This window comes from Cydia amplana, chromosome 9, assembly GCF_948474715.1.
Source record: "Cydia amplana chromosome 9, ilCydAmpl1.1, whole genome shotgun sequence".
NCBI classification, from domain to species: domain Eukaryota; kingdom Metazoa; phylum Arthropoda; class Insecta; order Lepidoptera; family Tortricidae; genus Cydia; species Cydia amplana.
Window position 1 is genome coordinate 16,280,741 of NC_086077.1, and position 72,089 is coordinate 16,352,829.

Below are 72,089 nucleotides of genomic sequence, written 5' to 3' on the forward strand. Positions count from 1 at the left end.
GTTACGCTTCCGGCAGGACTTGAACCCGCATCCTCCACAATCCGTGTGTTGTTTAAACAATTAAGTAACTTAACTTAGTAACTTTTTCATTCTTTCCCTTCCCTTAATATAAAATTTGTTTAAATTTGTTTATTTAATATTTTGTAGTCATTTCTATCATCGAAATTAGTTTAGGTACGTATTTAACTATTTTTTTATATTGTTAATTTTATTTGTATTTTTAATTCAATTTTGACATTAGTTAATTTTAGAATTATTTTTTTACGGGTGCCTGAACCAAATTAAAACCTAATTGCCGCAGACAAATTTATTGCCTAGGTACGTACTGATATGTTAATTTCGTTAGGTAAGTACATAATATATTACTTTCCACCATTTTACTGCAATAAATGTTATGAAGTATTAACAAAACCCTGACAAAACCTAGATGACAAAAAATTATTATTCAAGCACAATTAACAATTCAAATAGAATTAGGTACTAAAAACTACTAAATGACCCAGCTGATAACTTGATAACGTTATCACATCCTAACCCAATCAGTATAAGTACAAACAAAACCTAATTCAATAATGAACCTTATCACAACCACATTATGTACAAATTTAAACAACATGTATTTTAAAAGAAGTCTTTATTGACGATATAATCCGGTATCCGATTGACATTCAAACGGAGACGTTCAGTCGCATTGCGCCGGCGCCTGAGAACGACCGCGTTTAATTAAAGATTCAAAATGGCGGCCCGGCCCATTCTTACCACCAGTTTGTCGACTTTCTCGAGGCGTGCCTACAGCTCCAAAGCTGACAAAAATGTGGCGTTTCTCGGCCTCGGGAATATGGGAGGTTTTATGGCCGCAAATTTGGTCAAAAAGGTACGTTTTTGTGTAATGTTATTGTAATTTATTCATAGTATTTGGCCTCATCATGACTTTGTTTGTAAAAACATTGGATTTAAATTAACTTGTTGCGGATTCGCTCAATAGAAAAAAAACCATATAAATTATGTACCATTAAAATATAGGTTTAAATACAGTGAGTATTTAATAACATTATACATTATAAATAATTTATAAGAAATTATAGACAAGTCAATTAAATTTTCGATGACATATGTATTGTTGGTAGCATACATTGAATCATAGCATAATTATTTTGTACAGTCGTCATCATATATATCGGAGCGTCCAAGGTGCTCAAAAACATCTCAACACGCACTTAAACGCCTGGACAATAGAGACGTGTTCAAATAATAGTGAGCACCTTGGGCGCTCCGATATATCAGTAATATTAAAAGTTAGAAAAAACTAACACAACTGTTGTTTGGGCGGTACCCGCTGTCACCAGTGTGATTGGTATTCAGAAATAGGCTTTATTTTTATAGTAGCAAGAGCGTATTTGATACACGCTCATTTCAACTGTCTTGCTGTTAAGATTTTGGAATTGATTTGGACAAGTAGATTTTCTTTATTGGTGTATTATTAGACTCATTAGTCTCATTACATTATAAACGTGCTAAACGCTTTCCTAATTATTCCATTCATTTAGTAGGTACGATTTACGAAATTTATGGCGTCACTAACCACTATTTAATATGAAGCGTTTCGGAGGTGTCGCCAAACATCTGATATTGACTATTATTTAATTCAGATTTTTCTATAACTTGAATGCTGTCATATTTGATCCCTGACACAGAATAAATAATAGTAGGTACTATATAGGTAAAGAAGGTTCACTCTCTACCAAAACGCGTCTATTACGACACATATGACCGCTAGGTGGCGCAAGCGCGAGCAGGCGTCCGTTCCGTAGCGGTGCGTGGCAACTGCTATGGCTAGACACCAAAATTGGTGTGGGCCGCATGTACTTGTAGGTGCTTGTAGCGATGCGACGAAATCGTGGAGTGAGCCATGCCTGTCCCCGATAAAGATAGAGGGCCGATTATAATCTAACAATGTGTCATGGTTCTGATCTTGTTTTGACACGACCTTGGAGATCAGTCACGCTGATTGATACATGCGCAATGAAGTGGAAGTTGTTTGAGAGATGCGCACCAATCATAAGACGATCTGTAAAAATATCTCCCATTACTTTGTCTTATCAAAAAGCTGTCTGATTACCAGTCCGCCGGACGATATCGGCCTGTCAGTTGTTCGGAACTGTCACCTTTTGCGTTTAACTGACAGGCCGATATCGTCCAGCAGACTGGTATTCAGTGGGCCCCTTTACTGCGATTTCCACGTGATTTTACGTTGTAACATTTGAAATTGATTACATACTCGTAAAGTTGATCGAGATTAAATAAAGGCGATCCACACAACGTGTTTGATATAAGTAGTGAGCGTGGCGCGCCATTATATACCTAATATAAATAGAATTACGCAGATTTGTATGTTGGATCGCGTGCGTAAATACGTAAGATCGGGAAAATATGATGTTTTGTAGTTTGAACACGTTGTTTTACTGAGGAAAATCACGTTGTTGATGTAAATTCAAATTTCAAGAATCTTAACTTGATTTGATATTGACGTAGGGTGACTGCTATAGTTATTGGCCACTTCATAGTAATTGGTCACTCCTAACAAATTAGAAAGAAACAAGCTAATTGAAACCTTATTGTTAAACGTCTCTACAAAAACGTAGAGATAGTAAAGAGCCCATCAACGTGCACTGCTAAATAATCGTGATTATTTAAATTTAACGAAAGATATTTAAACAAAAGGAGGCCGCAACGTACTGTATCTTATATTAAAGTACCTTTTTAATACATCAAGCTAGTTTTTATGGATTCGTCAATCTATGAACTCAAAAGCAAACGGCCGTTTTACTTTGGACGCATAGATTGACGAATCCAGCAACATAAAAACTAGTTTGATGTATTCAAAAGGTACTTTAATATAAGATACAGTACGTATCGGCCTCCTTTTTTCTCTTTTATCTTTCGTTAAATTTAAATAATCACGATTATTTAGCAGTGGTGCTAGTGTGCACGTTGATGGGCTCTTAAAGTAAAAACTGTGTTGGTGCCATGAACAACTATATCTACATACAAATAAAATAACGTAAAGGCACCGGTTTGGAGACACACTTGTTCAAATACGTAGCTTAGGCAGTGCCAAGGTTATTTAAATTAATTGTGTATGGGTTCAAGTATCTGAATATCTTAGCAACCGATCAACTTCATTCAATGAACGCCCACATGGGCGTGTCTAAAACGTTTCCCTTAAGTTTACGGAATCTAGGACTTTTTTAATCTGTATATATAAACGTGAAAGACCTGACTGACTGACTTAAATCAACGCACAGCCCAAACCGCTGGGACTAGAAAGTCCAAATTCGGCAAGTAGGTTCCTTATAAGGTCTAGGGGTCCACTAAGAAAGGATTTTTCAAAATTCATAAAAAAAAAAATTAAAAAAACTCTCCTGCGCTTGCGAAGCTGCGGGAAAAAGCTAGTTAATATAATAGTTTCATTTGATTACTTGTTTAGAAATTCGTGTATCTTTAAAAACAGACACCTAAAATGGACATCAAATCAAATCAAATGGGAATTGCATAAAAAGAGACCGTTTTTTTTTCTGCTCTTGAGTGTACAAATAGCAACACTCTTAAGCTCTTAACTGTCCATCGGTGGACCTTATGCCTTTTGTAATAAGGTTTACGAACTGTTAACAGTGTAGGCGATGGTATCAGCAGAATAATTTCTTTAGGTACACAATAATATAAATAAATATGTCACAACACCAACATTTCCGTAAAACAATACGATACATAGGTAACGGCTAACGATACGAGATAGCAAAAACATGAGCCTGTAACCGAGTACGACCGCAAACTATCGTCTATCTTGCTTTCACGGTTAGCTTAACAATTGGGCACCGGCTTGGACTTTCTTGTACTGGTTTCTAGGAGATGAATTACTTCTTGGCACAAAGCATTTATTTAATTGCTATACTCGCATGCAGTAAATATACAGGAGGGAACAAAAATAGAGGGAATCAGTTTAAGCATATTCGGTATCGTGTTATGATTAGGAAAAAGTGAATTTGGTTGGTGGACTTGATTCTTTCGCGTCATAAACAATTACTTCTACTTTTTCCTAATCAGAAATCAGAAAACGATACTGAATTAATTATGCTCTTAACCTTTTGGACGCCAATGACCGACATATACGCACCGCCGGTCCAACGCCAAAGACGTATTAATGGGTCATAGATCACAGAGCAACATAAACCTAGGTGCATATGCATAAAGTTCAATTTCAGTTTTGACACTTCGGTGATGTGGCGTCTGAGAGACAACTTTTGTGTTTGACACGGCGTCGAAAAGGTTAAACGGATCCCCACAATTTTTGTTACATTCCGTATAACAGCAAGTAAGACCTTGGGGCCGATTCTCATTTCACAATCTCTTACAAATACAATCACCAAGAAGATAGTCAAGGTCATATCAAAACAAGATCAACACCAAATCAGAATTGGCCTCTTGGGATACTAAAACAAAACGATAGACATCTAGATTACTAAATTAATTACCATGGCTTATCCGAACTTTCCGTAGCTAAAATGTTTCTTTTTTTGAGCGAACGTAGTATTTATTAACTATTTCGTAGCAACACTAAGGACATCAATCTTTTAAATTGTATATCAAGATTTTTCTTTTTCACCATCTCAAATATTTTCGTTTTATTTCCCACTAAGTTTAATATAAAAGTAACAGCGCCATTTAAAACGAAAAGCGGCGTAATGGCGCGGAGGTTTTACGAAATTTCAAATTAAAATCTCTTCAATTCATGCAAAAAATATGCTAAAATATGGAGATGGATACATTTTAGACAGGGGTCGGATTGGTCACGTTACTTAGCTCCCTTTTGTCAAGTTTTTAGGGTTCCGTACCCAAAGGGTAAAAACGGGACCCTATTACTAAGACTCCACTGTCCGTCCGTCCGTCCGTCTGTCACCAGGCTGTATCTCACGAACCGTGATAGCTAGACAATTGAAATTTTCACAGATGATGTATTTCTGTTGCCGCTATAACAACAAATACTAAAAACAGAATAAAATAAAGATTTAAGTGGGGCTCCCACACAACAAACGTGATTTTTGACCGAAGTTAAGGAACGTCGGGCGGGGTCAGTACTTGGATGGGTGAACGTTTTTTTGCTTGTTTTGCTCTATTTTCTGTCGATGGTGCGGAACCCTCCGTGCGCGAGTCCGACTCGCACTTGGCCGGTTTTTTTTAACAAAGAAGATATTGAGCTCGTCCGGTTTTGCATTAACATACATTTTTTTCGTATTTATTTATTTGAAACACCAGTATGCTTTGATTAAATACGTATTGGTGAAATAATTCTCCACAAATGAGGCTACAAAGAAAATTTAATAAACGGATTACGGTAATATTCTTTGTTTAAATTTTTTCATTAAAACAGTAGGTAAATTACTTTTTCACTAAAATTGCTGAAAAGATAAATGGTTATTAAGTTATTAAACAGATGTTCCATCGTTTATTTCGGTTTTATGAGGTCTTACGCGCATTAATAAGTTATAATAATCCATCCTATATATGCCCCAATGCTGGACACAGGCAGCTGGAGAAGGATTGGACACACGCTATGATCATTGGATATAAAAATATATGAAGTGTCCACGGAAGGAACATGGCTAGTCACATTTTTCGGAAAATGAGATTTTTATCTCAAAATGAAGAGCTCTTAATGAACTATTCGTTATATCTTTTGCTACCACTGTATAATAAATGTAACACTACTTTATTTTTAGTTAAATAATACCTGGTCACGGAATTACCATACGTTTTGACATTGTTCCAAATTTTAAAACCGCGATTACTCAAAATGTCACTAGTGTGACTAGATATGTTCTTTCCGTGGACCCTTCATATCTTCTTTCTCCTTCCCTTAGTTATAGTTCTATCTTGGTTCGGGCCTCCTTGTACGGCGGCGCCAGGACGCTCTACCCTGGGTTGTCATAGGGGTTAGGTCCTGGGCTTTCATCTCCCTCTTGATATTGGACTACAATGTGTCGAGAGGTCTTCTTAAAATATTTTTTTTCAGGGCTTCAATGTGACTGGCTACGACCCTTCAAAGGAGACCCTGACAGCGGCAGAAAAGAACGGAATTAAAGGAGCCAGCTCTATAGCCGCGGCTGTTGAGAGCGCCGACGCGGTCGTCTCCATCTTGCCAAGCAATAAAGTTGTATTGGATGCTTATCTTGGCAAGGATGGTATTGTCAAACATGTAAGTTTACTTTTACAAAATATTTTCCTGACATTTTTTGTTGGAAGCCCTCGCTGGAGGACTCACTCGTCATGATATACAACACTCAACCAATCTGCTTATAGTCAGATATAACTAGAGAAAAAAAAATGTTACGGTAAGTAAGTATTGATATAAAATAACATCTTCATCGCCGCAGCTGTTGAGAGCGGTCATCTCACTCATCTCCATCTTTAAAAAAAAACATTAATTTATTATCTAAGTAGGCTCAAGGGTTTTTTTTACAAGTCAATGCAACGTTTGCAGTGACATAATACCGGATGTCCTCGAATATGAGCAAAATATTATACTGTAGGCTGTACTCCACAAATTGATCAACATTAAATTTATCAGCGTACCGTAAAAGTATAAAACTTTGCCCTTTAACATAACTTTGCCCACCGCGTCACAGTTCTTTAACCTCTAGCCGCCCAGAGACCTATAAAAAAGTCTCCTGTTCCATTCTAATTTGAACTTTGTGTTGACAAAATGAAATTTCGGCTAGAGGTTAAAAGCGATATAACTTAAAAATAGTTACAGATACACTTTCTAGTTTTACCTCTTTTACGGTATATTATAGTGAAACCAATATGCTGCAATTAACATGTTAAAGTTAAGCTTATCAGTTATGATTTGATATTTTCCTTTACCTTATTGTACATAATTTATCGGGAATACATAAAATTTTGCCAATTTATGATTTTTATAACAGGGTTTTTTTATGTAAAATGTTCGTAAATATTAAAGAGCTTCTGCGATCAAATAAAGCGTCCATATTAAAATGTGCATTCAATATCTTTTATGGACGAATGATAAATATATTTTACTAGGAAATCAAACATTTTAAATGCAAAAAATTTAAAAATATTTTAACAACCATCAAAAGGGCTTTTTTCTAGGAATGAATATAATTATAACATGGTGATGCTGAATTTTAAAGAATACATTTTTAAAGCACGTCGTGTGTAATTTTTTGTATTTTGTCTCCTAGAAGAATACAGTAATGTATTTAAGATGTTCTTCTCGGGGCTGTGACATAGGTTTGATCGAACCATAATTTTCCATAAGTGCACTGTAATATGTAATTGAAGAATAATGATTCCATTTTTCAATGTATTGTAATTTTCTTTTTAGGCCCAAAAAGGCGCGCTGCTAATCGACTCAAGCACAGTGGACCCGAACGTGCCTAAACAGATCTTCCCTGTCGCCATCGAAAATGGCGTCGGCTTCATTGATGCCCCGGTCTCAGGAGGCAAGTAAAATAGTAGTTTTAACCCTTTATATAGTATTTTATGCAACGTTTAAGAGAGGTCAAAAAGGCGAGTGGTGTGAGTAACAATTTGAGGCGAACCCGAATTTTTTTTTTAAATTAAAAATGGGCTTACTCATGGCCACAGACTAGCCGAGGCGAAGACGTGGCCTACGATGGAGCGAGTCTGCCCAGAAGGTGCCTGTTCACCCTTGATTTGAAGGTTGCCGGGTTATATGAGCTCGGAAATATAGACGCCGGCAAGGAATTCCATTCCTTGGCAGTGCGCATAAGGAAAGAGGAAGCAAAGCGCTTCGTGCGGATTCGTAGAATATCTACCAAGTAAGGATGGAAACCGCCCGTGCGTCTAAAAGTCCGATGGTAGAATGGGGACGGTGGAATAAGCTCGTGTAGCTCTTGAGCACACTCCCCGAAGTGCACTATGTAGAACACCGACAGACTGGCGACTTTCCGCCGATGGGCCAAAGACTGAAGCTTACCCGTTAGCTTCTTGTCACCAATCATCCTCCTGGCTCTGCGCTCCACTGAGTCTAAAGCAGCGAGTTGGTATTTAGCTGAGCCGTCCCACAGGTGGCTGCAATACTCCATACACGATCGGACTTGAGCTTTATAAAGTGTTAGAAGCTGTCCAGGTGTGAAGTATCGCTTCACCTTATTTAGGACGCCTAGCTTTCTGGCCGCAGTCTGTGCTTTAGATTCAATGATGGTGCCGAAGTTGAGGACTGAACTCAACTCCACGCCGAGGAGTTCCAGGCTGTCAGTAATATACAGGTACAGATGCACCTCGGAAAGAAGGAATCAGTTCGAATGGACTCCGGTTTGCGGAAAACAGACACGCCTGCGTTTTTGAGGCATTGAACGCGACCAGATTGTCGTCCCCCCACTGGGAAACGAGACTAAGGGTCAGGTTCATCCGCTCAACCATGGCCTCTCTCTGTGAACGTATCTCGTCCCTGCTGTCCCCTGAACTAGCCAAATATCTCTCAACAACCGTACTGTCGTCTGCATAACCTACAATGCTGGGTTGCAGCATGTCGTTAATGTGGAGCAGGAAAAGGGTTGCGGAGAGAACAGACCCCTGAGGAACACCGGCGTCAATGGCCATGAGGTCCGAAGAGCAGCCATCAATGACTACTCTGATCGACCGTTCACTCAGGAAGTCAGATAGCCAGCTACAAAAGTCAGCAGGGATGCCGTATGCAGGAAGCTTGCTAAGGAGACGCCATCGCCACGAGTATTTTTTGACTCAGTTAAACAACGTTGCATACAATACTTTTTCTGCGACCAAGCACTTACTTTGAAATAAAATTGTAAATTTAACAAATATTTTTCATTCAAGAAGTAGCAAAGAATGGAGGGTACGGGCGGGAAAAGAATGACTGAAATAAAAAAAAAACATGTCTATGGTTCACTCAGATGTCAGAGATGACAATTAAAATTAGGATGGCAACAATGTATTTCATACCATATTTTTTAAGTGGTGATTTCACGAAGTATCGTAAAAGTGCCAAAAACATACTGCGTGTATGCTCAAATACTTTTTTGGGGAATAGACTAAAGACTTGTCTTAACAACTATAAGATAAGGGTTTAAAGGTGTGTGCACGACCCTTTAAATAACAAGTAAAATTACGGGGATAGAAAAAAATATATAAATGTGAATAATCAGCGGCCTAGCCAAGATGAACAAACCAAATGACAAACCTATGTAACTAGTAGAATTAGTTCAGGAAAAACCTACATGACAATTTTAACAAAACAAATGAAAGATAAATGTATAATACGTCGGCAAACACAAATATGATATCATGTTGGTAATGTAGGCAGGAATCCAATGTTATCATAGTGCGTATCTAAATTATCTTTCATTATTTGATTTGGCACAACTCTGTTGAAAAACAACATAGTATCACTGATAAGATTTCACGTCATTATATTAAAATCATAGTAAAGTTTTATGAGGTGTATTAGGTAGAGATCGTAAAATCTAGGCACCTTTAGCTGTATACGTTTTCTGACTGTTTGATTCGATACATAATGAGATGATTATGAATGCGAGATGATACAGAATGGTGGAGGTAAGGGGTATATCCAATCCAATAAATGGCGTTGAGTTGTACGAGTACACATTTGTAGTAGAGGTGTACTAAAGTATATTTTATCCCAGCATTTAGGCACATGTCTTACCGACTGCAAAAGAGAATGCCATTAAGAATGAAGTTAGACATAATACTATACAATATGTTTGACTTCATTTTTCTTCATTTATGTATTGTGTAATGTACCTATGAAAAGTTTTCATAAGCTCAAAAATGTATCCTTACAAAATAATTATGTACGGTACACAGTATTAGTCTGAAATAAATACATTTCAAAAAATAAAAATAAACTTACTTTGTTGAGTCATTATCACAGTGAACGCACAATAGTCCTAAGTGCCATAGACTCTAATGGCAACTGATTCCTTTATGACTATGACAATTTCCAACATTTAGAAAATTTCCAAAAACAATAAAACCACAATGAAAAATATCTAACTACCGAACCTACTCACAAAATTTTACGAGAATCGGTTGGGAAATGAACCCTGCAGAGAACATCCGGACATATGAAAGCATTTTTACCCAAGCTGAAATGGAGACCAACGCTAACCCTCGATCAATAATGTTCCAACTACTTCTCAGGTGTAATGGGCGCCCAGAACGCCACCCTGGCCTTCATGTCCGGCGGCCGGAAGGGTGACTTCGACCGCTCCCTGCCCCTCCTCCAGGCAATGGGTGCCAAGCAGTTCCACTGCGGAGACGTCGGCGCTGGCCAGGTGGCGAAGCTGGCCAACAACATGCTCATGGGCATCACCGGCATGGCCACTGCTGAGTGCATGAACATGGGTATCAAGTGAGTTTTTCCTTTATATAATTTTAAAGTGACCAACAAGGTAGACGTTTTCCATTGGATATTGCAGAAGCAATACAGGAATTGTGGAAAGACAAGAGCGACCTTTAAACTTTATATCACGGATGCCTAGCAGTTCCACTGTGGAGACTTTGGCGCTGGCCAGGTGACCAACTTGGCCAATAACATGCATTTCTTGTTGACATCATTTTAACGATCTGGTTGAGAAATCGGGGAATGGTTGGACAAGGGCCGCTTGAATTTTGTAAATAAAACGGTTAGAGTTTGTGCGGAAAGAGAAGAGTTCACGTAGAATTTTCAAAGAACCCCCTACTCATTCTTTACTTCTGTTCCAGAATGGGTCTGGACCCCAAGGTCCTGTTGGATGTCCTGAACAACTCCTCTGCGCGATCATGGTCCACTGAAGTATACTGCCCCGTGCCTGGTCTAGTGCCCACCGCTCCATCCAGCAGAAACTATGATGGAGGCTTCAAGAATGAACTCATGGTTAAGGTTAGTAGGGTGCCATACTTAAATAGGGCTTATCAAGGTAATGTGGTCCAGTAAAGAGTATGCCTATGTCTCCTACGTATCGTCCTGTACGGATATGATGGTCGTTCTTGTCTACGTGACAGCGTGATAAAACGGTGTCCGTCACTTTCTTTCCCACGGTGTTAAACAGTGACAGTTATTTTATCACGTGGATAAAGATGGATAAAGCTATCCATAATAGGCTGGCTGACCGCCTTATACCAACAGTATTGTCTATGGTTAAAGTTAGATACGTGGAAAGATCTGCTACTTTCAGCAAAGATTAAATTACAAAAGACTGATATCTATTTAAATTGACGCCAAGAGTGATTTTAAGAGTCAACATAACTTTTTTTCACTTAGATTTAGAGAGATACTCTTGTGTAAGTACATTTTATAAAGAGCACGTGCCATCTGGTACCTATTATTATAAAAAATATATATAAAAATGTATATACTCATATATATACTTAACCTGTTATTTCATTTTCACAGGACTTGGAACTGGCCAGCGGCATGGCCCTTGGCATCAGATCACCCATCCCCCTGGGCGCGGTAGCCACCCAGCTATACCGCATCGTGCAATCCCGTGGCTACGGACAGAAGGACTTCTCTTACGTATATCAGCTGCTCAAGGAAGACAAGAAGTAGAATAAACTGATTTAAGATCAATTGTTGTTTAATTAACTTGGATACAACAGTATTCACTTCAATGTCGTTTAAAACGAAAAACGTGGTAATGCTTCATTGTCTGATTAATCGATCAAGGAGGCATAAACTTCGCCTTTTGAACTAATAACAATCACGGGACAGCACCCACGGGACTTCGAAGGACATGAACCTCACAGTTCACGTTTGAAGTCACATCAGTTCTGTCTTGAGCTGAGTTTGGGTTCAGCTTAATTTTTGAACTTACTTGGATGGCGCGATGACCCAAAATGAGTCTTGACCTCCAACACAAGAGCATGCCACTTTGCTCGGTCCAGAGCGGTATCACGCCATCGCCAGCTTTGGCCCACGCTCACGGAGATCTGCCTCCACTCTGTCCGCCCAACGATATTTAGGGTGACATACAGGACGGTGTTGAAGCTTTTAAGCACATTTTAGTACAATATCATTAGATCGTTAATAGGCTTCTTCACTTTGTTCAAGGAATTTTATTTGGTCCAATTGATCGAATCACGAAGTACGACTACCGATTTTATATGACTACCAAACGCATGTTTTCCTAATAGTCCTGTTACAAAAACATGAAATTTTCCAGTCTTGTCTAGTTAGATACCTAATGCAAATGCGTAAACATTTATTTCAAACTTAATTTAACTTAACCCAACTTAGATAACCAGCAACCATTTCAACCAAAAGCATTCCACTCATTCCGGTAACGTCTCGATGAGCGCTCAAATTATAATCTGATCAGATCGGACACCGAACAGGCACGCTTGTCCAATTACTCGAAGTAGAATTCGACTGAGCAGTCAGTTCTGATAATTGGTGCATTGTGAGACGCCAATTGACTGCGATAGAGGAATGTGCCTAATTGATGTTCAAATGTTCGAATCTGTAGAACTATTTTATAGATGCGATTCGTAAATTCGTGTTCCGATTATTTAGTAGAAGGTAGTCGTTATAAGCCAAAAAATAATATTGGGAGTTTTTCATTTGGTCTTTGACTAGGTAGGTATCTTTTCAATTCCATAACTTCAATGTTATTGCAAAAAAAAACATAGTTAAGTATAGATACATTTAAAGTGACTTATATATAATAGACCTTAAAATTCCATATTCCGCTATAATTTTTGTCCATCACGCACTAGACACAGTCAATATTTTATTGTTGTGATTTGGTACCGCACCGACCGGACCCAACCATTTGCTGCGTTCTGCAACACCGTCGACGCTGCTGTATGTGCATGTCCCGTCTGCACTACCTTACGAAGGTCGATGATATCGTAAAGTATGTGAAAGCAAAAACCGGATTCATCCTGAGGGTCGCGAAGTTGGAATCTCGACACAATGCGAATTTCATGCGACTGAATATCTAGCGACCTTCACCAAGGAGGAGTTTTGGCCGAAGGGTGTCAAGTTTCGACGGTTCCGCGGCCGGTTCCCTGACCGGGGTTGCGTAATGCATCGCAATCATAATGTGTTTTTTAGTGTTTAATTATATTTTTATAATATGTATGCTAGTTTTTAAGGTATTTATGTATGGGCCACTAGTTGCTTGAAATAAAAGATTTCATTTCATTTCATTTCATTAGTCATTTATGACATAAAAATTAAAATAATAAATTCATTTATGTCGTTATACCCTCACCAGATGGCAGGCTGGAATGATATAGAAGAGAAAAACAAAAGAATCTCACTTTTATTCAAATTTAGAACGAATGGGCCCGAGTGCGGACCATTCAGCCGTTTTATTATATATTTTTAATTAAATACGCTTGGAGTCCCCTTCGGCCGCGTACGATACCGGAGATTCGTAACCAATTGCGACAGAAGAAAGAATCTACTTTTTACGATACTAGTTACAACTCAAGGCTTTTTTTTACTCAAACGAAACCACGTAATTCTTTCGTAACTGGTTTCGAGCGACAATTTTTATGTTTTTTCCGAAACTAGTTTCGAACGAGGGTACGCGGGTAGTAATATGTATAATTGTATATTCTATGTCTCTTAATATCTATGGCGTATTGTGCATTTAACTTGGTTGTTTTTTTTAATAAATAAAATGCCGTTAAACCCGGTAAATGTTATGTATTTGTCTTTACATGTTATTAATTAACAATTCGTCACAATGTAGAGTTCTTTCATATCAATTTATGAATAAAAAAGAAAAGATGAGGCTATACAGTTAATTTTTAGTAACGCTTGTCTCATAAGACGAACTATGTCTTGAGTATGCACTCTATTAAAATCTTCTACAACGTCTGAAGCTTCGATCAACTCCTCCCAGGCACCTGTTTCTAAATGCTCCCGGCACACACGTGTACGCTGAGGAATATAGAAATCGAAATCACATAAAAGTTTTATTCTTATCATGTTTGGTATTTCCTGCAGCGTCAGAATGTTGCATCTTTTAAAAATACATTTTTCAATGTTTTCCGTAGCTCTGATAATTGTCAACGGCTCACCGACTGGGTTCATTTCGAAATTCATAGTATCCAGTTCTCTCTACTTTTATTATCACGATAATTCAGACTTCCTTTTACGAAAATCTAAACTAAATGCTCATTCAACACAGGCAATTGACATCGATAAAGAAATAAACAAGACATTGACAGTATAACCGGCCAACAATCTAGAGAGGGTTTAATGCTATCAATATTTAAAGAGGTTCTGATATCATTTTGAAAGTTTATTTTAGTTCCGTATTAAGAATGTAAAGTACGCTTACGTAATTCATTATTTCAATAGAAATTCCTACTTCGATACTAGTAACGTGTAAGGAAAAAAACTTATTGCTTAGTAACTAGTATCGTAAAAAGTAGATTCTTTCTTCTATCGCAATTGGTTACGAATCTCCGGTATCGTACGCGGCCGAAGGGTTGGAGTCAACATGTCTGTTTATTGCTACATACAGGTTGATTCATAAGTTGGCACGAGGTTTCTGCGTAAGTATGTTATAATTTTTCATAGTGTGTTAATGGTGTTAAATTAAATGACGTACTTTAGCTTTTGTCAGTTTTTGGGCTAGTAGAGTGATGCAGAAATTTTAAACGCATTTACATATATTTTAGCATACTTTCAATCGTTTTTTAACTAAATTGTACCTATGTATTTTTCATTTTGAAGCTGTACCTACCCATAACTCATTCTAGCAGGAAAGCTAAATAAATGCCTATCCATGACGAATAGTCAAAACAAATATGAATAGGTACAATCGGAATGAAATATCAGGTTTTTTTTTTTAGCGGAGCCATTTTTTTGTAAAAATAGCAAAATATACTCGTATGTGTCATACTATTCAGCTATCTTGCAAAATATTTAAGCTAACATGAATACCGGATGTCCTGAGATGGAAAAGTCCACTAACAGCCTGCCAAAAAAGGCCCGCCGCTTGTTAAAAATTTAAAAAAATTCTGAAAGCCTCCGTAACGCCGACCGATAGTGAAAAAACTCTGTCGCTCGCGAGAGCTCCGTTTGGGACAACAAAGGGTCCTGTAGCTTTTAGTAAGAATAGCAGACTTAAGAGGATTTTCCTGTTTTGTTGACGGTGTTATTTATTTTGTTTTTCCTCCATTAAATGCATTTGGATAAACGCATGGATTATTTAGGTTTTATTCGGTGTTTATTCGACACTTCTTTCACCTATAAGTTCAAAACCGTAAACGTGTAACACTTTGCGCATTAACATAAGTTTGCCCACTGCATCACAGTAAAAGTGAAATAACTTAAAAGTAGTTACACAGAAAGTGTATCTGTAACTACTTTTAAGTTATTACTTTGACGGTATGTAATTAACTATAAATAGCAGTGTAGGTACTTTTTGGATTTGTTTAAGTTTTTTCTTCCATTTTTATAAAATATCTTGTCTTAGAAATACGATATTCGAATTATTTAACTCTTGCGTGTGTTGCGGTCCCAATTTTTATCAGAACATGAGAAATTACAAGAATTTTATAGATACGAGGGGCGTTCAAAATATTCTCGGTATTGATATCTTACGACCTCTTCTAAAATTTCTTTCGTTACTGGCCGCTAAGGTTTATTCATTGACATTAAAAAAAAGTATAATTCGAACCGAGATAGTCTTTTGTTTTTCTGCAATTGCTGAACAAACATGAACATCCTGTGCGAATTGACAATGTTAACTAAATTAGAACATCGATGCGTGATAAAATTCTTGACAAAACAGGGTAAAAATCAAAAAACCATAAAAGAGGAAATGGATTGTGTTTACCGTGAGTCTGCTCCTTCTTTATCTACCATTCAAAAGTGGTCAAGCGAGTTTAAACGCGGAAGGGAGAGTATTGAAGATGACCCTAGACCTGGCCGGCCTGTAGTAGCTACTTCGCAAGAAAATATTGATAAAGTGGAAAAACTTATATTGGAAGATGGTCGAGTGAAGGTAAAATCTATAGCACAAGTAACCAATCTCTCTATTGGTACCGTACATGATATTATACATGACCATCTTAATATGTCAAAAGTAAGTGCAAGATGGGTTCCGCGAATGCTGACTCGGCTTCAAAAAGACATGCGTGTAGCTTGTTGTTCCGATTTTATTGACCTGTGCGGTGAAAATCCTGATGAGGTGCTGCAAAGAATAGTTACTGGAGATGAAACCTGGGTTCATCATTATGACCCAGAGAGTAAACAAGAGTCCATGCAGTGGTACATTAAGGGTTCAGCTCAACCCAAGAAGTTCAAGGTCATCCCTTCAGCTGGCAAGGTCATGGCCACGATATTTTGGGATTGTGAAGGAGTATTACTAATCGATTATAAAGAAAAAGGTGTAAATATCACAGGACAGTACTACGCTAACATTCTACGTCAATTAAAGGATGTAATTAAAGAAAAGAGGCGAGGAAAGTTAGCCAAACGTATTCTGCTTCTGCATGACAACGCCCCCGTCCATACTGCTCATATTGCCAAGGCAGCTATTGTTGAATGTGGGTTTAAAACTGTTACTCACCCACCGTATAGTCCGGACTTAGCCTCCAGCGACTTCTTTTTGCTCCCCAATCTTAAAAAGGATCTGCGTGGAAATAAATTTTCTGACGATGAAGCATTGAAGGCGGCAGTGGAGGAGCATTTTTACACGAAAGATAAAAAATATTTTTACGAGGGATTAAAAAAAATAATTGATCGATCTTTTAAGTGTATGAACATAGGGGGGGAGTATATTGAAAAATAAAAATATCAAACTTTTCGTACTTGTTTGTTTTCATTCTCATACCGAGAATATTTTGAACACCCCTCGTATGTATTGAATATCTTGGCAAATATTTTATAAACGAGTCCGCTTGACTACTAATTCCAAGAGTAAACGTGCGTAGGCACATATTATCCATTGCCATATTATCTGACCTCCCAACCCAGATTGGAAACTAGGCCTTGGAATTGAAGGGATGTTTACAAAAACAACATAACTGCTTAAAGCGGTTGACACTTTTTTAAGAACATTGTTAATCGTTTCAGGTGTCAACCAGTGTAGTCAGTTATGTTGTTTTTGTAAACATCCCTTCAATTAGTCCGGTTTCCTCACGATGTCTTCCTTTACCGAAAAGTGACTGGTAAAATATCCAAATTACAATATTTTGTAATTCTTTTACAAACAAGTCTGGATCCCTAAAATGGCGGCATAAAGTCTACCTATATGGCCGACTTCCATTCATTAGCCATGCGCATTAATGTACGGCCTTTGTGTCCCTAAAAATATGATTATGACGGTGGCCTATTGTCCTTTCTAACGTCCCAAAAATCCAATATGGCGAAATTGTGTCGCTTCAGGCGTTAAAAATGGACGTTCTTTTTTATGATATAGGAGCTAAATGAGCAGATGAATCGTCTGATGGTAAGCAAATACCGTCGTCCATGGACCAGTTAGAGGGGTTATACTTGTGTTGCCAGATTTTAAGAGAAGCATGTATAATATACCTATTGTTTGCAGAAGTATCCTAGATACAAAATTAATTTAACATACCCATTGAAACTGCGGGATTATGAATATTCAATATTTGTATAGGTACCTATTTTGATAAAAAATTACGTAAACTATGCAACAAATGTTATTGAAATATTTTCAGAAATTCAATAACGATGAGTACTAAATATTTCAGTCAATTAATGGGATATTTTACCTAATAAACAAGCATAATGTGAAATTAATTTAATCATTCTATGAATACCAAACAAGCCAATATCAAACAAGCACCTGAGAATACACATCATAATTACAACATCAGTTTTTTAATGACATGATCATGTAAATAAAAGTTGTAAGGTAAAGATAATTCAACCTAAAATCCTGGCGACTTAGAAGTATAAAGCACAAACTTTAACCTTTAGTAGGTATGCTTAGACACTGATCCGTATTCAACTTAAACATGTATTTGTCATGATCGCTTTATAAACCGATTTTTTTTTGACAGTAAGAAAGTTTAATGAGCAGCGATTCTGATTTCATGCGACGAAACCATTTCCTCAGATTGTCGTCACGTCTTCTATCCCACAAAGAAAATTAAACTGGCTCGTATAAAATTGTTCGTGTCCCTATAATATATAAACTGTATCGACAAAATTCAAATGACATTCGCGTCACGATCGGCCATTACTTGCCAACAGTGACTTCCAATTTCAAAAAAATAACAAAACTATTTAGACACATGCACTTCTTGTATACAATCATTTCTAAACTATATTACCAGGGAGTACAGTTTAGTTTTGAGTGAAGAGTTTGAAAACTTAAGCTCTTTTGGTATATCGAAGTAGGGAGCTGTAACGTGAAAATTTTAAATTTCGTGTTTAAGTGAAATTTTATTGGGAAGCCCTATTTTATTTGGACAACGTCCAATTTCTAAGTCTGCTCTAAGCGATAATATTCGAATTTTAAAGATGTGGAAAAGTTTTCCGTTAGAAAAATTCGTGCACGAAAATCTTCTAAAAATTTATTTAGTGTTAGCGAACACTGCATTGGAGTTTATATGGTTCTTAAGTTCATTTTACAGCTTGCTCCCAGGAATAAAAGTGTTCGTACAGTAAAATTTTGTACCTCAGCAGAAATATATTTTACACTTTTATTTTATATTATCTTTATCGTTTCTATTTTCACTGTGAGATGAAATTAGTAAAAACAAATCTGTGTTAAGCAAAAGAAAAGGAAACTAGGTCAGAAAAAGCCGTTTTCAAGAAAAATGCTTTAAAAATAATGGATTTTGGAACTGAACCCTTGGAGCGGGACTTACATTTTGAAAGTATCGCCAATATAGTCAAATCAGCCTTAGCAATGTCAGTGACATCGCCTGCTTCAACGCCACCTAGCATTTTAACAGTAATACTGTTGCAGTTGTCATCATTGGAATGACACCTTACGCTGCTATAGTCGACATCCGAATGCCACCTTTACTGTTAAGTATTGTTTTCCATTGAAATTGTTTTACTTTTAGCGCGAACCGAATTCCAAAATTCTGATTAACATTCATTAAACTTTATAAGCGGTAATTAAAGTTGTTTCCGCGTGCATTGCATAACGGGGTTTCCCTAATTAACCAACTTTTAAGCAATTAGGCGGTAAACATAATAATGAAATGATTACGTTTCCAATTTCTATGGTTTTGTACAGCGAGCAAAATTTTATTGAATTCGTTCATAATGTGGCCATGCTCTTTTGCTACTGGTGTAATTTCGCTTCTATTTATTATGGGACTGTAGCTAAACCAAAAGAAATGGTTATAATTTTAGTGCATGCATTTGCGTGATGTGGCACAGTACAGCGCCATCTATTTTGGGTGGTCAAACTAAGGGTCACTTTTTTTCTTAGACTTTATCTCTCTATCAGAATCAATTCTCTTTGTACACGTTACACTCAGCAAGCTTTTTATTAGGAGTTAATCTACCACAAAACGGGCCTTGAAGTAAGACCTTCTCACGTGGATAGATGGCGATGCTGTCAATTTTCGCATTGCAGTATCCTGAACACTGCACCGTTAATTGAATTAATAGTTTGCGAGGCCTATAAACTGCCACGGTAGACAGAATTCAGTGGGAAGTTGTTTGACGATTAATGTTTCTTTAAACCGTTCTTTCTGGTTATCAGGTCAGCGAAATGGCATTTTGATCATAATGATACATTAATTTTCACTTAATATTCGGAAGTTGCTCAAACTTAATATTTCATTACATCGTACTATGGTTAAATTTTAAGAGAATGTATAAACAATACAAGTCAGACGATTCACAAATTAGTTTAAGTCTTTGTATTGCGACAATTTTTTTCGTAACCACGAAAATTTTTCACAGACTTGTTAAACCGATTCGCTCGCGAGACTAAAGTAATTTAAACGGAACATCCCACGTTCCACTTCGTAACACGTCCAAACCAAGCCTACAATGAATCTCCCGCTATTCAAAAATTGAAAGAAAAAACCATTTGCAATTCCCGACATGCCCGGCCTTTCAGATGTTTCTTTCGGTGGCACTTCATAAAAATTCGGCAACAACCCTAGCGTGAAGACAAAAGAAATTGTTCGTGACGTGAAAAGCAAAGGCGATGGAAACGGCCCTAGGGTTGTCAAGCACAGCAGATTTACAATGCTTGCGTTTTCAATTGTTTTTCGGTGTGGACGGTTGCGTGAGATATTCTCGTATGCCCGCAACTTTTTTTAGTTATTTCATTATGTTAGTCTCTAGATTTTTATATTTCTTTGCCCTTTTTCTCTAGCGTACTAATATACTGTATTTCAGGCTTGACATTTATGATTGGAGATTGTTGGGGTTGTTAAACTTTAGAAAGATTTTAATTGTTAATATATATTTGCTAACTTATTTTGTAGTTGTTTAATGTATTATTTGATGCAATAAGATTTTGGTTACATGCAGCACATATGTATTTATGATTTTCTATTTTGATTTTCTGATGTTTTTATATGTATATTAAATTACCTTTTATCTATATCTTTTATTTCTAGCATGTAAAGAACTTTACAACATTTTGACCCGACCCTCTGTCCGCGGCAGACATGTTTCATTAAAAAAGAAATTGGCGTTAACTTTGTTCCCAAACAAATACATTGTTTGAACATTTACACAAATTTAATTCAGAAAAACATTTGTGAAATGGAAAAGAAAATAAATTATTTAATTCTAACGTAGACTAGTAAACAAAGAAGAAAAGAGTGGTTTGAACGTTTATTCCTACTGTTCTATATTATTACTACTGTTCAACTCAAATTAAATACCTAATATTACATAAATATCGGAAAGTATGACTTTTATCAACTTATATTTTAGACAAAATCGGTCATGAAATCTGGATTAATCAAAGATTAGACTTTGAGCTGAGTTTAAATCAGGTCCCATAAAACAATATGGCTGTTTAGCGGCTTAACTTTTATTAAAAGAAATTCACGCTCCCTCGGGGGTATCTAGGATAAGATAACCAATATGAAACATTTTTTCCTCATCTCTCTAAGATTGTGTTATCTTATCTTATATTCTCGCCGAATATAAGGAAGGTTGCAAAAATTGCTGGCTGAATATTAATTTTAAACGGACGACCTTGCGACTCTGTCTAGTTTAATCAAAATTTTCACAAAAATTATGTCAAATTAAAACAATAAATATCGAATAATTAACCTTTAACATGGCAAGACATTAAATAATGTTTTAGGGATAGTAATAATGAGTTAAAAAATACTATGATTGAAGAAAAAATAAATACAAAATTTAGAAATTAGGGTATGTATATCATTTATATATATTATTATTTTTGACTGATCATAAACTGCAAAATAATTTCTAACCTTTCCGAACATTTTGAGGAAAGGTAATTTGAATAGGACTCCCTCAAGGAGCCTGCGTGACACCAACTACACACCGCGTAATCTTATTCCTTCTAAACGATTGCTCTCGTGCCACGCTTGGGTTACACGATCAATTTATTTTCAATTTTTTCCCCTCCATACCCACGTCACGGTGCCAAATTGGATCTGCGAATGCCCTACCATGCGTTTCTTTTAATTTTGGGAGATAGTAAACAACTAAACATCTATATTTATCAAAAAAAAAACCGAGTCTGATTGTCAAAAACCGGTGACCTTGGTGCCCCAACATTTTATATACTTTGGTGGAAGGTCCATATTGGTACCAAAGATGGCCCATCGTTACTTGCATCTCTAATGTTCCGTACAAAACTTTGCTCACAGAAAACTTTTGGGATTACTTCTTGGGGTCTTTCAAATCGGTTATTTATTTTTCTATGTTATTACTTATGAACTTGCAGTTTTGCAGCAAACATGAACGGAAAATTTGAATCTATTCCCACATAAAAATATGATTTTTTTAAAGACAAGAACTAGGCCTTCGCACCTTCGCAGGTACTTTGCACCTCAGCGCGGTGAGTGAGTTTCAATTGAGTGAATACGCAGTGAGTTGTAATCGAGAAACCCGTAGTAACTCAAGTGTGTGTTTACGCACGACCTGGGGGGTAGGCTTTGATTCCACGGCCTGATCTCTATCTCCAATATGGCTGTGTGATAAAAACGCATGTTGAGGTGCGGCAGATAAGCTAAAAAACATTATCGAACTATTAGGTGAGAACAAATCTATTTCTGTAACTATAAGGAAAAGACGCGTAAATTTCATATTTTTTTTTCCATAAACATGGATGATGGAATTGTTTTATATATACAAAAGAAAGAAACTTGCGTACGAGTACCTAGATGTATTATATTATATTATACGGACCAAAGAGTATGATACAAAATTACATTTATAATATACAATACAATACAACACAAATCCTCTTTATCGCACAACCTCAGAATATTTTCATCTCTTCATTTTACTTTGTTTTATATTTAATTAATTCTAATAATTTCCTATATTCTTACAAATGGATTTATCATTAAATCAATTAAGTAAATAAAGTCTCGAGGATTGTAGTATATTTTTAACAGGGATGTAACGGATGTGGTTTTATCGGAACCGAAAGCGGAACCAGATGTTTTAAATTTAGTTTATCGGAACCAGAAACGGAATCGGAACCGAAAACGGAACCGGAACCAGAACCGGAGCCTGACTAGCGTGAGACAGTACCTACTGTCAGTAGGTACACATTATACAACACAACATACGAATAGGTACTTTAAATTCAACAACACGAATAAATCAAAACATCTAATTACTGCAGCACGTGGCAAACGGGGCTATGAGTAAATGACTGGTATAAACCTGTTTGTTTTTGATGTACGCCGCTCATGTCCCGCTGCCGCGCCAAGCATTGACATCCGATATAACATCCGTTTCAAAAGTAACGGAACCGGAACAGAAACGGATGTGTAATACCAAACGGAAGTTCCGACTTAACGGAAACGGAAACGGAGCTCCGTAACATCCCTGATTTTTAATAGTTAATATCTATTCCTTTCAGATAACAAAGGTTTAAATATCCATCAAACGAAAGAGAGAGAAATAAAAACTGAAATAATTTCACAGACCTTCGAAAGTTTTTAACATGAATACGACATCTCTCATTTTTGCCTTCGACAAACTTTATAGGAGGCATTTGTAAGTACTAATATTTCACTTGCCTATCAAAAATATAAACACTCCCACCCACACCACCCACACCCACCCATTTTCAAAATACAAAAAACATCCAGCCCGTGTCATTTTATCGTTCTTTTTTATCCGGGTTAAAATCACATTCGAACGTCCCTCCAGTGGCAACATACCGACAACAGCCCGGCAACATCCCGGCAACGCACTAATTGCTCGTTACGCGTTGCCACGTGTTGCCAATTGCTTTATTTTTAATTTTTTATCTGTATATTCGGGTACGAATTGACGCGGTGTGTTAGCAACGGCGTAATAAAAATATGAGAAATGTTACGATTTTTACGGAATAAACCCGAAGTTACGAGTACAATTGGGGCATTATCTATGAAAAGGGCCTTATTGTCGATGGCGCTTACGCCGCACAGCGTCGTGCGGCATTGTATTTATATCGGAGCATCGTTAATAATGGCGTAAGCGCCATCGACAATAAGGTGCCTTTTCATAGATAACGTCACAATTTATCTTGGGCTAACGGTTAACTCTGAGTCAGTGGCTAACCCAAGATTGGTGCAAAAGTGGCCCTAAATCAGGATAATTTGGGGTAGGTAGATAACCTCGTGAAAACCATGTGACGAAATATTTTCATGTTCATTTTTTTTAAGATGGACTATTTTATACACATAAATTAACTTTGACACTTCTATAAAGAAAATTAAACGAATACTAAGTTATTCTAATCTTAGAGTACCTTACTCTCTAGCTTAAAAATCATCTCATTTGCAATACATTTACACATATACTAGGTACCTACTAGACAAAGATGGATGTAGGAGGGATAATGCTACGAGACAAAAGTGAAATCTCTTTCTTTGTTACAAGCAGGGGTCGGACAAAAAGTGCGGATGACGTAAAAATGACGTAATCTTGCACACAGGATGATGTTTGAGTTTGTATTTAAACTTCCGTGTGACATGTAGTAACAAAGTAGTATTAATGAAGTAACAAAATAATCGTAAATAAATCCATGGAATTAATAATACAGGTGGTAGGGTGATGTAGTGAATAAAATAAATTTCACGAAACTTGCCACAATATTCGAGTAAAGATGACATTTTAGAGCGTTTTCTTATACATTAGTAAATATAAATTTTAACTAAATATAATCGTGAAGATACAATAGCTAAACAATAACGAAGTCAATTTATTGTTCATCTGATTGACAATGTGTCAGTCAAAAACGTACTTACTCATTTCAAGTGGCGATATCGTTTAATAAAGAGGTTGATAAATGATAAGTGATAATTGTTTATAAAAATCAAAAATACTATTTGAAATCATCCTATAAGTGGTTTGACGTCATCCGCACTTTTTGTCCGACCCCTGGTTACAAGTGTAAATGATAAGATTATTTGAGTCACGAACTAAGACAAATTACTCTTCACCGAGCTAATTTCATGGTTAGGGAAAAATCCAAGTCTTTCACACTAAAAGGCTTAAGGCACATTACTTTTGTTTTGACATATGGCCTTTTGTAATCAATGAAAAATATACTTGACACTTAATATTCAACACGAGAGTTTCAGTTCTACAATTGTGAAATGTAGTATGAGACAAAAATATTCATAAGTTTCGTGACTTTTGGTTTGTTTTGTTTAGATTTAAAATGAGACTTCTCTGAATAAAATGGTGAATTCAGACGTAAAAAGTTTAGATACGCCTTTTTTATTCAAACGAAGAATGAAAACTGTATTTATATGCATCAATGTACATGTACCTATGCGATATATGACTGATAGCTAATGGGTGGACAGTATAATGAGATGATGCAAACACGTGTTATAAGGAACTTACCTAATTATTTTAATCACTATATAGTATAAAACAAAGTCGCTTCCCGCTGTCTGTCCCTATGTACATGCTTAGATCTTTAAAACTACACAACGGATTTTTATGCGGTTTTTTTAATAAATTCGCAAGTTACCTTGAATGAGTGATCCAAGAGGAAGGTATAATGTTAACCCGTACGAGGCCGGGGCGGGTCGCTAGTAATATTAAGAAAATACAGAACAATATTTTAACGGTGTCAAAGGCTGACTGACATGGAACAAGAAGTAAAAAAATATATAAAAATTAAAGATATAAAAGAGGTCGAATTTAAACTGTTGTGAGACATACTAACATTGAATAATTTTACGGTTTAGACTCACTTGTTTGTGTTAGTGCTTGAGAAAGGAGACAACATGTCGCGCGAGTGACTTAAAACAAGTGAGTCTAAACCGTAAAATTATTCAATAAAAGAGGTCGCCAACGATGACAATAAACAATAAAATTGGCGATATCACACGTCGTTGAATCCAGCCCCAGTCTAAATCGCTACCTATTCCAGGATTATACTAGGTAGGTAGACACACAGATGCTCGACTATTAATTAAAACTAAAGGCCCTCGTGTGGTGGCCACGTGAAGTTTAAATGAATTTATGCGTTTAGTTCGGCCGCCTAATTTCGACTGCGACCAAATTTGGTATTGGCCGGCTTGCTTCGGGACTTTCGGGGGAGTTTTGTAATATAAACGCTGGTGCTAGTTGGATAATGGGTTCAAACATAGGAGCGGATAAATTCATAAGGTAAGGCATCTTTATTTTTTTATAGACACACATGTCTTCTTCTTCCTCGCGTTATCCCGGCATTTTGCCACGGCTCATGGGGTCCGCTTGACAACTAATCCCAAGAATAGACGTAGGCTCTAGCTTTTACGAAAGCGACTGTCATCGGACCTTCCAACCCAGAGGGTAAACTAGGCCTTATTGGGATTAGTCCGATTTCCTCACGATGTTTTTCTTCACCGAAAAGCAACTGGTAAATAAAAAATGATATTTCGTACATAAGTTCCGAAAAACTCATTGGTACGAGCCGGGGTTTGAACCAGCTACCTCCGGATTGAAAGTCGTACACTCTTACCGCTAGGCCACCTGCGCTTATACACAAATGTCATAAACCATAAACCCTATATCGGAGGGGTGCTGACCCGCGGTGAGTGCGGTCGTATCATTCACTGCAAAGATAGGCTACGTCAGCCACCTGAGAGCTACGGATCGTCACTCTCAATAGCTAGTACAAACCCAGTCGCAGGACAGGATGATGATGATGATGATATGCAATCAAAAACCGCAAATTACGGGCAGCATAAAGATAAACTATTTTGGAGAGTAACGCTAATAATGTATGTGAGTACTGAGGCAACTTTTTGTGTAAATTATCAGCCAGACTGATGGACTATGAGCTAACAAGTAGAAGAAACGATAAAACTTGAGTCATTACGAAACTTGCGCTTTTAGAACTTTGGCATCATCACCTGTTAGTGTGCGTTCACGATAAAAGTTTATTGTTACTGGTAAAAGAAAGAAAGATCAATAATATTTAATGTTAGAAGCTCAGGATAGTCAGTACTTACCTGGGAACAAAGGTTGGAATGAACTTAACGGAAAATTTAGTTTATAATGCTGAATTGTTACACGTTTATATACAAAGAAAATTCCATGAAAAAATCACCCGGAAACTAGACTATATTTGCAAATTGCAAGGCCAGGATTCAGGAAAAACCTTTCTTGGTTAAAGTTGGCTAGAAAGGAAAAAAAAACACTAAAACATGTCTAATTTTAATTTAATAGTAGTTTATGCAACAGTGATATAATAAGGGTTCTTAAAATTCAAGGGTCGAAGTTACAAAACGAGACGTAGTCGAGTTTTGTAAAAAAAGACCCGAGAATTTTAAGAACCAATTATGAGCTGTTGCATACATTACTTTTTCTATGACAGCTGCAGCAAAAAAAAAAAAGTTATTATTAAAAAAAAAGAGTTATTATTAAAAAAAAAGAGTTATTATTTAAAAAAAAGAGTTATTATTAAAAAAAAGAGTTATTATTTAAAAAAAAATGAGTTATTATTTAAAAAAAAAAGAGTTATTATTGTAAATGAAAACATACCTCTTTCAATCAAGATGATCGGTACTTGTATCTTTAAAAAAAATAAAGCAGTTGTATTATACTCATAAGATGACTGCTAGCAGTCATCTTATGAGCCTATAGACAAATCATTCAAATGACATTGCTTTAGATATCACTGTCAGTCATTTAATTGACACATTTAAGTGCTGGAGTAGAAAAAATCAATTTTATATCATTAACCTGCATACCACAGCAGTAGGTTTTATTTGAGTATAAAATAGCCAGTGATGTAGCCGAGGGATATGACGAACATAATTTTAAAGAGAATGCTTATTAAACTTATTGAGATATAAAACGTTAAAACCCGCAGGATGGCCATACCTTCCGTCGCGCGTCATATCTTTTATTCTTTTCTAATTTCCTTAACAGTTTGTATTTACTATCTCACTGTTGAATAAAGACCTCCTTCATCGACATCCTTTCGTCCAGACCAGCTATCATGGTCGCATTTTTATCACCTGTCATGCTATGCGTCACTTTCTCACTTACATATTAGTTAGAACGTGACAGCCATGGTTACAAATGATAAAGAGCCGGCCAGCTTAGGTTGTCCAGGGAGACAAGCCCACTCCAAAAGTGAACTCACACTTACTCGTATCAAATCCCTCTATATTTTTAACTACAATTTCGCGTCTACAGATGTAGTGTATAATTGTTTTCCATCGTGTTTTCTCGAAAACGTTCGTATTTGTCATGCTATTTCAGTCAACCTAAGTACTTTTTGTACAGAGACTGACTGAAATAGCAAGACACGTTCGTACGTCGTGAAAATACGATGGAAAATATTTACGCACTACATCTGTTAGAACATTGCCCAGTTAATTGCCATTTCGGCTATGACGGTGCCGGCCAAAAATGACTCAAAACTGCCGCCGTTATACTTTTAATGGCCTAACTTTTTTATTCATAGCGTTTTTAAATGCTCAATTTATGAATAAACGAATAAACTTGATGCTTGTTAGGACGAGTCGTTGAATTTTATAATAACTAACGCTTCCTCGTATTAAGTTTCAGTTGTAAAAAGAGGAAATCGTCCTTAATCAAGGCGTATAGAGTTCAAATTTAAACAAAATGATACATCATTTTAAGCGACATCTTCAAAGCAAATATGCAACTGGAGTCCCAAAACAAATTGTCAACATCATATATTGTTCCTCGCATGTGTTTATTTATTTTTCACTATTTTAAATTGCGGTTTGTAGGAAGACAGAATTAAGATACAAATATATTCCCGTATTTATCGAAAAAAGGTAGATTTTTTTGTTATTGTGATAAAGGTATTATGTCGATCTCGTCGATTGTATTAGAATTCTATACTACAAAATAGTTAGTATTCGTTAGCATATTGATACTAGTGAATTCTCGCCTCATGTAATCATACAAAAATTGTGCGTCTTCTCATTTACAACAAAAGCATTCTGTCATCCGAGAAACTGATTTAACAGTTATAAAAGACCGTAGTGTATTTTTTCACTCAATCTATTCAATCAATGTTTTAATGAAAAGGTATACATTTCACAGAATTCGAAAAGTCAATTCTATTTCTTTCAGTCGCCAGACATTTCGAGGTAGTCTACCCAAGACATCGCAAATAGAAAATGGCGACGAACGCTTTTGTTAACACGAAAAACCAATTTCCACCACAAGGTATATTCTCAAAGGTATAGGGATGTGTTTCACTTGTTTATCATTTGATGTAGGTACATAACAATTAACGCGCGGATCTCATTACGTGGTGAACAAAAGTGCTTTTCACCGAAAAAGCTTTGTTTCGCCACGGGCGTGATACTTTGAGCGCGATAATTAAAGGATGTAAAGGAAGTACATAATACAGTATCTATATAAGTATGTTTAGTTCATGTGGGTGTGTAGTAAATATATTGTTATCATCATCATCCTGGCGTCAATCCCAGCTGTGCCCCCGCGCGGGGCGCGAGGACCCGGGGTCCGCCTAGTAAATATATTGTTATGTAGGTAGGTAACCAACCTATTGAAAAGTATAAATAGTATTCGTTAGGCAAACGGAGCTATGAAATAATATAACTTAAATATGCTGTATTGGAGCTGACTTATCTTTTAGGAAACTAAAAGGATTTAAGGTGTTTGAGTGTTTTACAGTCGCAAATCCTATAGAAGTTAAGTTTTATGCAATCTTGCACCACTAAATAAAATACAAAATACCTAATTTACTTTCTTATGTGAACATTTTTAAGGGTTAATTTTATAAAGCACATAATACTACATTAGTAAATTATATTCTGCAATGAAAACGAATCATTAATGCAGATTTTCATCCAAAATTACCCGATTTCATTAATTGTCAACATAAATGTGCCCTGTCATAAATATATAACATTTAATTATGTTACATTTAAATGCCATAAGAAAATTGTAGGTACAATCTCTTTCAGACTTACTACATATGGCTGCATTTAAACAAAACTGGTGTCTATATTTTACCAATTCCCACACCCTAAATCACTTCACGTTCATTCGTCTTTATAGCTTAGTCGACTGCTTAATACTAAACTAGTTAGCTGCTAGAAACTCCCGAAATCCCTCAAAGCGATATTGAAATTATTAATTATTACTACGCTGCTTTCACAACCCAGCGATTTTGGAGTTGGAAATCTGGATTAGATTATGTTTGGCTGGATTGCGGTTGAAACAGTTCAAAAAGTATGCCAACCGCTTTAATGAGATTATATGATTGGGTAATCAGATTTAATCTTGAGTCATATTCATACAAGACTCCCAAGAGACTGCCAGGTCAATTCGAATGTACACCGTGATCAGAATGATATTTGAATCGTGTTATTTAGTTGACATCTTACTTAGCCAAAAAAAAAACAAAGTTAATTACAATGTGTTTATTTCACAAATACACATGATAATTGGATTTAAATCCGTTGAGCACAACGTGATATCTTATCATATTTACACATTAGCATTACTTAGAGATAGAGAGGCAGTAACAACGAAAACAATAAATAAATACGTATAATTATAATTAACCTTAATATTTACGTAGGAACCTACTAGATTGTACTCGGGATTCGCGATCACCACGCAATTTACTGAATCACTAAGTTGGCAAACATCACTTATTTTTAAATTACAATCTTCACTTCTATTACTTATTACTGTATGGCAGTATTTTTTAGCTGCTGCTTAATATTATAGTTACTTTTAAATAAGTAGCCTATGAAAATATCCTTTTTAAAAGAAACTTTAACGCAGGTTTCTCCTGATTGCATCCGACACAAAATTGGAGGTTATAACCAAACGGAGACGCCTTGTCTGTAATTTTCTGTACAAAACAGTCTGCCGATTTTGGCGGGGTGCGGCTTAAAAATAGCCATGTCAGGTAAACGTCAGTCCATACATTGTGTATGACCATTAGCCGCCTATTTTCGACAGAGGGGAATGCCTGTTAATGGCTTCTCCGATTGGTTGTATCCTCCAAGAACACAAAGGCATTGTTTGGCACAATATTTAATGTAACATTGCTAAGTAGTCCTATAACATAAAACTTCGTTAAACGTAAGCCATTACACATTGCACTTTTAGCAATAAAATTGTCCTCAGTCCTCTCTTGGGCCAGCCTTCTTTCGTCGAAAAGTACCAGCTCTCGATGCAAATATATTTATATTTCATTCAGAGTTCCACTAACAACTTTTACTACCACTAGCATGAGTTGCGTTCTCGCGCGTGACTTCAGTCACGCGCGAGTGAGTGACGCGTGAGTGAGTGGCTGAGTGTGTACGTGAGTGTAGCACGTGCGTACATCTAGCGCGACTTCAAGTATGGACGCGAGAATGCAACTCATGCTAGACCGCCAGATGGGGTAAGGTCCTTTTACAGACGACTGCCAGGTTATCAAACACACCCACATGACCTATGAGTTGCACTCCTTTACTTTTTCTTTAAGACGAATATCACATGAGGTGTTTAATTATCCTAAAGTAAAATGCATTGGAAAGCTACTGGGAGATGATTTGGACGCCTCGATCAGTGATGACCAGTACATCCAACCAACCAACGGCAGCAGAGAGTCACAGTCCTAATAGAAATTATTCTACATTCACTTGATGTTCATAAGTAAGAGCACTCCTTGTTTGGGCTAAAACAGGGGTATTTGAGGTCTAGACCCTGCAGCCTGGATGTCATGAATTCTTCGGCTTCTACTTCCATCCTTGCATCAAAGTGGGATTTCCAGCCACCCGCTTCACCTGTAAGAAAAACATACAAACAATTTGGTTTTGTTATTGTGCTATTAACTAACATATCAAACTATAGTTGGTCAAGTAAATCTTGTCAGTAGAAAAAGGCGGCTTTGAAAATCGCGGGTTAGCGACACTACGTTTGAATTGTTCGAAAATAACGTGTCATTTATATCTTATCTGTGGAACTGTTTTGTTTACATTTCATCGATGTTCGATGTACATTGCTGCCTTTTGTTCGTTTCCTAGGGAATACTAGGTATGGTAACTTTAGTTTGCTTTTGCATTGCTACTGACATATCCAGCTTGACAGACTATGTAGAATCTGGTTTTTATACCCTGTCAGTGCATTTAAGTTTAACAACATGCCGTTTTAATTTTGCCAGAAAATTCCAAATCGATGCAAACTTTTAGCTCAGTCGGAGTCTGTTTCTTTAAATTTTCTGTTAAATATAAAAAAATACCTTTTCTGATAAACTGTATTCCATTTCCATTAACAGTGTTGTTGACTGCCTTGTTCTTCTTCAGGCTGTCGAAGCTGAGGTAGCTGCTGAGGTGCTCGAGCTCCTTCTCCGAGTATTGGGTTGTTCCAAGGAACTTGCTTATCCTATGGACTTCTTTTTTCAGATCCTGGAACAATATTTAAAAAATGAATATAAGAGCCGAAAACGAATAGAACTTAAGCTTAGAAGGACAAAAGAGCTGGCAGCTTCCTCGCTCAACGAATAAGCGTTGCAATTCAGAGAGGAAATGATGCCAGTATTTTTGGCACTATGCCCTCTTTAGATATATATTTTTAGTTTTTTTTTATAAGAAGTAGTTTTAGCTTAGAATAAATTTAAAAGTGGAAAAATTACTGTCTTGGGTGAGACTTGAACTCACGGCCTCTGGCTCGATAGTCCAGAGCTCTGTCATTTGAGCCGCCAAAACCTCATCCATAGCCAGCAAATCTTTACACCATATGGGTCAAGGGGACCCGAGCGACATCATCATTATAATTTAAGAGCGTGGCTCTTGTCGGTGGAGTATGCGCCAGATTTCGCGGTCCTCGGCTAGGTTCTTTAGGTCCCTGTAAGACACGACATTTGCCTTTGTTTTTAGATGTTTTGTATAGCTTACTCGTAGTCTTCCTCTTCTACTTCTAGCTTCGATCTTGCCTTCTAATATAGTTTTAAAGAAAGTGTCGTGTCATATCAAGTGACCTATCATTCTGCCTCGTCGAGCGACATCATCATCGTATTAATTATTAATAGCATCGTTCGCAAATGTTTCTGGCGGCCTAGCCAAGGTGACGCTCGCTATCGCTTCGCCATCGAATCGCTTTATGTTTCTCTATCACTCTTCCATATGCGACAGTTGCGTTTCGTTCGCTACGGAGCGTTAGCGATTGGCACATTGGCTACTGGACCTGCTTGTTAAAATTAAGAAAACAACTTATGTTCCATGGATCACAAAGGTTTCATCTCATTTCTTATATGCATAACTAGCGATTTAGCTATGTAAGTATGTATTTTCATCCATAGATCAAGCATTTTTGCTTTAAAAATTGAAGTCAGGTGAGAGTTCATGGAATTGGAACTGCTCTTGAAAACCAGAATAGAACTCTTGAATAATACTTAGTTCACATGTGGTAGGTAATTTTTGATCATCAGTGCTTGATATAAATGTAGAACTGATCATGACTATCATACAATGATCAAAGGAACTACGTTATGATACTCCTTGATTGGGCAAATTAAAAAAAAATAACTGAAATAATAGGTACAAACCTTAATCATATCTTCATAAAATACAAAATGGAGATTCGGTTCATGTCTTTTCATCCAGGCTTCATTCGTGTGAGCTACAATTGGTGTCCATGGCACTAAAGCAAACAAAAAAAGTTTAAGCATCAAGAAAACTTTAATAGAAACTTGTGTTTATTAAAACAATCAATAAGTATTTATTTAAAATGACACTTCAATTCAATAAATTGTACGTATAATCAGAATCAGAATCAGAATCAGAATTGGTTTATTTTCATAGTTAAATCGGTTACAACTTGTGTCCCTGCTCCCATTCGAGTCTCAGGGGTGTATACTTGCTTAAGTCTAGGTGAGATCAGTGCAAGTGTGGTGTATTTGATTTAATGTTAGTTACTTTATATAAGGACAACTATCATTGAACGTTCTTTGTTGTGTTCTTAATAACTACTTAAAACTAACTTACAATCTATGTGACCTGGGAACTGTTACTCTTGTACTGAGTGGTCTCCTGCGGTCTTTCTTATTTACAATATACGGAATGTCTCCTATTCTATGGTTAGTGAGCAAGGGGTTAAATTGACCGTAGCCGAGATATGCGTCACCTGGGGTATCAAGGTCCGCTATGTTCAGCTGTTTCAATTTCTCCAGCATATCTTGATGCAAATCGTGGACACGAATGTGCCACGGGTCCCAATCTAATGTGTCCCACAGCATTTCAGTAGGTGTGCGTCGCGGGAACTGTGCTGCTGATTTTAAAGCCATACGGTATTGCCTCTCTATTTTAAGCAAGTTCGTTTTGCTATACCGTGGCAGGAGTTGAACGGTACCATAGTCCAGTACCGGTAACAGACATGCTTGAATGATGGCAAGTTTCACGGTGATGTCTGTTTTTGCATAGTAGCCAATGATTGAGCTGAGGGCTCCACGTATACGCTTTGCCTTTGTCGTTACCAGGTTCGTGTGCGGTCCCATCGTCATTGTCTTATCAAAAATGACTCCGAGGTACTTTGTTTCTTTCTTATACGGCAAAGTCTGGTCTTTCAGTTTAACCGTTGGTTTGTAGCCCCTTTTTCTGGTAAACATGATGCATTCCGTCTTTTCGACATTGCACTTCAGCCCCCAGCGCTTATAATAATCGATGACAGTTTCCACTGCCCATTCTGCTCTGGTTGTAGCCTGGTCTGGACGGGCTGCCCTGTTCAGCACACAGAGGTCGTCTGCGTATTGTGACAACTTGATACCTTGTAGTCGGTCATGTTCATCCCATATATCGTGCACGTACAAATTGAAAATAACAGGCCCAAGTATGGAGCCCTGCGGGACACCGTGTGGGACGTGCATCTCTTCTCCTATGGTGGTGCGAAACTTGCCTCGCACTGTCCGGTTCATCAGATAGTTTTCTATCATCTTTATTAAGTTATTTTCAACATTTTTGGTTTGCAACTTCTTGATAAGACCGCGATGATTGATCGAGTCGAATGCCTTACTTAAATCAGTCGATATCATTGCTACACTGTCTTTTACCTCAAGCGCGTCGGTTATAAATTTTCCGGTGCGAAGTATTTGTGTGCCAGTACCTCGTGCTTGTGTGAACCCATGTTGAAACGGTGGTTGTAGTCTACGGCTAATATCCCGTAACCTTGCCAGTATTAACCTTTCACACAGTTTACCCATAATGTTAAGTAACGTTATGGGTCTGTATGATTTGGCATCTCTGTGGTTCTTACCTGATTTGTGTAGGAAGATACACTCCCCTTGCTTCCATCGACTCGGGAAGTAGCCTGTGGAGAGCACGTAGTTTGCTACCTTTTTGTATGCCTCGAGAAATGCTTGTCCTCCGAGTTTTAGAGCGTCCGCTCGTAGTTGGTCCGGGCCAGGCGCTTTTTTGTTCTTAAACCTTCTGAGTGCTATTTTAATTTCATCAGTTGAAGTCAGATCGAGTGGGTGAAACGGAGTTGTCTTCTCTGTCCCTTCATCTTCCGGTGAGATAATAGCTTCTTTAACGATAGCCGCATGAACGAGCACGTCAATCGTTTCTTTTTCAGTGTTGCAGTTCGGGATCTGCGGTAATTTTTGTGGTGGCATTTTCATGCTGCGTTGGATGCGCCACATATGACTTCTATTATTTCGTGGATCTTCGAGAATCTTCAGCCAAGATCACATTTCACTTGATTTGCTCCGTGCCCTGGTTTGTGACAAGCATAACACACCTCGATCTCCATGTTTTCTTGATTGACTACAGTAACTGTTTCCGGACATTTGCGGCCGTGGCACGCTGATGTTGAATGGTTAAAGAGGTAGCAATTTTTACACTGCACTACTCGTTTAGGATCTTTTTTGTATGGCTCCAGCTTCATTTTGGGAGCTCCAAAAAAGTGATCTGAGGTGTTTCTCATTGCTTGTGCCACGTCTTCGAAGCTATGCGATGGATCAAAAATGACCAGTTGCAGGTGGTCCTTTATTTTTTTGATATTGAGTGGACGGATGCCTATACATCTTTCGATCTCATCAAGTTGTGTCTCAAGTGGTTCATCGTATGTATTATTACGAAGAATGACTCTCGTTGCATGCTGTTGTTCCCCTTTGGGGACGGGGGCTACAAATCTCAGTTCTTTATTCAGCGCGCTAAGAGCTTCAATCACTTTTTTACGAGATTCTCCGTTTTTGGGCTTTATCCAAATTACTTTTTTATTTGGTGTAATGCTGTAGCAGCAACCAAGTGAGATAGTCGTGTCTCTTATCTTTTTAACTGCTTCTGCATTTTCAATCAGTTCACGGTCGGTGATTCGAATCATTGGTATGTGTGCCGATGGTTGCTGATAAGGAACAGACTTAGCCTCTGCATTCGGCGTTGAAGCATTTCCCTCTCCAGTGGTTATATCGGATGTTTTGATCAGGGATGTTGCGGATGCCGATTTTTTGACATCCGCGGATGCGGATGCGGATGCGGATTTTTAAAGGCTCACATCCGCGGATGCGGATGCGGATGCGGATGTCAAAATAGTACCATAAAAAAAATATCAAATATTACATTTTAGTAATTTTTATTTAAAAAAAACCGGCCAAGTGTGAGTCGGACTCGCGTTCCAAGGGTTCCGTACATTAAGTCCCACTCACGCTTGACTGCTCATTTCTAATAGGTTTTTGGTTAATGACTAAATTACCTAGCAGTCTAGCACTTACGCCGATGCTAAGACGTTCCTGTACCGACCTGTTCCACATCCGCATCCGCATTAAATCCGCATCGATTTTATGCGGATGCGGATGCGGATGCGGATGTTGAAAATAATGCGGAAGTTCCGCGGTTGCGGATGCGGATGCGGATATTCGCAACATCCCTGGTTTTGATGATCGCGTTCTTATCTGTTGTTCGTCCAGAGTGGTCTATTCGGGCCCGCTTCTTACTTTTATATTTTTGAGCCCATTCGTCGCTCGATTTCTGTGCTTCTTGCGTACTTTGTTCGTTGGTTTGCGATAAAGTATCAAAACGGTTTGTGGTAGGAATATTCACGCGTATGTGATCCGCCACCTCGTCCTTTGAAGCATGCGTCGGCCGGCCTCTCGAATTATCTCGACGTCCGGGTGTGGTACTCGCTGTGCTAAGTTCAGTACTTTTGCCGCGCGATTTTCGTTGTTTATTCGTTTTATTGACTTGATTATGTGGGTAAATCATGTAGTCGTTAACAATTTTACATTCACAAATCACGCGTTCTTTGCTGATCAAATCAAGATTTGGAATGATTTTAATGTGGAACTGCTTATTGCATTCACGACAATTTTTATTATTTACTTGGCATGTAGCCGCATTGCACGAAATGATTCGGATAATATGGCTACAACCATTTAATTCATCTTTTTCTATATTGGGTATTAGTTCCAGGAAACATTTAACACTGGTTTCTTTATGGCAGTCACTGCACTTAAGTTGTTTAATGTTGGTTTGGTCACTATGCCACTGGTAAAAGTTTTTTACATTGTTTATTTTCGAGCAGTGCCAGCATTCGACCGGAAACCTGCCATCTGAGTCTTTTAAAATTGACCCTACTACTTTGTTATTGACTTTGCACTTGTTCATATTGTTTGATTGATTATTTACTAATTTAGCACTACTATTTATAGAACTAATTTCACTAGTTTGTTCTTTGGGGTCTGCATCATCAGTGTCCATTAATCACCATTTATAAAGATAAGCGGTGCAATGCTCACTAATTGTTGCGTAATCGCACACGTGCGATGCGCACGGGAATAAGGAAAACAACACAGTCTAATAGGTATCAGTGCAAAACGAAGCGCGGTGCTCCGCTCGACACTACCGCTCGCAACGGCTGCTCGCGGCGAACTCAATTGTACGTATACCGGGTGTGGCCTGTCACGAGACTCACGAGCAAATAATTAAAACATAGATTGTACTCCTCAAACGGTGACACTATTATTTCAATAACTTTTAAAAATTAAGAAGAAATAAATATCAGCTTCAATGTACGCCATTATCATTGTGATGGGCGTTGGTTGTCAGTGTTGTCACGCCTTAAACGAAACGAAATTCGCAATACATTGCGTCTGAATAAACTTTAAAATATATTAAAAATTAAAACCCGAGTTATTTTTGAAAGTTGCTGAATAAATATTGGTCAGTATGAGGAGTACAGCTTACGCAGCGTACTACGTAGGCGAAGAACACGCGAACGCGAAGTGAAGCGATGCGGCGCGGCGCGGGGTGAATTAATCCTTTGATGCCTATTATAGAAGTGTCCTACGTGGGCGATCTCGTTGCGAACGCGAACGCCGTGGGCTCGCCGCATCGCGCCGCGCCGCTTCGCTTCGCGTTCGCGAGTTGTTCGCAAAATAATCACTTCTGAAGGGAATTTGTCACCATGCCTGTCACGGTCTTACAAGTATGTAAGTGGGAAAGTGACGCATGACATGACAGGTGATAAAAGGGCGTTTTCTAAAATAAATATTTAAAACCCGATTCTCACGGATCCTGGTGTTTTTGGGTTCTTTCAACTCAGAATCACTAGCATATTCAATCCTGATGATTAAAAAAAATGTCCAAAAAATTTGTATGAAAATTGTAGGTACATTCCACTACGTCACGTCCATACAAGTGAAAAATTTTCTCATAATAAAACGTGACGTAATGGAATGGACATTTTGGGACATCTTTTTTTAATGGAAGGGTGGAGACTGGAGAGTGCTGTCGATTCTGAGTTAGCGCTTAAAAGAATCAGGTTTTCGATATTTATTTTAGAAAAAGCCCAAAAACGCGACCATGATACCGCTGCTGGAATAAAGGAAAATTAACTTACATAAATCCCTTTTATAAGTCTCCCAAAAAGTCCGGAACGATGTCCTTATCATACTCTTCATCGTCAACTTATGTAAGTAATAGTATGACACCGCAACATCCCGAGGGTCTCTCGCCACGTAGATCACCTTGGCCGTCTTTAGAAGCTTGGGGGGTAGGAGAGACAGGGGTAAATGTGTCTTGATGAAACGAGGGGACGGAGCGTCCCTCAAAAGCTCCCAACTGGGGGTTTTGGCAGCTTTATCTAGTCCTTGAAAGTTGCCTAGGTTCATGAAGTTTACTTTGATGAAGTTATAAGCCAATTCAGGTATTTTTGACGTCAGTCTGAAAATATAAATTGTATATGTATTATGTACAGTCACGCTCCGTGATTATTAACGCCATTTCGGGTTCTAGCTAAATTGGACATTACATAGCGTAAGTATGAATATCAAATTTTGCTAGGACCCTAAATTGCGTAACAATCCCGTGTGGTGAACTGTGGTGACTGTATATTACAAGGAAGATATAATATTCACGCTTTAACGTTTCAGCCAAAATATATACACAGGTACTTAACTAATGCTTTGGTTGCACTAGATAAAGAAACAGCGTGGGACATGTCAAATTAGACTAGTAATACTAGTTAACAGTACATCTAGTGCTCCATTATGACACCCTGTGCTATAATAAGCACATTACGTAACTACGTCGAAAATTTACGCGTGAGAAGAAATTCGCCACTCGTTGCAATTTTTTTTTTAATTATAATGGGCTCACTCATGGCCACAGACTAGCCGAGGCGAAGACGTGGCCTGCGATGGAGCGACCTGCCCAGAAGGTGCCTGTTCACCCTTGATTTGAAGTTTGCCGGGTGATATTTCGCACTTGCATCGTAAATAACTATTATGCGACTGCTACATAATGGACGTTAAGTTACTATCTTAGATATCCAATATTTTAACAGATAAGAAATTTGTTGTAACAAAATAGATTATCTTTACGCTGGCCGCCATTTGCGATTTTTGACGTATCATAGAGAGCTTATGATACATAATTATAGATAAAAAATGTTTTCTTATCTGTGTTGCATTTTACATAATAATATAGTAAAGAATAAAACTTACTCTAACATAGGGAATCTCTCATGCAAGGGAATTTCCTTGGACCTATTGTAGTCAAGGTCATTTTTCAGGAGCCAGACCATTTCTTGAGTCCATGTTGTTCCTGTAAAATAAAATAAGTAAGTCTATAGTCAGCTGTCCACGGTAAAGGAAACTTAGAACGGTCCGGGTCCGGTCCGAGGCGACCGATACGTCGTCGTCTATAGAAAGCATCACGAGACCACCCATCATGGAAAACGAAGTGTAGAATACTTCGGCCCGGATCCGGACCGCTCTAACGTGAGTCATCCTTAAATCGACTTTTGGATCAATAGACTGCCGACTGCCGAGCGCGATCATCTAGATTGTGACATTTTTATCTTATAAATTAGTAAAGGTTTTAGCCGCTTACACGTGTAAAAATATTGTTTTCTATATGATTACATCAATATATGCAGGGCCGGATTAAGCATGTCTGGGCCCCTTGGCAGTGCAATGCTCGGGGCCATATATGTTACGTTAAAGTCGGCATTTTATGAAGTATTTTAGTACAATATAGCTATAGATATACTATCTCGCGGTTTGACAAAGATAGTGGAAGCTTTATCAAATTTGAGCTGAGTGTTATCAACCTGCGATATTAGATTGATTGACGTTCGGCGTAACAGGCAAATGGCCATGTTTTTTTTTTAACAAACCATTACATCGTGGCTTCTTTTTTCTCTTTCAGGAAAAGCCATTATGTAGGTAAGGTCACAGACAATACATCCTCTAGACTGAGCATAGTAACGCTACCCCATCTGCCACTATATACGGTAGTTTTACTCCATCTTCGAGTCAAAGTGTCAGAATCGTCGTGCCGTGATTGGTCCGTGTCTTTGAACGGACCAATCACGGCACGGGATTCGCACACCTCCTCCCCCCGCACCCCCGTATTTTTGGCAGCATCGGTTTCATTAAATAATAGCTCTAAACTCCGTCTAGAGGATTCCTAGTCTATGAGGTAAGGTATTAGGAGCCCTATTCAGATTTAACAACTTGTCACGGTTTTTATACGACCTTGAAGATCGATTACGCTGATTGGTGCATTCGAAATTAAGTGAACGTCGTGCGACTCGTGCGTGAGATGCGCGCTAATCACCAAGATGATCCTCAAGGTCGTATCAAAACCATAACCATGTGTTAAATCTGAATCGGGCTCTAGACAATATTACACCTATACATAAATACGTAATATCCATAACTCAGGAACAAAACAAACATAACGACCATATGTCACTGTCCAAAACGGCCTCGTAGCCTAGTCTGTGCGTCGGTAGTAAGTTGTGAAGCCTATAAAACAAGCGATTTCGACCCATTTATTTCTGTGTTTATCACGAATAAGATTTGTCCCTGAGTTATACTTAGATGTTTTCTTTGTATCAAATTACATAAGTATGAATATTATCGCCTAGTACCCATAGTACAAGCTTTTCTTAATTTGGGGCTAGGTTGATATGTGTATGATTGTACCCACAATATTTATTTATATATATTTATTTTAAAAAAACCTTACCTGATCTAGGGAATGTGACCACCCACACATCGTCGGGTCTGACTTCCATGTTGTATATGGTCTCAGCGTGCTTTCTAAAGGCTCCAGGCATTACGTAGCCGTTCTTCCCGCATTTCACGAAAGGTTTGGTGTAACCTGTAAAATAAAAGGAGATTTTTTACAATGTAGACATGATAAGGTATGTTTTTGTGCGTATGTGTCCGTTATAATATTAAAATAATAAATAAAATAAATAAAATATTTTTATTGTTAAAAAACAAGTTACTAAGTGGGGTTTGAAGTCCCTGACTTCTGAGCTAGGTAAAGACCTGTGTTACAGAAGTCAGTGTCCTCTCCTAGACAATAGAAACTATATAAGAAACATCGAATCTAGTATGACTTATTTACTACATTTCCCATTTTGTTTTTGATTTTAAATTTAAAGCAATTAATTATAGGACTTGTTTAGATACCAGAAAACAATGCCATATTCATATTCATACCTATTTATTGATATAGATTTACTTGTACTATTCAAGGTAAATAATAGGTAAGTGATTTAATAACACATGTTGTTTTAATCACGACATTCGCACTGAAAAACGAATTATTCAGATAATTATTAATCTACTTTTTGTCTAATCACTCAAGAATCTAATCGGTAGTCTCATATTGACGTAACTATAGTAGTAGAGGCTCACACAATACGTCTTTATTACAAATTTCATTCAAATAAGTATACGTTAAAACAGTCGCTACTCTCTATTATTGTTTCTGTTTTAGTTTTAATTAGCGACCCGCCCCGGCTTCGCACGGGTTAACAAATTATACATAATATACCTTCCTTTTAAATCAATCTAAGATTTTAAAAAACGCATCAAAATCCGTTGCGTAGTTTTAAAGATCTAAGCATATATACAGACATACAGACAGACAGCGGGAAGCGACTTTGTTTTATACTATGTATTGATGATTTTGGGTGCCCTGAAAACCAGTGCCGTGTACGTTTAAAAACACATCTTATGCTGAGCAGCATCCTATTTGGTGTACTTGTGATTAGATGAGTTTGATGAGTTTTAATGACAAAGGTTACATTTTTAACTAATATTTTAAGTGGAAAGAATACGAGTATCACCAATCCAAAAGAATAGGCTTCAAGTTATGTGTAAAGTTTAAAAAAAAAATTAAAAAAAAATTACGACCTACGAGTAAGGTAAACGTACTGGTGCTCGACGCGGTCCTAGAACATTAGGGTGTTTAATTTTTCCGATTTTCGATTTTCATCTGACTTTGCTCGAATTCTGGTTCTTCCTGATTAAAAATATTATATACAAAAAAAAATCGGTGAATATTTAGAGGTTGCACAACATCAACAAAGTTTTCTCAAATAACCAACGACTCTATATCGGAGGGTAGAAAATGGTTTAAGTGGCTACCATCAAAGCGGAGAGTAGTGTGATACTGAACCTTCTACATATAAATCAATTTTAAAATTAGTAGTTAACATGGATTTTGCTTACTCGATAAATGTTCTAATTAAGATTTTTCAGTTTTTCCACCTATTTCCAAAGGAAAAGTGGTTTTATCGTATTTTAGACGCAAAATCCAGTTTTTTCATTAGATTTTAGTAACAGTTCATTATATTTTGTTATTAAAAAAAAAGTTAATTTTCACGCAATGTTGGGGTTCTCTCTCCACATTTTCAATTTGTGCAACCTATATTATGAAAATTGAAATGGGTAGTTTTTAAAGTGGGGAGACCCGATTGGTGAGCAAAGTAAGGAAAAATATCACAACTTTTTTTTCTCCATACAAAAGTGAAACACCCTAATAGAACATGTCATCTTTAGTGGTCATTGTCAATAGAGGTGACAGCATGGTGCCATCTATTGGGCATAAGCATGTCAAGCACTAGTACGTTTACCTTATATCTGCGGATCTGGTACCATACCAATGCGGATTGCAAATGAGATTTAATCACAAATTATCTGATTTAGACAGATATTATTTTAATCCTTACACAATGGAGGAACAGACTACAAGTACTCATGCACCGACTTAAAGGTCGGAATTATCAAATAACTAATCATTATCATATTAATACGAATTACGTTATCTATAATATCGTAATCATTTGTTACAAATGCAACATATCTAAATTCACCCTTAAAAAAAATTCTACGGGTCACTAAAATAATGATGGTGCAATGGTGCATGTAATTGTAAAATGTATGCAAAAATAGATACCTAGATGTATTCATCTAGGTATCTATTTTTGCAACCCAGATAGATAATATTTATTCCCCATTGAAAATTTACATGTTATTTTTCCATAAAAATAGCAGAAATTCACAAAAAGATCGTTAATTGTAAACAGAAAAAATATAGTAATAATAGTTGCAACATATTTTTAAGGCACGTTTAATAGAAGCAACGTATTTGAATCTGTTTATAAAGATTTTGCTCTTCTTAACTTGTTACTTACCTAATGAAAATTCATGCTTTATAATGATGTATTGGTAAATACTTATTTTGTATCACAAGCTGACTTATTTGGTAACTTTAATTATTTATTTATTATTTTTACATAGTATTTGATGAAACCTACATAATGTCTAATTGAAGAATTATCTGCCTTTCTGATTACAACTGCACTACTATTATTACTAGTATGCACAAAAACATAGCATGTCAAGTGTATTCAATTAGAGTTAGTACCTACCTATGTAAATTCAAGAGTAAACAACTCATTTTCTTTCTCTATGGAAACTTCCACACAATGTAACCCGTTTTCATCGCTGTTTAGTGTATGTTGCCTTTTAATCTTCAAATTTAAACTAAGTAGTTTAAGTAATTAATTTGGTTTAATTTAGGCTTAGAATTGATATTAATGTTCTAATTATAATTTAGAAATGTATGTTGCATGTTGTTGTTTTAAATTGATCTTGCTTTACACTCGTCTTTTCTCGCATCAACAAGTAGGTAGAGAATACCTTAAAACATTAAGTCCTCAATTTGTACTTTATTTCTGCGCCACAAATAGTACCTTATTCGTACATAATTCATGCTGTCCATTGACATAGATATCTAGGGACTGGCTTTACGGGCAATAATAATGAGGCATGACAGGGGCCAGTACAGCGGTGTGAAATCGCTACAACGCGATTGGTTTATGAGTTCGCATTACGCGCGCTATTGGTCGCAACTAGTCGCGTTAGACTGCACGATTGGCTGGAATTCGTGGGTAGCACCGCTGAACTAGTACGATGTTTAGTGCCCCATTAGCCCGTCCTTAGATATTATACGTCAATGATGCTGTCGAACAAAACCATTGTGCGACAGCGGAAGGTCACGGATTTTCGTACAGTTTTAGTAATTTTAGTACAATTTCAGTTATTTTCGTACAGTTTTAGTAATTTTAGTATTCTTGATATTTGTAGTGCTAGGTAGTAACTACCGTGATTCGTTATCGATAGTTACATCTGATAACGGAGAGGGTTTTTCAATAATCGTATACGCTTATCCTTGACGTATCGTACGGCACGCTTGTCAGCTGTCTTTACGACTCGGTCACAAGGTGAGGATTTAATGATTTATTTGTCAGTAGTTACAGATTTAGAGCATAATTATTTTCCATCGTATCTTGATGGTAATATACGAACGTGTGTTGCTATTTCAGTCAGTCTCGGTGCAAAAAGTTCTGACGTTGACTGAAGTAGCATGACAAATGAACGTTCCTATAACTAAACGGTGTATTTTTATATAGTTTCCTAGTAAAGTAGTAACATATTTCAATCATTACTTGTATTAGCTTCTTACACACACACACATAACACAGTCACTATCACCAAAAAACTAACCTAAAAGACACTTCGTTATAAGTTTATTTTCTTCCGGCGAAACGTCGTTTATTGCAAACGGTAATTCCAACCACGGCGCCATTTCGGTGTTTATTTATTTTAACAGAACGTCAATTTCTATTCACGTAACTCTGTCAACTGTTTAACCGATAGTAAAACACGTCTATTTCAATATGATATAATCTAATCAACGGGGATCGATTCGTCTACATCACAGATAAGGAAGAGTATGAATCATTTGCACCAATCGATTTGGAGCAGGTATGAATCACTCTCGTGTGAAGGCTGAATTTAGGGTTTCAAGGATCTTTTGATTAGGCTTTTGCTTTTAGCAGAGAGTTAATTAGAATGAGCACTATAGTTCGAGATTTACTACCTATTAATTGAATGTGAATGGGCGGCTTGAATGGAGAATTTTGGATTTTAACAAATATTTCCACACTGCTGCTGGATCACCCCGAAGCCTGGCCCCTATTTCACCAAGCTGACAGGTACGACAATTGTCAAAAAAATGACAGACCTTTGTTTCACCACGCCAACATTTGTCAGTGACATATGTCGAGTGACAATTGTCAAGTGACAGGTGACAGATGACAATTTCGTAAATTGTTTTGTATAGAACTTCATATAAACATGACAGGTAGTTTGGTACAATTGTCCATATTAAATTTAATGACAATTACTATTTTGTGAAACTAGGGTAATGTTTACTAGTCGACATATTTATCAATTCTTCACAAGAGATCGTTAATTGCTTTCGATGTGCCGTGTTCTCATCACTAACATGATATTGATTGAGATCCCATCTGTGTGCCGACCCCATTTAATGCAGCGTATACCTACATTATTTGTTGACAAGGCGTCAAAGCATTATTTTTTGTTTGTTTTAAGTAATTTTTTCTGCAAATGCAAAGTCAGTGACGTCAAAGTAGGAATTTATTCGTACTTTATATATTCCCTTGTATAAGAATATTACCACTATTGCTTTCGCGGAGATTCATTTTCTAACTAACCAAAACCCTAACTTTACTGTTAGTGCCCAACTTCGCCTAAGTAAATTATTAAAAAAACAATACCTACTTAAACATACCTAATTACGCTACGGGTCCCCAACTTAGCATTATAATTTTTTTAAATTATGAAAACTATACTGAGACTTATTCCAAATCCTAAATGTTGAATTACTAAACGCCTTCATAGGCAACAATTACAATTTATAATGGAATTATGATTTAATGCTAGTACATAAAAATTTAAAAGCGATTTAAAGCCATTTTTATTTGTACCCTAAAGGCGAAATTAGGGTACACAGTTTTGCTAACGTTTATTTTCAATGAACTGCAACAATGATAACGGGGTTTGCTAACAACGAAAACACTACAAGTGTCACCCAAACCTGACACAGCTCCGATCTCATGTCAAGAATTACCGACAAATTTACAAATATGTCGACTTATAAAAACTACTCTTGTTCCACCAAATCATTGTCATTAAATGAAAGATGGACAATTGTAACTAAATGCCTGTCATGTTTATAAGCACTTCTATACAAAAACAGTTTACGAAGTTGTCACTTGTCACCTGTCACTTGACAATTGTCACTCGACATATGTCACTGACAAATGTCGGCATGGTGAAATAGGGGCCTGGTGGCCTAGCGGTAAGAGCGTGCGACGTGCAATCCGGAGGTCGCGGGTTCGAACCCCGGCTCGTACCAATGAGTTTTTCGGAACTTATGTACGAAATATCATTTGATATTTACCAGTCGCTTTTCGGTGAAGGCAAACATCGTGAGGAAACCGGACTAATCCCAATACGGGCCTAGCTTACCCTCTGGGTTGGAAGGTCAGATGGCAGTCGCTTTCGTAAAAACTAGTGCCTACGCCAATTACTGGGATTAGTTGTCAAGCGGACCCCAGGCTCCCATGAGCCGTGGCAAAATGCCGGGACAACGCGAGGAAGATGATGATGCTGCTGGACCATCCCAGGAGTCAAGACACATCTGTGATCAATGCGGCAAGAAATGCCGATCGGCCATTGGTCTGTATAGTCATCGCAGTCGATGTAGGCTCTAGACTACCTCCTCAAAATACCTATTTAGTAGCTGCAACTATCTGCAAAGATGCTGTGATGATGAATCGAGATCAAAATTTCGTGAGACATATTTTAAACTGTTTAGACGACAACGGTTTCTCACTAATTTATAATTTTAAATTCTATTAATTCAAAATTACACACATCCACACTATAATCATCAGTATCATCACATTCATTCCACGTCGCGTCGTTCTATCGTTTCATTACCACACTAATTTCTAATTTTAAATTCTATTAATTGGGTGAATTAACCTTTTTATTAATCTAACTACCTATAGTCCTTTGCAAAACCTTATAAAATGCCCAAGTTTTCTACAAACACTAGTATCAAGTAAAACCAAACCGCCTTTGAAAAGTTTTAAAGTGCAGTAGAAAACTTTTCCGTGAAGAATTTTCATAACAAAAGCGATTAACTTTAGCCTCCTAAGGTTCTGTGTTCAAAATATTGCACATATTCAATACTAGCTGTTGCCCGCGACTTCGTACGCGTGGATTTGTATATTGGTGGTTGTATATTCTACATTAGCTTAGAACATTATGCAGCAAAAGATAGCAGTAGGGACTGTTAATAATTATTATACACAACCTGGCTACGAAGTTTCAAGCCCCTAACTGAATAAAATTGTTCTCGATATAATCCCTCTCAACCCCCAGCATATTTTCAAGTCCAGTCAGTATGAATATTTAGTTTAGATTTTTTATTTATTTTCACAGTTGTTTATAATAATGTCTTCGGTTACCGCGATAGTTACTTATGAAATAAAACTATTAAAACGGATTATATCACGTATATTGAATTTATTCTACATCCCGACGTTTCAAACCCTTTACAGCGTTCGTGGTCAACGGCTGACTGAGGAAAAACTACACTGTGCAAATCTACCCACTTACAAAATAATGAACCATCATAAACTATACATCTTAAGGCCAGTTATATATACAAAATTGGTTCATAAGGCTAGTTCTACATTACAACTATTTTCAACTAAAGATCTAGATAGGTAGTTGATGAAGCTACGCCGAAAGTTGTTTATGTGACTGCTACATAATGAAAGGCATTAAAATACAAGCGTAGGTTTATAAAACGAGCGAAAGCGAGTAAAAACATCACACACTGTGTAAGAATGTCCTATAATATTTATTTATTATTTATAATCTACACACATATTATTATTATAAGCTCCCTATAATGTGTCCAAGAAACGCACGTTACGACCGCCATCCACCATTGCGGCTTTTGATCATACACTCAATACAATAGAAATAGAAATACACATTCATTGAAAATTTAAATGTGTAGAGCTGTAGAGGATTCATAAGATACTCGTTAACAGACAGACAAATGGTCAGCGGATTCTTACTAATAGGGTTCCGCATACACCCCTTGGGTACCCTTAACATCATCAATATAACCGAAGATTTACCCTTTTTGAAGCTCAATTACTACTACTCCCCTAGATATAAATAAAGACAGCACCCATTCCGGGAACGGTCTGAACGAGTGGTTACAAATGGGTCGGGGCAGCGACCACTGACCCCGTGTCGCGGGCTAATCTGTGCCCATCTGTCTTACTGTGCGGACGGAGGGCGGCGCAAGAGTTAAATAGCGAGCGGGGCGATTTTTATTTATACTTTATTGCACACTAGATGAGTACAAACTAAACGGACTCAATACCTTACGGTATTATCTATCTATCGCGCTGCAATACTGCTGCAGTAATACAGCCGACTGTATTGCTGCAAGAAACGCCAAAATCGATGTTGCTGCCTAGATTTTTTACATTTGCAGCAGCAATTCAGTCGGCAGTAATGTTACAAATGAACGAGTGCTTACAAATGCCACTACATTACTGCAGAAATATTTCCGGGAACAGTTTGAATGATTGGTTACAAACGGATCGAAGCAGGGACCACTGACCCCGTGTCGCGGATCCCTCCGTCTCGCTGTGAGAATACAAGTGGAGCGATTTTAATTAATTTTTATATATTGCATATAGATCGGGGCAGCAAACACTGCAACTAACATAACTACTATTTAAGTAACAGGACAAGTTAAATAAAACCTTGTAGTAAAAACCGCTGTGCTTTTAACACTTGCACAGCGCACGAAAAGCAAGACGTTACTTAGTTCAAACACTGCTGTATACGTATCTTCTTTCGGCTTAAGAATGCAATTTCCGACGCAATTTAACACAAAATGTTTGAGTTGCTGCTCAGCATACATCAACCGAGCGTTTGCGATGGATATTATGGCTCAGTTGTCCTCAGATGTTACTTACTTACTTGCTTACCTACTGCTATACGGATACGTCATTAGTCATTACCAAACTCAAATGGAGCCGGGACATGTTGTCAGGCAGAGTGATGGCAGGTGGACCAAAACATCCACTTTGGGTGCACCATAGCAGTAATCATCATATCAGGCATTTTTCGCCCACTGCTGACCATAGGCCTCACTTCGAGTACGCCACTTATCCCGGTCCTGAGCCAATCTCATCCAGAAGTGACCCGCAATCTTCCGAATGTCGTCCACCCAATGAGCCAACGGACGCCCGCGTAAATCGAAGTTGGCAAATTGCGGGCATCTTTGTCTGTTACTCTAATTACGCCTTCATTGGAGTAAAAGAGATAGATCCCCGCAATTTGCGAATTTCGGTTTTCGCGTGAGGCCGCCCCCAGGCGCTTCTTTCATCCGATAACCGCCGGTCACCAATAATTATTAATATCTGGGTGGCCGAGCTTCGCTCGGAAAACATATAAAAACTCGAAAATGCGCGTTTTCCCAGAGATAAGACCTAGCTAGATCGATTTTTCGCCCCCAAAAACCCCCATATAGTAAATTTCATCGAAATCGTTAGAGCCGTTTCCGAGATCCCCGAAATATATATATAAATAAACAAGAATTGCGCGTTTAAAGGTATTAGATAGATTGCTTAATTGAAAAGGTACCTAGTTTTTACTTTCTAAATATTTTCAACATTCAATTACGAACTAATCCCACAAATTTCAAACAAAACTCCAGCTTCCAAACGAATTAAAATTTTCCTTTTCTTAATCCGCGATTGAGTTTCGGGGGCCAGAGATCGGGAGGGGCATAAATAGTCATTAAACTTCCAGATTTCTACGCAAACTTGCACGAAAGTGAGATTCTAGACAGCTTTAACTTTAAAAACAACTTCCGGCTTTTTGGACTCTGTGTCTGTGGATTAAGATCGGTTTTTAATTTTTTCAGCCGCATTTTAATATTTGGCGAAATGAAGTTAAGTTTTGAGTGGCCTCGGTCGGAGAATCGAATGAGAACGTTTGTAAATTAGTTGGAGAGCTTTGACTCGGCTGATGCATTCAAATCAAATATAAATAATTTTAGTCGGGATCGTTATGCGGCAGTTTCCATACTAATTACAATGTTTTAATTATATTTTGAGCGGAGTTTGCCTCGATCATTACCGCTTTACTCGCTAACGGGAAAGTTAAACATTGCAACACGGATAAATCATTATTATACGAATATTTTGAACTGGAATTCATTGAACATTATCATCATCATCATCATTATTAGTAGGTACAGCTGTTAGACTATACATACTTACACATAATTATGCATATTGCTACATATAGATTTTATATGATCAAAACGAACAACATTATGTTGATTTTGTTTCATGAATTAACTAATGAAAAAATAATTGAATTGAAAATTTTAATAAATTTCTGTGTGCTAAAACTATTTGGGCTAACGTGGGGACTATAGCCCAAGCCCTCTCGCGCATGAGAGGAGGCCTGTGCCCAGCATTGGGCTCAAATTATTATTATATTATTGTATTATTAAAACTATTTAAACTTATACAACAACACACACAACATGACAAACAAAAACCGTTAGAAAAAAATGCTTTCATAAATATACAGAAATCGCATCCAAATCGGTTCACCCCAAAGAACTATACACACACAGGAAGCGGTCAAAATTATAACGCCCCTCTTTTTGCGTCAGGGGTTTAAAAGATCCAACGAATAGGGATCCTTTCCATTTTTGAAGTCAATTAAAAGCAATAGAATAGGTAGATTTGAGTCCAGTTTCAACTCCTAAAAGCATCACCCGACCCAAACCCATTACTCCCGCGAGTATATCATGGATCCGGGCCGAGACGTGAATTAATTGATGCGCCTGAGACGCTAATGAAGGCCCATTGTTACGACATTCATCACTAAACATGTGTACCGTGCCAGGGATTCGGAAATTTGGAGAAGGTTATCATGGGATCTATTACCTATAGTTTGTCAAAAGACTGTCACAATACTCTCATTTCAAACATAGACAGAGACAATCTTAACTATCTTTGTATTACACTAGTACTAGCACCCAAAAGAAAAGGATGAGTAAGTATAGTTTTTTTGTTCTTATTTACTGACAATTTGGTTTGACCAACTATATTTCTTCAGAAGCATATTTGAAGAATATATGTAATTAGTTGTAAGCAAGATTTGTGAATAAATGTTTTTTTTTTTTTTATTTATGAAGTGAAAACTTCTTTAGCGGCGCTGGGCATTTTTGAGGTGGGGAAAAAATGATAAACTCGAGACAGCGTAAGGCGATCACGTGACCGTAAGGTTTAGATGGCTACTCATTTAGATGGCATTTAAATCAATAAAGAAAAACTCAATGAAGCTACATCTTGATGAAATCGCTAATAAAAGTGAACTCTAGTACTGGTGAATAAAACTCAAAATATCATGACCAAATATATTATTTAGATGCGAGGTCTGCAAGGTAACTTTACAATTTCTATTCGAATTTTAAACAATTAACGCTACAAATTTGAATTTCGAATTTTAAACAAGCTCACTGACCAGCAATTTCGGAACTATACTTGGTCAACCAGATCTTGACAGTAGAAAAAGGCGGCAAATTTGAAAAATGTAGGCGCGAAGGGATATCGTCCCATAGAAAATTTGAATTTCGCGCCTTTTATTACTGACAAGATTTGGTTGACCAGCTATAAATCAATTATATATAGTGCTGCAGACATTTTGGACTAGTCATTGAGTTTTCACTTCTATCGGCACTCCCGGAGTGCAACCCGTTGTTTTTTATTTTTTTATTAGGGTCTTCTCAAAAAATCTATCTGCCATCTAACAGCCACGACCCATATAAAATATGGACTTGGTCACTTGTCCATTTAAGATTCCATATTATATTTTTATGCCTGACATGTAAAATTCTGTTACTTTTACCAAGTAATTTCTGATTCTGACTCTGATCTTTATGAATCGATAGTTTCTAGGCATCACCATACCTTGCACCAGATGTAATGAAGGTACGTTGAGAAGGAGCTCGTAAACTGACGGACAGACAGACAGTGTAAACTTAGTAATGGAATTCCGATTATCACATCATACATAAAAATTGTGTTAGTATATTGATGCTGAATATTACCTACCCTAAAATAGAACCTTAGTCACGATTTATAACTCCATGTAACTGTATGATACAAACCAGGGATGTTGCGAACATCCGCATCCGCATCCGCAACCGCGGAACTTCCGCATTATTTTCAACATCCGCATCCGCATAAAATCGATGCGGATTTAATGCGGATGCGGATGTGGAACAGTTCGGTACAGGAACGTCTTAGCATCGGCGGAAGTGCTAGACTGCTAGGTAATTTAGTAATTAGCCAAAAAAACCTATTAGAAATTAGCAGTCAAGCGTGAGTGGGACTTATTGTACGGAACCCTTGGAACGCGAGTCCGACTCGCACTTGGCCGGTTTTTTGAAATAAAAATTACTAAAATGTAATATTTGACGTTTTTTATGTACCCATCTTGACATCCGCATCCGCATCCGCATCCGCGGATGTTAGCCTTTAAAAATCCGCATCCGCATCCGCATCCGCGGATGTCAAAAAATCGGCATCCGCAACATCCCTGATACAAACACCGTTATCGTTCGCTAATGCTCCGTATATCGCATGCGCCCTATCTCAGCCATATACATGTCGCATAAGTGTTATATATGTGTCGTGTAATTTCTTGATAAAGGGTCGTCGTGATTTATGCTCCTTATGCTTAATTACTGTTTCTGTTCTGCTTCATTATGTAACGTTAACTTATGGTTGTTCTTATGGGGTGCAAGTTTAAAACAATTATTCAACATTACTTATTAGTAAGCGTTGGCGGCCTAATAGCGGGCCGTGATACGAGTACTTTCAAACGGTCGCAGGCTCGTACCGTTGCGTCTATTTGGCACGACTCTTTTCATTTTGTATTGGTCGCAGGAATTAAATAAATATATAAATATTATAGGACATTCTTACACAGATTGACTAAGTCCCACAGTAAGCTTAAGAAGGCTTGTGTTGTGGGTACTTAGACAACGATATGTATAATATACACATACATAAATACATAGAAAACACCCAAAACTCGGGAACAAATATCTACGCTCATCACAGAAATAAATGCCCTTATCGTGATTCGAACCCAGGACCGCGGCTTCACAGGTAGGGTCACTACCCACTATTAGGCCAGACCAGTCGTAGCTCAGACCGCGGACATATTTTTTGAGAATGACCAACCAATGAGTTTCTTGAAGCACAAAATAGAAATTGATATTTACCAATCTCTTTTCAGTGAAGGAAAACGTCGCAAGAAAACCGGAGTAATCTCAATAACTGCTAGATTCCCCTCTGAGTTGGGAGGTCAGATTGTGAGTTGGATCAAGGTCGTATCTTAACATTAAAATATTAACAATTTGTTAAGTTCAGTATCACGACCTGTGAAATTATTTATTCAGTTGGTTTGAAAGATTTAACAGTTTTATAGGCTGCAAAGTTGTCTTTTAAATAAGTTAATAAGTTTGACTTCAACTCTCAATAACATCTTACTTCTTCAAACTTAACACGAAATTAATTTTGAACATTTCAATTTAGGGAAATACTATGATACGAAAATGATTTCATTACAATTTGTAATGAATCTCTTTAAGTTTGTGAAATGACGCTACGTAATTTACTTTCTATACATCTCGCTCGCACTAATATGGTAGCTACACAGGTCGAGTCGCTTTAAGGCCGTGCATCGAAAAATAACAGGATCTTAGAAAGGTGGCAGTGGCTAGCCCCGGAAACAAACAGTAGTGATTTTCGGATATATGTTTCTTGACTATATGATAAGAGATTTCGTAGTAGTCGAAACACGAATGCTTAAAATTTTCTCGATAGAAAATAAATCCAACCTTACGTGTTCATTTTTCGGTTTTAGCTTCGTGCAACTAGAAAACACATCCATATCCAGCACAACCCACCTTACAGCAAAGGTTTTCATCTCGTCTTAACTTTCAAAGAACTAAATATTAACTTATTATCCTTTACCGATGGATTTATTATCGATTTTTGATTTTATGAATTCAACAGCAAACGCCCATTTTACGCAGTTCGGTTTCTCATTCTGTCATGCGTCAAAGTCATAAATGCATCCTTTATGCCAGTAATGTTAGATGGCCGTCGTGCCTCAAAGAGGTAAGACCTATGTCACTTCGCGCAGCGCTCCGAATTACGTAAAATTTTAATATCCAATAAACGTTGAGTCGTAACTCCATTGAGTAGTAACGGAATCGGAGGTAAACCTATGATGGTGCATTCTTACAGGCCTATACGTTACGCATGTGTGCGTGTTTGCTAGGCTACGTCATGCTACGTCGAAATCTATACTCTTTGTCAGTTACAACGGGTTAGGAAATTTCGACAGACATTGAAATGTATCGGTAGCTGTTTGGTATTTAGTCATCAGAATCTAACCGTAACTTTTTGCTTTATTTTTGTTTGAAAATAAAATATCTATAAGAATATATTTTTTGCTTTTTTTCTATTGTAATGATAAAAATAAATCTAGTATGTTTCATGCTCAAATAATTTAAAATATATGAATAAATATTAAAAACTAATTGATATTATTCGTTTTAATTATTATATTATTAAGTTTGTTTGAATAAAATATTTTATTTCAATAATACGAAAAGTTATTATATTTAAGTACCACTAAAAAAAGGTCCCTACTTACAAAAACTCACTTGCACGGGCCGGGGTTCGAACCCGTGACCTCCGGTTTGAAAGTCGCACGCCACTACAATTTCACATAAGTAATTTACAATGACATGATACCGTGGAAAAAGTGAATATTACAATGTACTGTGTTACTATCATTTTATAGTTTATTTTGGCTTGACAAGGAGGAATGAGAAAAACGTGCAGAGCGAGAGGATTAAATCTCTCTGTCCCTTTCTTAAAGTAGCCAATCCTAATTATGACATCTGTTTTGATATTAATTCTTTGAACATAACTTGTCGATGTTCTTTTTAGGGTACCGTAGCCAAATGGCAAAAAACGGAACCCTTATAGATTCGTCATGTCTGTCTGTCTGTCTGTCTGTCCGTCTGTCCGTCTGTCCGTCTGTCTGTCCGTCCGTATGTCACAGCCACTTTTCTCCGAAACTATAAGAACTATACTGTTGAAACTTGGTAAGTAGATGTATTCTCACACAAAAATAGAAAAAAAAACAATAAATTTTTGGGGTTCCCCATACTTCGAACAGAAACTCAAAAATTTTTTTTTCATCAAACCCATACGTGTGGGGTATCTATGGATAGGTCTTCAAAAATGATATTGAGGTTTCTAATATCATTTTTTTCTAAACTGAATAGTTTGCGCGAGAGACACTTCCAAAGTGGTAAAATGTGTGTCCACCCCCCCCCCCCCCCCCTGTAACTTCTAAAATAAGAGAATGACAAAACTAAAAAAAATATATGATGTACATTACCATGTAAACTTCCACCGAAAATTGGTTTGAACGAGATCTAGTAAGTAGTTTTTTTTTTATACGTCATAAATCGCCTAAATACGGAACCCTTCATGGGCGAGTCCGACTCGCACTTGGCCGCTTTTTATATCATCGAGAAAGATTTTTATTAAAAAAATGTGTTGAATTTATATGTTTTATTTATGTTTTTTTGGCATAAATTTCATTACTTTTGACAAATTTTGATTGTGATGACAAACGATTTGATGTGATGTGTGAAACGAACCATGTGATCAACGATTTATCTAATAAAACTTCATTTAGTCGAAAAAAATAGTTGTCTACTACCGGGTGGAAAAAAATTATGGGCCCTGGAGGGAAAGTGCCTTAAAACCTTAAGTTTGCTCATTTTACTTAAATGAAACATTATTGTTTTTTAAAGAAACAACTGCATTCAAAGATTTTTGAAGTGAAAACTTCTTTAGCGGCGCTAGGCACTTTTTGAGGTGGGGAAAAAATGATAAACTCGAGACAGCGTAAGGCGATCATGTGACCGTAAGGTTTAGATGGCCAATCATTTAGATGGCATTTAAATCAATAAAGAAAAACTCAATGACATTACATGAAAAAGGTTATAATCTTGTACGGGCTGAAATATGAGGATCTCACAGTATTATAACTTTATATCACTCAAATATAATTCAATAAAGCTACATCTTGATGAAATCGCTAATAAAAGTGAACTCTAGTACTGGTGAATAAAACTCAAAATATCATGACCAAATATATTTAGATGCGAGGTCTGCAAGGTAACTTTACAATTTCTATTCGAATTTTAAACAATTAACTATAAATTTGAATTACGAATTTTAAACAAGCTCACTGACCAGCAATTTCGGAACCAAAAGTTTTCAATAGAAAGGAGGATGGGTCAATTATACATAGTGCTGCAGACATTTTGGACTAGTCATTGAGTTTTCACTTCTGTCGGCACTCCCGGAATGCAACACGTTGTTTTTTTTAAATTCGCTTAGTCGCGCCCGGGAATCGAACCTACTTTTTCCACACTGTATAAAAGAACACAAATGCTTTTCTTCTGGTAACTTAAATGTTCTATCTATCTTGGTGATATGTCAATGCAATCAAATAATCTGAAAAAATAATAATAACCCAATTTATGAATTCCGTTCCTTCAGAAAAATGCGAAATGTACGTATATTTTTTTGGGAAATCGTACTTTTCCCAGAGACAAATTTAGTTGGCTAAGAGACATTTTCACTGATTTGGGGTCTGTACTAAAAATCTAACATAATATGATAAGGACTTAATCGTTTTAAGCTCAAGAGTGAGTTTTCCTAAAGCTTTTTCTAAAAATTATGTCTTTATTAACGTTAGGAGTGCACTGCAGCATGTCAAATGTATGCCAAAATGTCAAGGGAGAGAACAATAAATTAAGTTTCAATTCCACTTCCACTCATCAGCAAAGTGATATAAGTATATCAGCAGTTTAAAGTTATTTTAGATTACAAAATTAGCGCATCAAAAAAATCAAAGTGCATAGAAAAAAAGTCTCCTGAGTCATAATAAAATTGATGTCTCTTGGGTCACCAGAAAAGTCACCAGGGAGAACGATCACCCAAATCACATTTAAAAGAAAATGTAAATTTTGTGTACTACCTACGAACATTTTTCAAAAAACTATGTTTTTATAACATATTAGACCCCGTACCCCGGATAAAATGGTCGGCGACTAAAAAAGTAACTGCGTTGTACCCTTGCCTTCGTTGCGATATGTTTGGTAAGTCAGGAGACTTAAAAAATGAGCCATGATTTTGGGACATATTAAAAAATATTTTTTTGAGTAGGTATATATTAATTTTAGCGGACTTTAATAATTTACCAGTTAAATTAGATGTAAATACCGTTTTAGTTAATCGTTAATATGATATATTAAGTAGCAGTAAAACACTTTATTGTACAAAAAGACACATAAAACATGAAAAAACACACATCCTTCGTATATGGTAGAATATATTTTTCACACTTATAAGTAAAAACCAAAACCGATACGCGATTGGGATACGCTCTCTTTATATGGGATACAAAAAAAAAATTCTCCTGGGTCACCAAGAAAAATCGACATATTAAAATAATTCAGTTCGTTTTTAAGTTCTAGTCAGATTGACTTTTTGGTTATTTGAGATAAATTACAATAACGCTTAGATTTGAAAAACATGATTTTCTATTTTGTTGCGATCGACCCGGGTAATAAAAATACGGCGAATTTGAACTTTTGTTTGTTGTCGTTGTAAAATGTATTAAAAAATAATGTACCCCTGACAATTGAAATTCAAAATTATTCAGAAAAAGCGGCCAAGTGCGAGTCGGACTCGCCCATGAAGGGTTCCGTATTTAGGGGATTTATGACGTATTAAAAAAAAACTACTTACTAGATCTTGTTCAAACCAATTTTCGGTGGAAGTTTGCATGGTAATGTACATCATATATTTTTTTTTAGTTTTATCATTCTCTTATTTTAGAAGTTACAGGGGGGGACGACACACATTTTACCACTTCGGAAGTGTCTCTCGCGCAAACTATTCAGTTTAGAAAAAAATGATGTTAGAAACCTCAATATCATTTTTGAAGACCTATTCATAGATACCCCACACGTATGGGTTTGATGAAAAAAAAAATGTTTGAGTTTCAGTTCTAAGTATGGGGAACCCCCAAAAAAAATTTTTTTTTCTATTTTTGTGTGAAAATCTTAATGCGGTTCACAGAATACATCTACTTACCAAGTTTCAACAGTATAGTTCTTATAGTTTCGGAAAAAAGTGGCTGTGACATACGGACGGACAGACGGACAGACAGACAGACAGACATGACTAATCTATAAGGGTTCCGTTTTTTGCCATTTGGCTACGGAACCCTAAAAATGAGTGTTTCAAAAAGGCACCCTGTATTCATTACATACCTAAATAATCTCTTATTCAATAAAACATATAATTACTAAACACTGTGATTTATTTCAAATAAATGCAAATCGATCGGATAAAAGATATTAATACCTACCTATACAACAATGAATACGAGTACAGTCAGCTGCAATAATATGTTACACACCGAAGGCCGTTTTGCGGTAGATCATGTTAGATCTTATTTGTAGAGCCATAAGAGCGAGCGTGTCACATATTTTTGCGGCCGTCGAAGAGTAACATATTATTGCAGGTGACTGTACCTATGAAAAATTCGAGGGTTAAAAAGCATTTCAACCAAAGTATTTATAATAATAACGACTATGGACGCCTGCAACCCCAGGGATATTGTAACCCCATAACAATAAGGTTGAAATTTGCATTTAGTGACCGCAAAGTCAGGTGAGCGTAATCAAGTAAATCTGTTTTCATCATATTTTATCAAAAATAATCTCTTTTCTGTTCTTGTGCTATTTTCTTATTATCAATACTCTTAACTTATATGCTATATACGCTGCTGCTTCTATGCTGTTAACATCTTCCAAAACAACAATAAATATTCAGATTTATTAATTAATTATTTTATTGTTTGCTATTATGAACAAGTAACAACGCCATCTGTTTCAATTTTTTCCGAATTTAAGTTTCTGGCCGACCGCAGCGACCGCGTATAATGGTAGTTAACTTCTGTAACGTTAGATGGTGCTAAAGGTTCACACAAACTTCACGTGCGGCGCGAAGCGTTTCCATGTGTGCGTGTTAGCGGGGAGGGAAGAACTAGCGGGCGTGGTTTACGAAGCGCCAGACGCGGCTGCAGTAGGCCCTTAAGCTGCGGACCTAGGTTTCAGCTTATAGAACGAGTAAATATTTCACGGCCGTCGCTCTCCACGGCCGACTGCCCACGAAATGACTTCAGTCAGTGCCAATTCACACGGAATCATTTCATTATGCACGAATCAATGAGGGTGTGATCACACTCAGGTGGGTTTCACGCTCGGATCACTCTGTTGTTTCATGCTAGTTTGGTTTAGCATGTATTTAGAATTTTTTGTTCCGATACTTTTGAACGCGAAATGTCGAAAAATATTGGAAAAGTATTCGAGGATAGCAGATACTTTTGTTACTACTACTATAAGTAACCGCTGAATGCCGCGCAAAAGATTCGCTATGGATGAGGTCTTGGTGGCGCAGTTGGCAGAGCGCTGGAGTATCGATCCAGAAGCCGTGAGTTCAAGTGTCACCCATGGCAGTAATTTTTCTACTTTTAAATTTATTCACAGTTCTTTCAAGAAACTAAATATGAGAGCAAGTAACTTAATAAGAGACGCAAACGTTACAATTTCTTCAGCTCAGAATGCAACAAAGAAACGACGACGACTCCGCTTACCAGTGGGGCAAGTCATGAAATAGCGACTCTAAGATCGTGACATGGCAGGTAAAGTGCAAGCTTCGCATGGTCACGTTTTGAAGCTGCACTTGAAGTTACGTGTGGAACAAATGAATGGATATGCCATCTTAGGTCCCAGTGGGGAGACGATAGATTGCGCTGGTCGATGCAAGGAAAGAACTGCGTGCCAATGGTAATGTAGGTATATTATAATATTAGTTATATTTCTGACATGGTACCTATTGTACCTATACAGGGTGTCTCCTGTAACAGGAGCAATAAATTAAACTGTAGGCTATATTCCTCAAGCTGACCAACATTTGTTCAGCAACTTTTAAAAATACCTTATGTTTTGACTTTTATCACGCTTTAAAGTTTATTCTAAGACGCAATGTATTGCAAGTTTTGTTATGTTTAAAGCGTGACAAGCAACGTCAAACACACTGATGTCAGCGTACATTGAAGGCAATATTTATTTTATATGAAAAAGTGGAAGTCTCAAGGATTCATAATTTTTTTAAAGTTGTTTTACAAAAGTTGGTTAGTTTGAGGAGAAGAGAGGTTTTGGAGAGTTTGCCTACTGTTTAATTTATTGCTCATGTTACAGGAAACACCCTGTATAATAATGTAAATTACGCATCTACTCGTATGACAATGTCCGATCAACACAAATAAAGAATATGAATATAAAAGAAGGAAAGGATAACAAAAAGATGGAGCCGGTGTTACGAAGCAAAATCTAAGGGCCCGATTCGGATTTTGTAATAGACATCTATTAGATATCTTTTAGACATCGCCAAGATACGATAACGTTATGTTTAAGATCCAACCTGTCAAATTTGACATTTCCGCGATTCTGGAGATACTCTTGAACGACTTCCACAAGAAATATCTTGTGGAAGTCGTTTTCCGTCGTCGGAACTCTCTAAGTAATAACTTAGAGATCTAATTCACATCTAATAGATATCTAACAGGATCTATCGTAAAAGTGACGTTGGTTGCCCGAATTGCGCTGCAAAAGAGAACTAGTTGAAATCTAAACTATAACGTATCTAGAATGGATCTAGTACGTGTCGTCTCTTCTGGATATCTTGAAGTTCGTATACGGCAGTAAAGTGTCATTCAATAGAACTTGCTAACTATGTAAACAAGAGTTACTAGTAAATTGACATTCAGTGTCAATTTTAGTATGGCGGTTTGTTTACATAGTTAGCAAGTTCTATTGAATGACACTTTAAGGATTTAATCTAGATAAATTACAATCCGAGATACGGAAAGAGCTTCGGTTCATTATATAGGACTGAAAAAATGATTTAAAATCTTTGATTTCTGGTTGGAAAGTCCTGACTGTGCGTGCAAATAATTTAAGGAGTTTGCAACAATGACTACAAGTGCGTTAGGTTGAAGGAAACGTGTAGGTTATCTTTATAATTATGATAAAACATAAGTACCAATGAACAGAAATCATGTGAGTTGTGACATGCCAGACGTATGACTCACTGTGAAATGAACTGTCGCTCGCGGTATTTCCGGAACGATACGACCCTCAAACCTTCATGAAATTAGCGTACTCCCATCTTAAATGCAGGCAAAACTTGCAACCCTTCTGGTGTTGCAGGTGTCCATAGACGACGGCAATTAGTTACCATCAGACGGTTCGTCTGCCCGTTTGCCTGCATTATAATTAAAAAAAACTACCTGCTGAAGACCGCACTCTTAAGACCCCGAGCTTCTCACTGTCACTGAGCGTAAGCGTGTAAAATGGAAATTGTCGCCTGATTCAAATTTTAAATAATTAATTATAGGTAATCTTTAAAATTATGATAATACATACCGATAAAAAGAAATGGAGGTGTGCGTGTTGTATGTGTGACTCACACTATATCTACTAACAGGGCACTCTTAGGGTAACATTCCATTTCTGACCGCAGCTGCACTACTGGTACTGAAAGCGTCGCTGTTACTATCAATTTCCGTAGTAAAATGAACAGTAGTGCAGCTGCGGTTGGAAATGGACTGTCACCTTAAAGGTGACGTTCGGATAAAAGCTGCAGCTGTATTGCTGTTGCGGCCTTGATGCGGGCGCTGTACAGTCACCAGCAATAGTATGTTACACAAGGAGGGTCGCAAAAATATCTGACACGTTCTTATTGGAGCGCAATAAGAGCGCGTCATAATTATTTTTTGCGGCCCTTGCTGTGAAACATACTATTGCTGGTGACTGTACCTGTCAATTGGTATTTGTTAGTTTTTTATTATTATTATTATAGTGTTTTTTGTGTAATTAAGTATCTTATATTACATTTATTTCATATTTGTAATTTTTTTTTGTAATTTTGGTTATTGTGAAAATTTGACATGTAGGTAAAAGTGCCCCTGTGGCCTATTTGCTGAATAAATGTTTGATATTTGATGTTTAATTTCCTTAAAACATTTGTGACGGACTGAACGTCATCACGGCAGTATGCAACGGCGAACGATATTCATTTTATCAAGGAAACAGAGGGGCTACCGCGAAAACCGAATTTCGCATTTCGCGGGCACTTTTCTCTGTCACTCTAATTACGCCATTGGAGTACCTAAAAGAGAAAGATCTCGCAATTTGCGAAATTCGGTTTTCGCAGTAGCCCCTCAAACAGATACTGCGGTGTCAGCGGTCATCCGCTCTTAACTTGAACGTCTCCAAGGAGCTGGTGGTTTTAACTATTCATTACGACACGACGCCGGGGACTCGACTGATTGCCGTCGGTTTAACGGCGGAACTTTTAAATACTTGCACTTTTCAACGCTTATTAAACAGTTTTCATTTTATTGCGGACTTTTCAAGATTTCGATTTAGGATACCTAACTAAATTTGAGATGGAATGGTTGAACGTTTAAAAAAATTCTGCACTGGTAACTTGTATTGTATGTACTTAAGTTTGTACGGGTCAAATCTTGCAAGTTAATTTTGAGTATTTTGACCCACTTCCCGGTTTCCGATGAAACTGAAAATTTGCATACGCGTGTAAGTCGGGTGACAATGCAATATTATGGTACCATGGAGCTGATCTGATGATGGAGACAGAAGGTGGCTATAGGAACTCTGTGATAAAACAACGCAACCTTATTGTGTTTGGGGTCTCACAAAATTTTCCAACAATGTTTTAGTTGTACTATGTTGTACTATACTTATACACTTTTACTTTCCACTTACTAAGTGGTTGACATTCGTGCTTTCAACACTCAGCGCACCAAGTTTATTAGCACATAATATGGTAGGAGTTTTAATTCTTTTACAAATGATAAAGGTTCTTTATAGGTTCAGAAACTGGTCGAGTAAGGCGCTTTTAAACGTTAATAAAACCCTCGTTTAGGAGTATATATTTGAGACGACGACTAAATCGAGCGCGGCCCCAGTTTAACATAACGGAGAAGTTTAGTGTATGGATATTTTATTTATACTGTACGACTGTTTTACTTCGTTTTTTCGCTGTGTTACTTGAAAACATCGTAATCGTCTCATCATTATCACTTTTAAAACTCTCGCCAAAGTAGGTATAGGGATAATGGAGCCAGACTTGTCAAAATGAATAGTTAATTCTACATAACCTTGCTACAAGTCTCAACCGTGTTGTTACCGTGTTGTCGACGTGATGTCACAGTAACGTGGCTCAGTAGTGTGGGAAAATAAACCGAACCCCTTGTTTTGAGAACTAGTTAACACGTTCATATTCACTCGCTAGATTACCTTAATCTTGTCGTCGCCTGATCGTACATCGTAGCCGAGTTGTCACTATTAGTGCGGCTTAATGGGGCGACCCTCTTGTTCAGTGAACTAGTTAACGATCTTGTCTTTACGTAGTCGTTTCCGCGTCGTAGCGGTACCGTTGTTATATGTCTATGGGATTAGTGTGGGGTAATGGGGCGACTCTGTTGTTCAGTGAACTAGTTAACGATGTTGTCTTTACAGTGTCGTTTCCGTGTCGTAGCCGTACCGTGACTATTTATGACTCGACGGGATTAGTGCGGGGTAATGGGGCGACCCTCTTGTTTAGTGAACTAGTTAACGCGTCCATATTCTCTCGCTAGATTAACCGGGACCCTACTTAAGTTGTTTGTAAATGACGTATGTGTCACTAACACTCGTGTGAAGTTATAAGTTTGATAATTGGCGCTGTACAGTTGAAAATGTATGAAAAATCTATATTAAAGGCTCATTTAGAGGGTGCGAGAACTCGCATGCGAGTTTCATTGCATTGCGGTATTTGATCTGTCCGCTGAATTATTGTAACCTCAATGGTCCTCAATGTAACTAAAATCGCATGCGAGTTAGCGCGCCGTCTAAATGAGCCCTTACTCACACATTCGAGATTTTGCGTGTGCTATCAAGATCGTTGCAGACTTATCTTGGTCTTAATCATACCGCGGGGTTTTGTGTGAGGGAATATTTTACAAAACACTCTATAGGTACTATTAGGAAGGTTCCCTTTTCTTATGTAACAAATAAGAGATAAAATTGTACACAGCTCGTTATGGTACAACAACGGGCGAAGCCCTCAATAAAACGTGAACATTACACATTGCCCCATATCTTGTATTGTACGTTTGTTATCGAGACATAAATCTGCGACAGTAAGCTGTAAAAAGAAGCGCCAAGTCCATAATTATGTAAACATAAACACGCCTCAACAGGTCGGCTTTATGCGAGACGTGAGCGGGGAATAAAAACGTATTCTCTGGCTGTTCATGTGCGCATTACAAGATTTTATTTCGCTTGGCATACATTACATACAATGTTTGTATAATGTGTGTGCGAGTTAAATGTTGCAAGCTAAACCCACTCTCCGAAGATTGAAACTTCACATACCTAGGTGTACATATAAGTTGGGTGACAATGCAATAGTAAGGATTACTCCCGTTAGAACGGGCCGACCGGGCCGTGTCCGGGCCGGAGCTTCTAGCACTTTTCTATGACAGGACAGGTGATCACGTGATACTCCATAGAATACGAAGCTCCGGAGGATAGGAACTTCTAGATAAAACAACGCAACCTAATTGTGTTTGGTTTGATGGCATTGTCTCTCCAAGTATATTAATTGCCTGTTGAAAGAGCTTGTATCAATAATTAAACTTTGACAAAAAATTTTTATTAGGTATAATATAATATAAAAATAATCCAGTTTATATGTAAGATATCCACAAAACAGGCTTCGTCAGGCTACAAATGAAAATCAAAAACACGATTCGTTTCAAATAAACCAACTATGAATAGTAATAAAAATAAAATTCATTTATTACGGACAGTACCCAATGTACCCGCAACAGAAACCGTCATTTTAAAAATGAATCTTCTATACATATAATAAAGCAGAAGAGGGTCGAAAGTCTGTACATGGAAGATATTCGAAAAAAAGTTGGTTGGGGATACTTAGAATCGATAACAGAACACGTTCCAACAGTTTTTAGAATTTTTGTCTGTTTGTCTGTTTATCTGTTTGTCTGTTTATCTGTTTATTTGACCGCGCATCACGTGAAAACGGCTGAACGGATTTTGATGCAAACTTTACTAATCTGTCAAGAAAATCCCTGGCCCTATTTTAGGCTAGAAAAATTCAACCCCTAAAAGGGGGGGTGGCCACTACACTCAATTAACTTATGTTTGCACCTGAATCTTATGGCGCTAACTTAAGAAAGTGGTGCAAACTTTTTTTTTGTTTATGTACTTTGTAAAAAAAACAAAATTTTTCTTAGTCAATGTCAAACGTCTTTGCAAATACATATTAAATCACATTTATAGACGGGTCCATCGCGGGTCTATTGACAATAATTAACATTATGTGAAGTGGGTGGTTTGAAAATATGATGTCTACCCCAAACTTTTTCATACACTTTTGGTCGGGTAGTTGCACAAATCTCTGTTTTCTCCGTCTCCGTCTATAAATGTGAGTTAATATGTGTTCAAAACGCGAAAGTTTTTAAATTTTAAATAGGTATTATGTCTTTGTAAATGTCAAACAATTTGGTACTTGCATTTTAAACGCGTTGCCATACCTTTCCGAAAAAAACGAATTTTCCGCGAAATTCTCGCAACGTATTGAGGTTACAAGGTAGCACGGTCTCAGGAATCTGAGGAAGAATCGGAGACGTTCACGCAGTGCAAAGAACGGTTAACCGCTCAGCGGATTCGCACGACAGACGCGCTCGACGGTAAGTACTGTGGTGCATCAGCGGGTACAGGAGAGAGTCGTACGTCTATACTTACCTACACATGCGCGGATATTGGCGGAAATCGAAAGTGAACAGGCAGTATATACCTAAATCCATTAACACTGTCTTGGATGAAGGCAACGTCACAACAGACCCTCTGGAGTTCCTAAACTCATTGAGTGCTTCAGGACTCCCAGCACACACATTAACCTACATTAATACTATTGTTCTGTGTTTAAGCACTGAAAGCCTGGACGCTTCGGGCCTTCCGCCCTACGCGGAGCTCGGCCTTCGGCCTTCGCACTTAGACACTTACTTATACTATTGTTCTGTGATTAAGGACTGACATCCAGGACGCTTCGGACCTTCGGCCCTACGCGGAGCTCGGCCTTCGGCTTTCGCATTAGATATCCACACCAAAATTCAACCATTGCGGCTGTGTCCCTGACATAGCCTCTCTAAATTTTTTCTATCAAAAAAATTCGCGCTCGCTACGCTCGCGTTTTTGATACGATTTTAAAGGTTAAGCCTACTCTGATAAAGATGGCATTCTAGGCACCCTACCGAGCGACTACTACTACGACTTAAGAATTGACACCCTGGACGCTTCAGGCCTTCGACCCTACATGAAGCTCGGCCTTCGGCCTTCGAATTTAGACACTTATACTATTGTTCTGTGTTTAAGCACTGACATCCTGGACGCTTCGGGCCTTCGGCCCTAAGCGGAGCTCAGCCTTCGGCTTTCGCATTTAGACACTGATACCATTGTTCTGTGATTAAGCACTGACATCTTGGACGCTTCGGGCCTTCGGCCCTACATGAAGCTCGGCCTTCGGCTTTCGCATTAGATATCCACATCAAAATTTCACGTAAACCACTGCGGCTATATCCCTGACATAGCCTCTCTAATTTTTTTCTGTCAAAATAAATTCGCGCTCGCTACGCTCGCGTTTTTAATACCATTTTGAAGGTTAAGCCTAATTTGATAAAGGTGGCATTCTGATGGGCACCCTACCGAGCGACTACTACTACGACTTAAGCACTGACATCCTGGACGCTTTGGGCCTTCGGGCCTACGTGGAGCTCGGCCTTCGGCCTTCGCATTTAGACACTGATACCATTGTTCTGTGATTAAGCACTGACATCCTGGACGCTTCGGGCCTTCGACCCTACACGAAGCTCGGCCTTCGGCCTTCGTATTTAGACACTTATACCTACTATTGTTCTGTGCTTAAGCACTGACAGCCTGGAAGCTTCGGGCCTTCGGCCCTACATGGAGCTCGGCCTTCGGCTTTCGCATTATTTAGATATCCACACCAACGTTTCACGTAAACCATTGCGGCTGTGTCCCTGACATACCTAGCATCTCTCAATTTTTTTTTCTATCAAAAAAATTTCGCGCTCGCTACGCTCGCGTTTTTAATACGATTTTAAGGGTTAAGCCCTACTTTAATAAATATGGCATTCTGGGCATCCTACCAAGCGACTACGACTTAGACCATTTTTTTTTTTAATTTAAGTGTTATTTAATAATTAACACTTAAATTAATAACTTATAATTAAACATTTTTTTACACTGTTACAAAAGTAATCCCCGGTACATACATATATGTAGATATTTAGTTGTGCATACATAAACATAACTGTAAATAAAGTGTAAATACTCGGCCTCAAGTTTTTGATATCTATAATATTCTCCTTTCCTCTAATCTTACTTCTAACTACCTAATTATAATATTAGACCTAAATTCGAAAGTTTGTTAGGAAGTATGGATTTCTATGTGTATAATTCTTAAATTTATTTTTTTCATGCACAGAATGATTTGACTGGAGGACAGAATTGGATGATATTTGCCATGGACATGATTTGGATAGGTACAGTCAAGAACGTAAAAATACAAAAGTAGTACTGTATTGTCCGTTATACACCAACTACGTACTCTGTGTCGTTTAAATCACGTCTAATATTAATTGGAATAAGGGCGAAAAAAACTATTGGTTTTGGAGTGTAGTTTTGTTTAGTGGTACCTACCTAATTGTAAAATATTTTCTCTGGACTTCAGTCCGCTAATCGTATCCATCTGTCAACTTTACTTCAAGTTCCACCTCCAGGGGAGAGAAAGAGAAATTAGGTATGAATTAGCTTACTGACACAGACCGAATTCCACGCGGGCGGAGCCGCGGGCACAGCTAGTTCTTAATAACAGTAAAACTTGCGCACACATCCGCCCCATCCACAGCGGCCTTAAATAATAAAACGCGTCGGTTTGAAGGCCCTATTAGCTGACAGACGTAAAAATTTCACCGCCTTTATATTCCAAGATTACTCTTGATTTGCCGACTTGTTCGGGACGGCGTGCTGCGCTCGTTTCTCGTCAGTGGTTGTAAAAATGAATGTTGTGAAATTGTGAATATGCTTGCGATTACTGGGGGAGGGTTTCTTGGATGGTGGCTTCATTTGTGGGTTCAAATTATATGTTCAAATCTTTTGATGAAATACACTTTATGTTATAATTTTGACATTTAGTTTTTGTTTAATACTGCCAAAATCACAGTAGGTGTAGTTGTTTTATATAAAAAAAAAAGGATCAACAAAGTTAACTCTGTAGGTTTATAAGATAATGCGTTGGGAAAAAATGAAATGCCTCGTGAGCGTGACATTTTTTTGCTGTCAAACATACATTTTTTAGACAGTGAAAATTCTGTACATATACATTACCTACATTTTACATTTCTGCGATTACATTTACAGATGGGTCACACATATTTTACAGTATGCTTCACTCGTTCGCGTCTTTCCTGTAGACATCGTAAAGTTAAGAGAATCAAAAGCAATTTTTGAAACTGCACCCTTAGAGGGATAATTATTTCACTACTTGAGACCCAAATAAAAAAAAGTGATATGACCCAGGTCGTTAACTTTTGATGTTTTGTCCACAGATGTAACCTTTTTCTGAAATGTAAAATATAACTATACACCTAATGTTTGACCCTGATTTTGAATTCAAATGTAAAGTAAATACAATAAACACACTAAGATCTAAAAACTGCTGTAATTAAACTAACAAACAACAAGCACACGACTGTCAGCGAAGCAACTTACATTTTACACTTTAAACCTTACATCTCTGTCACGAAAAACCAAACCTTAACCCCATGTTATAACGCCTGAACAAAAGGCAAACACAATGTAGTCAGCAGCACTCAATATATCATAGAAACGTCAGGAAGGGTTACTAAGGGTTTCGTTCAGAGAATGGTGCGATAATCGTGAATTATTCGCGTTGCGGTTTCTATCTAATGGAATTGATTACAAATGGTAGCATTATGTTTCTAAGGCATAAATTACTGTTGTGTTTTCACGGAGAATTTGAATTCTGTGTAATCACGTTTTAGAATGAGAAAGCCGCTTACGGGAAACGATTCTTACTCACAATTAGATTTAACTGAATGAATGGAGTTGGTAACTGTCAAAGATTTGCATAGATGGCGCCATCATAGCTTGCCCTCTAGAGTCTGTTCGGAAAGAGAAGAGTGGTGGAAATTGGGCCCCATACATTCCACGACTCTTCTCTTTCCGCACAGGCTCTATTGTTTTATATGAGATTTGGCTTAAAGAGCTGGTATCCAGGCCATAACAAAAAAAACCGGCCAAGTGCGAGTCGGACTCGTGCACGGAGGGTTCCGCACCATCAACAAAAAATAGAGCAAAACAAGCAAAAAAAACGGTCACCCATCCAAGTACTGACCCCGCCCGACGTTGCTTAACTTCGGTCAAAAATCACGTTTGTTGTATGGGAGCCCCACTTAAATCTTTATTTTATTCTGTTTTTAGTATTTGTTGTTATAGCGGCAACAGAAATACATCATCTGTGAAAATTTCAACTGTCTAGCTATCACGGTTCTTGAGATACAGCCTGGTGACAGACGGACGGACGGACGGACGACAGCGGAATCTTAGTAATAGGGTCCCGTTTTTACCCTTTGGGCACGGAACCCTAAAAATGGATACAATTCTAGGGAGTGACAGGGCAAGCTATGATGGCACCATCTGGAAAATATTTCGACCTCGAAATATTGTTGGGATTCAGACTAGGTACAGCATTCCTGCTGCAGTATTACGGCGCGATATTGTCAACTGCATTGCGAGTAGTATCAAACTGCAGCTGCATTACTGTCGCGACATTACTGCGGCGATGTTGATGCCGCAGTAATGTCTCGATTAGAACGCTCGATCCGTCACTGATTTTATCAACAAAATTGACAGTAACAGCGCCCGCGGAGCCGAATGTCACCTTAATATGACTTTACTTCTTATTGGATTAACCCATGTTTAAACGCGTATTTACAGTTTGATTACTGTATTTTCCCAAGTTCTAAAACCTCATTAGCTACTTCGTAACACTCCACGCAAACGCATTTCCCATAGTAGGGTCCCAAGTCGTCAGTTGTAAAGTTATAATTCCCCCGTAAATCCCGAGGACATTAAATTTATAAGTTGGAAGGAAAGATAAGCGCGGCTGCATTTGTGATGAGCTGAAATGAGCCCACCAAATATCTTGGGACGTATTCATGCGGTAAGTAACCAATCACTAAAATGTTTGAAAATTTTAAAATCAAGTTGCGTAAGCACTTATTTGAAAGCATTCGCGACTAAATGTCTACGTGATGTGTACCGCCATTTGTACTTTTTTGTGCAAATTTGTGCAATAAAGTTTAAATCTATACATATAATAAAGCAGAAGAGGGTCGAAAGTCTGTACATGGAAGATATTCGAAAAAAAGTTGGTTGGGGATACTTAGAATCGATAACAGAACACGTTCCAACAGTTTTTAGAATTTTTGTCTGTTTGTCTGTTTATCTGTTTATCTGTTTGTCTGTTTATCTGTTTATTTGACCGCGCATCACGTGAAAACGGCTGAACGGATTTTGATGCAAACTTTACTAATCTGTCAAGAAAATCCCTGGCCCTATTTTAGGCTAGAAAAATTCAACCCCTAAAAGGGGGGGTGGCCACTACACTCAATTAACTTATGTTTGCACCTGAATCTTATGGCGCTAACTTAAGAAAGTGGTGCAAACTTTTTTTTTGTTTATGTACTTTGTAAAAAAAACAAAATTTTTCTTAGTCAATGTCAAACGTCTTTGCAAATACATATTAAATCACATTTATAGACGGGTCCATCGCGGGTCTATTGACAATAATTAACATTATGTGAAGTGGGTGGTTTGAAAATATGATGTCTACCCCAAACTTTTTCATACACTTTTGGTCGGGTAGTTGCACAAATCTCTGTTTTCTCCGTCTCCGTCTATAAATGTGAGTTAATATGTGTTCAAAACGCGAAAGTTTTTAAATTTTAAATAGGTATTATGTCTTTGTAAATGTCAAACAATTTGGGACTTGCATTTTAAACGCGTTGCCATACCTTTCCGAAAAAAACGAATTTTCCGCGAAATTCTCGCAACGTATTGAGGTTACAAGGTAGCACGGTCTCAGGAATCTGAGGAAGAATCGGAGACGTTCACGCAGTGCAAAGAACGGTTAACCGCTCAGCGGATTCGCACGACAGACGCGCTCGACGGTAAGTACTGTGGTGCATCAGCGGGTACAGGAGAGAGTCGTACGTCTATACTTACCTACACATGCGCGGATATTGGCGGAAATCGAAAGTGAACAGGCAGTATATACCTAAATC

At 37.5% G+C, this 72,089-nt stretch overlaps 2 protein-coding genes across 2 annotated transcripts; one reads left to right on the top strand and one right to left on the bottom strand.

The window, feature by feature from the left end:
- Nucleotides 1-676: 676 nt before the first annotated feature.
- On the top strand, nucleotides 677-11,635 carry LOC134651228 (probable 3-hydroxyisobutyrate dehydrogenase, mitochondrial). Its single transcript, XM_063506292.1, has 6 exons — nucleotides 677-874; nucleotides 6,071-6,253; nucleotides 7,406-7,523; nucleotides 10,225-10,435; nucleotides 10,789-10,945; nucleotides 11,459-11,635. Exons 1-6 carry the CDS (start codon nucleotides 737-739, stop codon nucleotides 11,612-11,614), a joined length of 963 nt encoding a protein of 320 aa, XP_063362362.1. The 5' UTR covers nucleotides 677-736; the 3' UTR covers nucleotides 11,615-11,635.
- Nucleotides 11,636-31,285: 19,650 nt separating this feature from the next.
- Nucleotides 31,286-45,258, bottom strand: LOC134651229 (sulfotransferase 1C4-like). The gene is made up of 7 exons (XM_063506293.1): nucleotides 44,943-45,258; nucleotides 41,104-41,238; nucleotides 39,573-39,672; nucleotides 38,468-38,790; nucleotides 33,183-33,277; nucleotides 31,878-32,043; nucleotides 31,286-31,422 (listed from the first exon to the last, which is right to left on the bottom strand). The coding sequence occupies exons 1-7, from the start codon at nucleotides 45,022-45,024 to the stop codon at nucleotides 31,286-31,288; spliced, it is 1,038 nt and encodes a 345-aa protein (XP_063362363.1). The 5' UTR covers nucleotides 45,025-45,258.
- Nucleotides 45,259-72,089: the final 26,831 nt, after the last annotated feature.

What these genes read in the sequence shown, in the direction of transcription:
- LOC134651228 (XM_063506292.1), top strand. Translation starts at nt 737, where the DNA reads ATGGCGGCCCGGCCCATTCTTACCACCAGTTTGTCGACTTTCTCGAGG. An exon ending in CCGCAAATTTGGTCAAAAAG is followed by an intron (nt 875 to 6,070) that starts GTACGTTTTTGT and finishes ATTTTTTTTCAG; the next exon opens with GGCTTCAATGTGACTGGCTA. An exon ending in TGATGCCCCGGTCTCAGGAG is followed by an intron (nt 7,524 to 10,224) that starts GCAAGTAAAATA and finishes ACTACTTCTCAG; the next exon opens with GTGTAATGGGCGCCCAGAAC.
- LOC134651229 (XM_063506293.1), bottom strand. Translation starts at nt 45,024, where the DNA reads ATGGCGCCGTGGTTGGAATTACCGTTTGCAATAAACGACGTTTCGCCG. An exon ending in GAGAGATTCCCTATGTTAGA is followed by an intron (nt 38,791 to 39,572) that starts GTAAGTTTTATT and finishes TTATATTTTCAG; the next exon opens with ACTGACGTCAAAAATACCTG. An exon ending in GACTTATAAAAGGGATTTAT is followed by an intron (nt 33,278 to 38,467) that starts GTAAGTTAATTT and finishes TGTTTGCTTTAG; the next exon opens with TGCCATGGACACCAATTGTA.